This window comes from Triticum urartu, chromosome 5A, assembly GCF_056163025.1.
Source record: "Triticum urartu cultivar PI428250 chromosome 5A, HENAU_Tu73, whole genome shotgun sequence".
NCBI lineage: Eukaryota > Viridiplantae > Streptophyta > Magnoliopsida > Poales > Poaceae > Triticum > Triticum urartu.
Genome location: NC_141877.1, coordinates 530,370,332 through 530,442,420, shown reverse-complemented (window position 1 = coordinate 530,442,420; position 72,089 = coordinate 530,370,332). Strand labels below are relative to the sequence as shown.

The 72,089-nt window shown below is 45.2% G+C and overlaps 2 protein-coding genes across 2 annotated transcripts; both read right to left on the bottom strand.

Moving 5' to 3' along the window:
• Nucleotides 1-27,300: 27,300 nt before the first annotated feature.
• On the bottom strand, nt 27,301-34,225 carry LOC147972529 (uncharacterized). Its single transcript, XM_087524370.1, has 2 exons — nt 33,837-34,225; nt 27,301-27,694 (listed from the first exon to the last, which is right to left on the bottom strand). Exons 1-2 carry the CDS (start codon nt 34,223-34,225, stop codon nt 27,301-27,303), a joined length of 783 nt encoding a protein of 260 aa, XP_087380496.1.
• A 34,320-nt stretch (nt 34,226-68,545) lies between these two features.
• LOC125556532 (putative lipid-binding protein AIR1) lies at nt 68,546-69,006 on the bottom strand. The gene has a single exon (XM_048719249.2). The coding sequence runs from the start codon at nt 68,974-68,976 to the stop codon at nt 68,578-68,580; it is 399 nt and encodes a 132-aa protein (XP_048575206.1). The 5' UTR covers nt 68,977-69,006; the 3' UTR covers nt 68,546-68,577.
• Between the last annotated feature and the right edge of the window lie 3,083 nt (nt 69,007-72,089).

Here is a 72,089-nt window from a genome sequence, read left to right as displayed (position 1 = left end):
TTTTGGACAAAGTATTAATAGACATTTGATAACTTTGTGGTTTCTCTGAAATTTTTTCTTCTTCTTAAACCAATGGATTGTTGCCGAGTTTATTAGTAGAAAAACAAGTGAATGACAATACATATGGGGCCAAGCCCACTTGAACATCGGTATAACATGGGTTAAGTCCCTCGATGACATAGTGAACACAAGAAAAACATGACAACCATACAAGCACAAACCAATGGGAAGCTTGCTCCTATGGGAGGAGCAAACACATGAAAGTTCCGCCGCGGTGAAGGAACAGCCACTCCAAAGAAGCCGCAATTGCTATTGGACTAACTTTTGTTAAGTCACTATTTATACAGTGAAGCGTAACAATTGATATTCTGGAAAGAATTGCATGGTTCACTTTGTGTATTTCTGGACTATTAATTATTGTTCTAAATTTTTTTAACCTGCAACTATTCCATAGAGCTTATGAAATTTATATAGCATACTGAAAATAGTTTACAAAGTACTACTCAATATGCATTACCATCAAGCATAATGTCAAGAAGGGGCACGAGCAAAGTGAGAAATTTTTTATAAGTTTAGTCTCATTCTTATTGATTTTAGTCCTTCAAAACGCCCTGAACACATACTTCTGAAGGAACAACCTTTGCTAAGCGAATAAATATGATGGTACTTATTTAATCATTCCGTTGCACTATAAAATATATGCATTTTCCGTATTTCAACAATAATATATCAATGACTCGCTATGGTAAAAAAATTATTTGTTCATATTAAGAGATATAGTATATATAAAATTTACAATGATTAAAAACTAAACCTACTAACCCTAGATAGATTGACCATGTATTTCAAAAATATAAATAAATACAACACGAGTGGTCATAAAGAATACAGTTACTATGGCATGCATAGTCAGAAGATAAATGAAACATGAATAACTTATATATTATTTTATAAATAAATAACCAAAAATACCTTAAGACAAAACTATATGCGCAAGAGTCATATATTTGTAAACGTCATCACATATCGTTCCAATTTCTTCAGAGAAACAACATATTATGTTCTCATTATTAAACTTTATAAATTCTAGCCCGCGCATCGAGCGGGCCACTCTTCTAGTTATTCTAATTATGATTCGTTGCAACGGACATGAACATTGCTAGTATTTCCAACCATGCATTTTTTCCTAGTATTCCATAGTTTCGAGTTTTCCATCAAGATATTAGTCACCATGGTTGATATTTACTTTCAATCATGTACACATATGCACTATGTAACTAGCCTTGCTAATTGGCTTCCAAAGCTTAACTTTCACTCCTACTTACAATATGTAGAGTATTTAACAAAAAACTACCACTTTCAACCAGCCCTAGGAAGAATCTATTGTACAAAAAATAGCAAAAACATACCTAAAATTTCTTAATCCACGCCAAAAACTACTACTAGTAGTACTCCAACGAGTACTACTAGTGGTCGCGGGAGTGTATACCTCGTTTTGTGGGTTTGATCCAGGCCAAACGCACGACAGCCTTTTTTTTAAATAGTACTACTACACTTCGCTGCGAGCCAATATTTTACATGGGTAGTTTGAGTTTTGAAGTCAAACAGACGTGCGGCCCCACAATCTGGGTGCACTGGACAACCTAGCCACGTGAACGGGTTTTCCTTCCCAGTATCCCGTGGCTCGCGTGCTCACCCTAGCCGCACCTCGCTTGTAGCTTCCTCATCAGCTAGTAGCATATTTAAACTAGCGCCTCCCAATTAAGCCCGAGGAGCCGGAAAAGCCTGGCGGGGCATTGGGAACCGTGCAATATGGCTCTGTACGTAAAGTGCTCTACTACTACCCTGTAGCTTGTGGCGTTCCACGCATGGACTTCACTCCATTATCGGCTCTACTATAAAAGAAATTCCTCTTGACGTGTTTTTTTTGAAACGGAGGCAAAAGTTTTGCTTCATCTCATTCATAAAGAAGGATCTACTAACAAAGTTCGACGAGATCCATTACACCTCCACAAATGGAAGCGAAAAGCCTAGTCTCGCTGTATCAAATAACTCAAATGTTCTACCCCCGCAGTAACCGTCGCTGATAAACAGGCTGCTAGTGTGTGCGTGAGAGGAGCGGCTGAGTAGGCCAGCTACGTGAGAGGAGCAGCTGAATAGAGCACCGAGAGTACCCACTAGGCCACTACGCAGGTGTACTTCCCCTGCATTAATTGATGGTTCAACGATGGTTCTAGAGAACAGTAGTACCCTCCACTTCCAACTGTAGCTCCTTGGCCCTGAGATTCAAGAGTTCAAAACGGGTGCACTATACTAGACTAGACTAGAAGTACAATACATCGCACTACTAGTTGAGAAAAGTAGTACTAGTACTGCTATAGTACGAGTACGTACTCCTCTGTCACATAATGTAAGACGTTTTTTGACACTAGTTGGCGTGTATAAAAAATGGCAAAAACATACCCAAAATTTCTTAATCCACGCCAAAAACTACTACCTAGTGCCAAAAAATTCTTACTAGTGCTATTATTTACAGTATAATGCAATCCCATAACGTTTCATAATGCTAGTACTAGTAGTAAATAATAGCCTCACCCCTTCGCTGAGGAACGATCTACAGTTGGAAGGGACGAGGCCCTGCGGTTACTACGCTCTTATCTCCTCCTCGCTAGTTCCCCTCCCCCCGAAGAGAAGGCAGTTCATCGCTGCTCCCATGGATTCGCCAGGCGGTTCTCCTCCTCGTCGGGGCTGGGAGACCTTGGACGACGATCCTCTGGGAGAAATCGCACACCGCTCCGACGTCCTCACCGCCGCAAGACTCGGTGCTTCCTGCACCAACTATTTCAAGATGCTGCTTAAACAGGCTTGGGAAAAGGCCATGCTTGTTGGTCTTCCATGCGTCCTCGAGGAGAAGGTTCTTCTATGGGACGATCCTTCGAATAGTCCACCGCTCCCTGGCCATGGTTGCACGTTGACTCCGCTAGAGTTGTCGATGTTGAGAGGTAGTCGGATTTTGTCCGATGAGCAGGTCAGTAATGGAGTTTGATCATGTAGTACTTAGTTATTCCATTTCCATCTCGTAATTTCACCGCTGCCCACCATCTTATATATAGGTCTGGGTCGGTGCCAATGAAGATTGGCTTGCATACCTCCGGCCGGATACCACCATGATTTTGCACAACATCCACAGCAGTGCGGACGTTCCGGTAGACCCCTTCTCCACCATTGGGATCGGCCTTCCGGACTGGCTGGGCAAGAATACGTATGATGATGCCTACATGAGATTGAAGAAGATAGCAATTGTGGACCCGCCGACAAAGCGACGCGGCTACGACGATTACTATCTCATCGCGGTGTTCGACATAAGGATTGCCATCAATGCAGGAGGCAGTAACGGCAGAGGCTGGCGCATGTTGGCGGCGGCAGATTTGTACCCCTGCATGTTCGAAGACGCCGTGCACCATCTAGGCCGCATCTTCGCTGTGACAAGCCAGGGGACTTGTTTCATCTGGTTGACATCCTACGGTATGGGAGATTACAAACGGAATGCACAAACCATCATTTGCATCCCTAACGGTACTCCATTATTTTGCAGGGACCAGTCATCCCCCGATCAAAATAAGATCGCCGATCCTGGATGTGCATTTGCATCCGCGATTCGGTCTAACCTGGAACCTTGTAGCTGACTTTGGCATATTGGGATCAACTATCTTAGCAATCATTACCCATGGTACCACTGATGTGCAACATGGTCACACAATCTACCACGATCGGACCGTCACCATCTACCCAAGGTTTCCATTTTTTAACCCTCTTGCCTTCCCTTTCATTGTTGTACTAGTAGTATACTTTGTAGTACTAGTAGGAGTACTTTTTACCTTGGAGGACGCGTATAACTAGCTAGGCCCTTGAAGACTTGAACCCACTAGCTGCCACCATTTTTGTTTTTCCATGTCTTACTATCTCATCCATGTAGCCAAGAGTGGCTATATATAATAAGCCGGTTATTTTACTTACTCTATACCGGAGTAGTACTATTTGCTGCACAGTATTACTGACCGCCATATTTGAGCACAACAATATTATGCATGGACCTTGACTATATACGTCACCATGTGTCCAGATCTGGGATGCCGCGTGTACCAGATGAACGGCGCCGAGTTCGACCCCTGTGATGCTACGTGGGTGCCGAGGAACACTCTTGGAGAGTACTCGCTTTTCATCGGGGACAGCTACCCCATTGTGAAGTGGATGCCACCTTCCGTGCACGATACGGAAGGCCTGCCGTTCATGAAGCATGGTTGTGTCTTCAGTGCGCACCGCCAGATGAACGACATGCTGGGACACGCTATCCCTGATTTATGCCGCTTCAGCTTGGATGAGTCTCCACCGTGTGGAACCGGACTAGAAAGCCGCGACAATGATTCCCGTTGCCCACTGCTATGGATCGTGCCATCCATGAAGAACACCTGGGACTGGAACTTGGAGGAGGACATGTAGCCCATCTATAACGTGTAAGTGGAGTACGGTAATTGTGAACGGTAGCGCTGTGAATATATGTATACTAGTCGTGCATAAATTTATCACATGAATTGGAGATGAACTTGTGTGGCATACTGGCATTTGTCCTTTAGAATTTATTACTAGTAAATGTGTTATGTGTACGTGCAACTTGTGTGGTTGTTGCACGGGCTCCAACATGCTCTTTGAGAAAAAAGGTGGCATAGCTTTGGATATACGTGACGTGGCGGCATCATACAGTAGCATCGTTCGCTATAGTTGTAGTACACTCCTACTAGGACGACAACTCCTATAAAACCTTGCGCTTGGCTCTTTGCCTCTTCGGGAGGTTCAACAGTTCGTACTCGTGTGAACCTTGCACTTGGCTCTTCGCCTCTTCGGAAGGTCCAACAATGATGATACTACAGTACAACATGCTTCTGGCAATCTGACACCGATTGAACTGCTGCATGTCCACCGCGAGGGCGAGGGCGAGGGCGAGGGAGAGGAAGAGGGAGAGGGAGATGGCGCTGTAGTCAAACCCCTCTCCTCGTCCTGTGAACCACCGCACGCGTGGGCGAGGGAGAGGCATAGTAAGCAAGCTTCTCCTCGTTCGGCGAGTTGACGGGACACATCAAAGCAGTACTAGTACTACTAGTAGTAGTCCATACTGCGTCCTTTCCCATTAATATGGCTTAATTTGAAATGAGAAAAATACACTGGCGGTCAACGTATGTAACAATATGCTCTTTACGGTCACTATATATAGTTTTGCAGTGATTATACGATCACTAGCTCATCGTAGAGCACCGTATTTCACCCTACTGACCGGACACATAGTCAACGTGGCACTTTGTTGACTAGTTAAATTTTCACTTGGTTTCTGGGTCCCACCTGTCAGTTGGCAGAGCAAAGAAATCAGTTAAACAAAACTTTACGCAGGCGCGACACGAGTCCAACCCTTGCGCGCGAACCGCCCTGGCTGTGTATGTGAGTGCATGCACGTGTCCTCCCTCGGTCTTTCAACAAAGAGTGTACATCGGCTATAAAACAAATTAAGAGTGTAGTACATGATGTACATCTACACTTCCAATGCATTTAGCCTTTAATCTAAATTGATATTGATTGACTAATGCACCAACTTGTGTTGTAGGTATAGGCTACATGTCTATCCTTAATTACAGCATGCAACGACCTTCATTTAATCTTCTTATCTTAATGGTCGCATGCACACATAAGTCTGCTACTTTTGGGCGTTAATTATGCCCTGGTCAATGTGTAAATCTCTAAATGTACAGTCTTTCACGGACGTAGGGAGTAGGTTGAGAACTTGAGCGTGAGCGTGTGTGTTGTGTCGTGTGCTGTGTGCCGCATGGGTGCGTGAGTGTTGCTTGCATCCATGTGTACGTGTGAGTGTTGCATGTTGCATGCATGCATGCATGGGGCTTACTCCCTCCCATTGACATGTTCATATTTTAAGCTTCCACCGTTCCCTCCATATGGTGATACTCCCTCTGTTCCCAAATAGTACAGAGTAAAAGCCTCCCTCTGTTCCCAAATACGGAGTATATGTCTTTCTACAGATTTCAACAAGTGACTAGGTACGGAGAAAAATGAGTGAAGTGAGCGTAGAGGCATAGGGATACTGTAGAAAGGAAGTCCTCGCGATCCATTATTCCCCATCTCGGTCAGAGAGAACTATTCAACTAGTCTTTGCAGTGAAGTGACAATACACGCAGCAGCAGATGGGACACGTAATTAATAAGCTGAACCAGCGTGTTGGTGTTACTAAATCAGCCTTACCCAGTACTGCCATCATGTTTGCCAGTAGAGCACGCTTCCGCAAATACGCCTACGCACCTCTGTCCTCCATTAACTGACATATGGGCCCTGTTGTGGTAGACCCACATGTCATCGGTGTATCTATTTACACTCCGAAGGACGGTATATCCTGGTAGTAGTACTAGTAGAATTGAGATTGAATGCACTTTCTTCCCGATCTTCCACTCTTCTTCCTCCTCTCTTCTTCTTCCTCCTCTCTACTTCTTCGTCGGCCGCACACCATTTACGCCCGCTCACTGCTCGCCCGCCCGCGCCATCTTCCTTGGTAGCTCGCGCGTACCATATCCCCCCGCTCACTGCTTGGCCACACGAGGAGAAGCTTCTTCGCTCGCCCGCCCGAATCCACTTCCCGCCTGGCTCGTAGGCACCGAAAAATCCAATGGCAGAACCGACTGACACGCAGAGCCACGATTGGAATTCCCTCCCCGATGTTCTCTTGGAGCAGATCTGTAGTCGTATGGACCTACTCAGCACCGTCCGTCTGGCCGCATGCTCGGTGTCTTTGTACCGTCTACTCGTCTGCAACCAGCCGGCTCTTTTCAAGACACCCTGCTTGCTGATCCCCGATCCTCGCAGGTGGCCCAGACACCGACTTGACGATCCTACGGAGGTTGCCGTGGTGCCCCTCGACATGCTACCACTACCCGTCCACCTGTCCTTCATGCGTGGCCACTACTGGGCAGGCCTGAATGCCAACTGGATCGTCCTCATCCACCACACCGGTAGTCCGTGGCGTCCCATGGATATCTAGACTCAGCGAGAGATCACCCTTCCATCGTTGGATACCACCGCCATCGAGCTTCGTGGCCCGCCGGACACTCCTGCCTACTACGCATGAGACGCGTCAAGCTTTTGGCTTGACTTCTGTTTGCAGAAAGTTGTAATCTGCGAAGTGACCACACCATTAGAAGACTACATGGATTACAAGCTCATTGCCTTGTTCAACATGGGATTAGTCTATCTGGAATCCGGTCGCCATACATGGTTATGGCTCATCATCAATCCTGTTGAGGCAACATTTCTGTCTGATGCTATAGTGCATGATGGCATCGTTTATGCGGTCGACGCACCGATTGGCTGCCTATACTGGTGGAATCTATCGTCGTGTAATTGTTCTATCTCATCTCATCTTTACCTTATGAATATGACTGCCTGTTCATTTGTTACAAATTTAGAATGCATAGCATGTCTATAACCACATCATTGCTATATGTTCCTCTCATTTCCTAGATTTTTATGACCACACACATGTTATTGTTAGAGTTGATATGAGAACAATTGACATCTAATGATTGTTAGAATACATATTATGAGCATAACATCATGATTGCTATATGTTACTCTCGTTTACAAGATTTTTATAACAACACATGTTATTGCTTAGAGTTGATATGAGAACAGTCGTAGTAAGTGCTGTGGTAGAATATGAGTAGGCGCTATCATAGCTGTTTTCCTCTCATTGTTACATGATGTTTGAACCATGACATATTGCTAGAATATGAAAGCCATTGGCTTATTTTTTAAACTTGGAGTATGATTATGACCATGGCATTGCAATTTTCTATCTATGATATGTGTCACTGTTATAATAATCTTAATTCCACACATACTTTGAACATGATTGTTTATTTTTGTCCTTTTGGTCTCCAATTTGAATTGTTGCAGCAGTCGCAAATGTGCTGGCCTTCATGATTCCAGGACCTGGAATCATACCAGCCGATGGGTGGTGGTTTATCGCTCGTTCAGCTGACGGCGGTCATTTGATGCTCATTCGCACATACCAAATTGACCAAACCATTACATCAAACCACATGCAGTACAATGCGTGGGGCGTTCATGACATTGATGGCTATGGTTGCTTCGTGTTCGAGAAAGATCCCAGCTCCGTTGGGCCAGGCGTATTCAACTGGAGGCGGGTTTACAGCCTCGGCAACCACTCCTTGTCCCTCGGGCTCAATTATCCGATCATCCAACCAATCATCGATCATATCACCGGGGATGATTACTGTGCTATGCAACTTCCATTCGCAAGGGGGGGGGGGGGCTGTGTTTACACATCATACCATGGGTTTCATGAATCACCATATCCAGAGATTCATCGACACAGCTTGTTGCCAGATAATCTTCAGTGTGTGAAAGGCATCAAGCTTCCATGCGATGGATGACTTTTCCAAACCCGACATGCGGCGATGTGGTTCATGCCAACAGCAAATATGCACAACTTGATTCGTGCTGATATCTAGACTGAGCCATGTATTCTGCTGCTGTAGCACGACCCTCTTTTGTTGGATATTATGTACTATTGTTAGTTTGAAGCACTCCTCTGGTTTGAAGGATAGATACCTTCCTGGGATCAAGTGCATCCTAACTCACCTGCGTAGGATGTACTGATAATGATGATGGAGATGCTGTGCAGAAGCCATATATATATATCAGTTAGGCTTCAAGTGCGTACTTGTTAGTTAAACCTATGTATAAATTGTGGCACTAAATACGACTAGTAAGTAGTATAGTAGCAGTACTAGTATACGTCGGTCAAATTATTCATCATGTCCACACATTGAATTGACGTGAAAACACGCTGCACGTGAGGTGACACAAGAACCCCGGCGGCGTGTTCGGTATTCTGGACTTCAGATTTGGAGTACCACTTATCTGTCGAAATCGTTCATCATTCACTTAAAACAGTCAATTGATCATACATTGAGTACCATATAACTGGAATTACCGATGCAAGTAGAAGAAGGATTGGCCGGTGCTGCCGGCTGGCGTCAAGTTCGATCCCACGGATCAGGAGCTGATCGAGCACCTTGAGGCCAAAGTGAGTGCTAACAGCGCGAGATTTTAGTCTCTCATCGATTTGTTCATACCAACCATCGACAGCGAGCACGGCATATGCTACACCCAACCTGAGAAACTTCCAGGTAAGACACCGATCGGCCGTCTACTTGCACAAACATATTCCTTTGTTTATAGCTCTATTTTTCTTTTTAGACGCAGACCTGGTGAAGCAATTACAATTTGACAGTTAATAAAAAGTGAAACAAGTGACTGCAACATGCCAAAGATGTTATGAAAATGACAACTAGGTACACTAAAACCCATATTCCACAATACAACAGGTATCGCACTGAGTGGCCTAAGGAAGCATTTCTTCCAGCGCAATTCCAGGGCGTTCAAAAGGGGCACGTGGACGCGTCGCAAGATACAGTCAGAGTGTGGCATGCACGCGATGTAGCACAAGACCGCCAATACCTTGCCAGTGATGGTCAACGGCCGGCAGACGGGCAGCAAAAAAGGTTCTGGTGCTGCACACCAACAAGAACTTCGACCAGCAGAGGACCAACTGGGTGATGCACTAGTATACCACCTCGGGGACCTGGAGCAAGAGAAGGAGCGGGAGTTGGTCCTCTGCAAGATTTTCTACCAGACGAACACTAGGGCCAGGAGTAAAAAGATTATAAGTTAGTTTGGTATTGGTAGTTGTACTACCTTGTCGTCCGCAAGTTGGTATTGTTGTTAACGATCTTTTGGTATGAACTTGCATTTGCTTCCAACCATCATGCCGAGGGTCAACGTGGATATAAAGATGAATCATTTGTTTCGAAACGAATTTTCAGGCACCTGATTTTTATTTGATGGGTAGCATAAGCACCCGCCGTTCGAATTCCTAGTTCTCCAATTTTTTCAAAACAAGTGCATGCACTTATTATCACGATAAAAAACAATATCTGTGCTGCATCCCAGTTATCAGTCTGTACTTGCAGAATTCTCTCGTTTATTGAGCATGTATATTGTTTTTTCAGGTCGAGCAAGTTTCAACTGGGCTGTAGACTGCCCAGGGTTGGTTTTGTTTTTAACAGGCCCAGCCCATGAAGATAACAGGGCACAAAGATCCAGCAGGTATCTAATGGCCTCTGGCCCGCCAGCATTAGTTATATTTTGTCTTACAACATCCGCAGGCAGTTTTTTTACTGAATCAAACACACATCCCAGTTCTATTTTCCTCTTGAAACGCATGTCCTACATCTGATTTCTAATCTCTACCTATAGTTTTACTAGTTCATATACACGTATTATTACATTGAAAACACATAAAATTCCTTTTTCATATTTACATCCTTATTTTTGTTGTTTTTCCCACCCAGCGCCAATTTTTTTACCACTGGTTTTCCCTTAAACCGACTCAATTGTCCCACGTCTTATTTGCTTACAAAAACTAAACGATTTTTTTGGCAAATCAATAAGTTCTTAAAAAATGTTTATCATTTCGGGATTACAACAGTTCAGACTCCACGGAAATATGCAAAATAAGGTTGAACTTTTTGACCGTGGTCCTGGGCAGAAAATGGGTTGTAATAAATTACTTAAGAATTAGCAAATGGGCTGCAAATTTTAAAAAATAGCAAATGGGCTTTATGTTGTCTGCCGCAGATTTGGAGGCTGACTTGTGGGCCTACTAAGTTCATGCATACACAAGGTTTCTCAAAAAAGAAACTTAGTCAACAATCGACTCTACCAGCGTCAGACCGTTAGATGCAATCTAACGCCAATCGTGCTTCTCCAGTCTCTGATCTTCCTGCCCCAGCCGCCCAAAGCAGCGCCGTCGGAACCGCCTGCTCCCGCCTCCCGTGGCTGGCAGTGCTGCCGGGCAGGCCTCACGGCCCCATCATACTCTCATCCCTGGCCTGTCTATCCCTCTACTCACCCACACCTCCTGTTATTTTCCGGCGGCGGCAGCCGAACCAGTCAACTCTCATACTCTCCACCGCGTGGGCAGCCACTGCCGTGTCTTCCCCGGCTCCGTGTCATTCCCTTCGTAGGCATCGCCGTCGTCCACCGCCCTGGTGCTCTCGGCGCGGCATGGTCAACGATGTCCATCCAACGGCCGTAGTGCTTCTTCAACCTCTGGTCTCCTTGCCCCAGCCGCCCAAAGCAGCACCGGTCGTGCCGCATGCTCCTGCCTCCCGTGGCCGGCTGTGCTGCCGCGGAGGCCTCACCGTCCCCATACTACTCCCATCGCTGGCCAGGCCATCCCTCCACTCACCCACTCCCCCTGTTATTCTACGGCGACGGCAGCCTCACACCGCAACCGAACTAGTGAACCCTCGTACTCCTCTCCACGTGGGCATCCACTACCGCGTCTTCCCCGGCTCCGTGTCGTCCCCTTCCTAGGCCTCGCCATCGTCCACCGCCGTGGTGCTCTCGGCGCGGCGTGATCAATGTGGTCAACGACCGACTTCCATCGGAAGAGTACTATACGTGGAGAGGCTGACAGCTGGGTCCACGGCAGCCGCAAGGAAGAGCCTCCTTATTACATGCAAAATAATTATTCCTCCACCTGACAGCAGGGACCCACCGGACAGGCCACCAGTATTTTGTGGAAAAAATGTTTCTCCCCTGACTACTGGGACCCACCGGATGGGCCACCGTATTTCGCGAAAAAATTGTTTGCCCCTGACTGCTGGGACCCACCGGACGGACCACCGTATTTCGGAAAAAAAGTTCCCCCCGCTGTCAGCTCGGACCCACCGGAAGTGCCTCCTTATTACGCACAGAAAATGAATACCCCCCCTGCTAGCTGGGACCCACCATGGTGGGAGGTTGACTTGTGGGCCTACTAAGTTGACGGGGACGGAGGGCTTTGTCAACTTGTCAATATGAACGATTCTAGCTCCAGTGACCGTACGATGTCCATCCAACGGCCGTCGTGCTTCTTCAATCTCTGCTCTTCCTGCTCCAGCCACTCAAACAAGCGTCGGTGGGACTGCTTGCTCCCTCCTCCCCGCGGCTGGTGTTGGAAATATGCCCTAGAGGCAATAATAAAAGCATTATTATTATATTTCCTTGTTCATGATAATTGTCTTTATTCATGCTATAATTGTGTTATCCGGAAATCGTAATACATGTCTGAATAACAGACACCAACATGTCCCTAGTAAGCCTCTAGTTGACTAGCTCGTTGATCAACAGATAGTCATGGTTTCCTGACTATGGACATTGGATGTCATTGATAACGAGATCACATCATTAGGAGAATGATGTGATGGACAAGACCCAATCCTAAACATAGCTTAAAGATCGTATAGTTCGTTTGCTAGAGTTTTTCCAATGTCAAGTATATTTTCCTTAGACCATGAGATCGTGTAACTCCCGGATACCGTAGGAGTGCTTTGGGTATACCAAACGTCACAACGTAACTGGGTGACTATAAAGGTAGACTACGGGTATATCCGAAAGTGTCTGTTGGGTTGACACGGATCAAGACTGGGATTTGTCACTCCGTATGACGGAGAGGTATCACTGGGCCCACTCGGTAATGCATCATCATAATGAGCTCAAAGTGACCAAGTGTCTGGTCACGGGATCATGCATTACGGTACGAGTAAAGTGACTTGCCGGTAACGAGATTGAACGAGGTATTGGGATACCAACGATCGAACCTCGGGCAAGTAACATATCGATTGACAAAGGGAATTGTATACGGGACTGATTGAATCCTCGACATCATGGTTCATCCGATGAGATCATCGTGGAGTATGTGGGAGCCAACATGGGTATCCGGATCCCGCTGTTGGTTATTGACTGGATAGTCGTCTCGGTCATGTCTACATATCTCCTGAACCCGTAGGGTCTACACACTTAAGGTTCGGTGATGCTAGGGTTGTAGGGATATGTATATGCAGTAACCCGAATGTTGTTCGGAGTCCCGGATGAGATCCCGGACGTCACGAGGAGTTCCGGAATGGTCCGGAGGTAAAGAATTATATATAGGAAGTGCTATTTCGGCTATCGGGACAAGTTTCGGGGTTATCGGTATTGTACTGGGACCACCGGAAGGGTCCCGGGGGTCCACCGGGTGGGGCCACCTGCCACGGGGGGCCACATGGGCTGTAGGGGGTGCGCCTTGGCCTACATGGGCCAAGGGCACCAGCCCCAAGAGGCCCATGCGCCTAGGGTTCACAAAAGGGAAGAGTCCCACTAGTGGAAGGCACCTCCTAGGTGCCTTGGGGGGGATGGAAACCTCCCTTGGCCGCCGCCCCCTAGGAGATTGGATCTCCTAGGGCCGGCACCCCCCCCTTGGCCCTCCTATATATAGTGGGGGAAGGAGGGCTTTTTCATCCATGCCTTTGGTTGCCTCCTTCTCCCTCTCCAACACCTTCTCCTCCTCCATAGCGCTTGGCGAAGCCCTGACGGAGTATTGCAGCCCCATCACCACCACGCCGTCGTGCTGCTGCTGGAGCCATCTTCCTCAACCTCTCCTTCCCTCTTGCTGGATCAAGAAGAAGGAGACGTTACGCTGACCGTACGTGTGTTGAACGCGGAGGTGCCGTCCGTTCGATGCTAGGATCTCCGGGGATTTGGATCACGTCGTGTTCGACTACCTCATCCCCGTTCTTTGAACGCTTCCGCTCGTGATCTACAAAGGTATGTAGATGCATCCGATCACTCGTTGCTAGATGAACTCATAGATGGATCTTGGTGAAACCGTAGGAAATTTTTTGTTTTCTGCAACGTTCCCCAACAGTGGCATCATGAGCTAGGTCTATGCGTAGTTCTTCTTGCGCGAGTAGAACACAATTTGTTGTGGGCATAGATGTTGTCAACTTTCTTGCCGTTACTAATCTTATCTTGCTTCAACGGTATTGTGGGATGAAGCGGCCCAGACCAACCTTACACGTACGCTTACGTGAGACCGGTTCCACCGGCTAACATGCACTAGTTGCATAAGGTGGCTGGCGGGTGTCTGTCTCTCCTACTTTACTTGGAGCGGATTCGATGAAAAGGGTCCTTATGAAGGGTAAATAGAAGTTGACAAATCACGTTGTGGCTTTCACGTAGGTAAGAAAACGTTCTTGCTAGAACCCTACTTCAGCCACGTAAAACTTGCAACAACAATTAGAGGACGTCTAACTTGTTTTTGCAGCAAGTGCTTTGTGATATGATATGGCCAAAGTTGTGATGAATGATGAATGATCTATATGTGATGTATGAGATGTTCATGCTATTGTAATAGGAATCACGACTTGCATGTCGATGAGTATGACAACCGGCAGGAGCCATAGGAGTTGTCTTTAATTTTTGTATGACCTGCGTGTCATTGAGAAACGCCATGTAAATTACTTTACTTTATTGCTAAACGCGTTAGCCATAGTAGTAGAAGTAATAGTTGGCGAGCAACTTCATGGAGACACGATGATGGAGATCATGATGATGGAGATCATGGTGTCATGCCGGTGACAAGATGATCATGGAGCCCCAAGATGGAGATCAAAGGAGCTATGCGATATTGGCCATATCATGTCACTATTATAATTTGATTGCATTTGATGTTTATCATGTTTTGCGTCTTGTTTACTTAGAACGACGGCAATAAATAAGATGATCCCTCATAATAATTTCAAGAAAGTGTTCCCCCAAACTTTGCACCATTGCGACAGTTCGTTGTTTCAATGCACCACGTGATGATCGGGTGTTTGATTCAAACGTTCACATATAACGGGTGTAAGACAGATTTACACATGCAAACACTTAGGTTGACTTGACGAGCCTAGCATGTGTATAGACATGGCCTCGGAACACAGAAGACCAAAAGGTCGAGCATGAGTCGTATAGAAGATACGATCAACATGAAGATGTTCACCGACGTTGACTAGTCCGTCTCACGTGATGATCGGACACGGCCTAGTTGACTCGGATCATGTTATACTTAGATGACTAGAAGAGGGATGTCTATCTAAGTGGGAGTTCATTGAATAATTTGACTAGATGAACTTAATTATCATGAACTTAGTCTAAAATCTTTACAATATGTCTTGTAGATCAAATGGCCAACGTAGTCCTCAACTTCAACGCGTTCCTAGAGAAAACCAAGCTGAAAGACGATGGCAGCAACTATACGGACTGGGTTCGGAACCTGAGGATCATCCTCATAGCTGCCAAGAAAGATTATGTCCTACAAGCACCGCTGGGTGACGCACCTGTTCTCCCTGCAGAACAAGATGTTATGAACGCTTGGCAGGCACGTACCGATGACTACTCCCTCGTTCAGTGCGGCATGCTTTAGAGCCTAGAGCCGGGGCTCCAAAAGCGTTTTGAGAGACATGGAGCATACGAGATGTTTGAAGAGCTGAAAATGGTTTTCCAAGCTCATGCCCGGGTCGAGAGATATGAAGTCTCCGACAAATTCTTCAGCTGTAAGATGGAGGAAACTAGTTCTGTCAGTGAGCACATACTCACTATGTCTGAGTTACATAACCGCTTGACTCAACTGGGAGTTAATCTCCCGGATGACGCGGTCATTGACAGAATCCTTCAGTCGCTTCCACCGAGCTACAAGAGCTTTGTGATGAACTTCAATATGCAGGGGATGGAAAAGACCATTCCTGAAGTATTTGCTATGCTGAAATCAGCAGAGGTAGAAGTCAAGAAGGAACATCAAGTGTTGATGGTCAATAAAACCACTAAGTTCAAGAAGGGCAAAGGTAAAAAGAACTTCAAGAAGGACGGCAAGGGAGTTGCCGCGCCCGGCAAGCAAGCTGCCGGGAAGAAGCCAAAGAATGGACCCAAGCCCGAGACTGAGTGCTTTTATTGCAAGGGAAGTGGTCACAGGAAGCGGAACTGCCCCAAATACTTAGCGGACAAGAAGGCCGGCAAAACAAAAGGTATATATGATATACATGTAATTGATGTGTACCTTACTAGTACCCGTAGTAGCTCCTGGGTATTTGATACCGGTGCAGTTGCTCACATTTGTAACTCAAAGCAGGGGCTGCGGAATAAGCGGAGACTGGCAAAGGACGAGGAGACGATGTGCGTCGGGAATGGTTCCAAGGTCAATGTGATCGCCGTCGGCACGCTACCTCTACATTTACCTTCGGGATTAGTTTTAAACCTTAATAATTGTTATTTAGTGCCAGCTTTGAGCATGAACATTGTATCAGGATCTCGTTTAATTCGAGATGGCTACTCATTTAAATCCGAGAATAATGGTTGTTCTATTTATATGAGAGATATGTTTTATGGTCATGCTCCTATGGTGAATGGTTTATTCTTAATGAATCTCGAGCGTAATGCTACACATATTCATAGTGTGAGTACCAAAAGATGTAAAGTTGATAATGATAGTCCCACATACTTGTGGCACTGCCGCCTTGGTCACATAGGTGTCAAACGCATGAAGAAGCTCCATGCAGATGGACTTTTAGAGTCTCTTGATTACGAATCATTTGACACGTGCGAACCATGCCTCATGGGTAAGATGACCAAGACTCCGTTCTCAGGAACAATGGAGCGAGCAACCAACTTATTGGAAATCATACATACTGATGTGTGCGGTCCAATGAGTGTTGAGGCTCGCGGTGGCTATCATTATGTTCTCACCCTCACTGATGATTTGAGTAGATATGGGTACATCTACTTAATGAAACACAAGTCTGAAACCTTTGAAAAGTTCAAGGAATTTCAGAGTGAGGTTGAGAATCAACGTGACAGGAAAATCAAGTTTCTACGATCAGATCGTGGAGGAGAATACTTGAGTCACGAATTTGGCACACACTTAAGAAAATGTGGAATAGTTTCACAACTCACGCCGCCTGGAACACCTCAGTGTAATGGTGTGTCCGAACGTCGTAATCGCACTCTATTAGATATGGTACGATCTATGATGTCTCTTACCGATTTACCGCTATCTTTTTGGGGCTATGCTTTAGAGACTGCCGCATTCACTTTAAATAGGGCTCCGTCGAAATCCGTTGAGACGACACCGTTTGAATTATGGTTTGGTAAGAAACCTAAGTTGTCGTTTCTAAAAGTTTGGGGATGCGATGCTTATGTCAAGAAACTTCAACCTGAAAAGCTCGAACCCAAGTCGGAAAAATGCGTCTTCATAGGATACCCTAAAGAAACTGTTGGGTATACCTTCTACCTCAGATCCGAAGGCAAGATCTTTGTTGCCAAGAATGGATTCTTTCTAGAGAAAGAGTTTCTCTCGAAAGAAGTAAGTGGGAGGAAAGTAGAACTTGATGAAGTGTTACCTCTTGAACCGGAAAATGGCACAACTCTAGAAAATGTTCCTGAGGTGCCTGCACCAACTAGAGAGGAAGTTATTGATGATGATCAAGATACTTCTGATCAAGCTCCTACTGAAATTCGAAGGTCCACAAGGACACGTTCCGCACCAGAGTGGTACGGAAACCCTGTCTTGGAAATCATGTTGTTAGACAACGGTGAACCTTCGAACTATGAAGAAGCGATGGCGGGCCCAGATTCTGACAAATGGCTGGAAGCCATGAAATCCGAGATAGGATCCATGTATGAAAACGAAGTATGGACTTTGACTGACTTGCCCGTTGAACGGCGAGCCATAGAAAATAAATGGATCTTTAAGAAGAAGACATACGCGGATGGTAATGTGACCATCTATAAAGCTCGTCTTGTCGCTAAGGGTTATCGACAAGTTCAAGTGGTTGACTACGATGAGACTTTCTCACCGGTAGCGAAGCTAAAGTCCGTCCGAATCATGTTAGCAATTACCGCATTCTACGATTATGAGATATGGCAAATGGATGTCAAAACGGCATTCCTTAATGGTTTCCTTAAGGAAGAATTGTATATGATGCAGCCGGAAGGTTTTGTCGATCCTAAGAATGCTGACAAGGTGTGCAAGCTCCAACGCTCGATTTATGGGCTGGTGCAAGCATCTCGAAGTTGGAACATTCGCTTTGATGAGATGATCAAAGCGTTTGGGTTTAGGCAGACTTATGGAGAAGCCTGCGTTTACAAGAAAGTGAGTGGGAGCTCTGTAGCATTTCTCATATTATATGTAGATGACATACTTTTGATGGGAAATGATATAGAACTCTTGGACAGCATCAAGGCCTACTTGAATAAGAGTTTTTCAATGAAGGACCTTGGTGAAGCTGCTTATATATTAGGCATCAAGATCTATAGAGATAGATCAAGACGCCTCATAGGTCTTTCACAAAGCACATACCTTGATAAGATATTGAAGAAGTTCAATATGGATCAATCTAAGAAGGGGTTCTTGCCTGTGTTACAAGGTATGAAATTGAGCTCAGCTCAATGTCCGACCACGGCAGAAGATATAGAAGAGATGAGTGTCATCCCCTATGCCTCAGCCATAGGTTCTATTATGTATGCCATGCTGTGTACCAGACCTGATGTAAACCTGGCCGTAAGTTTGGTAGGAAGGTACCAAAGTAATCCCGGCAAGGAACACTGGACAGCGGTCAAGAATATCCTGAAGTACCTGAAAAGGACTAAGGAAATGTTTCTCATTTATGGAGGTGACGAAGAGCTCGTCGTAAAGGGTTACATCGACGCTAGCTTCGACATAGATCTGGATGACTCTAAGTCACAGACCGGATACGTGTATATTTTGAATGGTGGGGCAGTAAGCTGGTGCAGTTGCAAGCAGAGCGTCGTGGCGGGATCTACATGTGAAGCGGAGTACATGGCAGCCTCGGAGGCAGCACATGAAGCAATATGGGTGAAGGAGTTCATCACCGACCTAGGAGTCATACCCAATGCGTCGGGGCCAATCAAACTCTTCTGTGACAACACTGGAGCTATTGCACTTGCCAAGGAGCCCAGGTTTCACAAGAAGACAAGGCACATCAAGCGTCGCTTCAACTCCATTCGTGAAAATGTTCAAGATGGAGACATAGATATTTGTAAAGTGCATACGGACCTGAATGTAGCAGATCCGTTGACTAAACCTCTCCCTAGGGCAAAACATGATCAACACCAAAATTCCATAGGTGTTCGATTCATCACAATGTAACTAGATTATTGACTCTAGTGCAAGTGGCAGACTGTTGGAAATATGCCCTAGAGGCAATAATAAAAGCATTATTATTATATTTCCTTGTTCATGATAATTGTCTTTATTCATGCTATAATTGTGTTATCCGGAAATCGTAATACATGTGTGAATAACAGACACCAACATGTCCCTAGTAAACCTCTAGTTGACTAGCTCGTTGATCAACAGATAGTCATGGTTTCCTGACTATGGACATTGGATGTCATTGATAACGAGATCACATCATTAGGAGAATGATGTGATGGACAAGACCCAATCCTAAACATAGCTTAAAGATCGTATAGTTCGTTTGCTAGAGTTTTTCCAATGTCAAGTATCTTTTCCTTAGACCATGAGATCGTGTAACTCCCGGATACCGTAGGAGTGCTTTGGGTATACCAAACGTCACAACATAACTGGGTGACTATAAAGGTAGACTACGGGTATCTCTGAAAGTGTCTGTTGGGTTGACACGGATCAAGACTGGGATTTGTCACTCCGTATGACGGAGAGGTATCACTGGGCCCACTCGGTAATGCATCATCATAATGAGCTCAAAGTGACCAAGTGTCTGGTCACGGGATCATGCATTACGGTACGAGTAAAGTGACTTGCCGGTAACGAGATTGAACGAGGTATTGGGATACCAACGATCGAATCTCGGGCAAGTAACATATCGATTGACAAAGGGAATTGTATACGGGATTGATTGAATCCTCGACATTGTGGTTCATCCGATGAGATCATCGTGGAGTATGTGGGAGCCAACATGGGTATCCAGATCCCGCTGTTGGTTATTGACCGGATAGTCGTCTCGGTCATGTCTACATATCTCCTGAACCCGTAGGGTCTACACACTTAAGGTTCGGTGACGCTAGGGTTGTAGGGATATGTATGTGCAGTAACCCGAATGTTGTTCGGAGTCCGGATGAGATCCCGAACGTCACGAGGAGTTCCGGAATGGTCCAGAGGTAAAGAATTATATATAGGAAGTGCTATTTCGGCTATCGAGACAAGTTTCGGGGTTATCGGTATTGTACCGGGACCACCGGAAGGGTCCAGGGGGTCCACTGGGTGGGGCCACCTGCCCCGGGGGGCCACATGGGCTGTAGGGGTGCGCCTTGGCCTACATGGGCCAAGGGCACCAGCCCCAAGAGGCCCATGCGCCTAGGGTTCACAAAAGGGAAGAGTCCCACTAGTGGAAGGCACCTCCTAGGTGCCTTGGGGGGGAGGGAAACCTCCCTTGGCCGCCGCCCCCTAGGAGATTGGATCTCCTAGGGATGGCGCCCCCCCCTTGGCCCTCCTATATATAGTGGGGGAAGGAGGGCTTTTTCATCCATGCCTTTGGTTGCCTCCTTCTCCCTCTCCAACACCTTCTCCTCCTCCATAGCGCTTGGCGAAGCCCTGACGGAGTACTACAGCCCCATCACCACCACGCCGTCGTGCTGCTGCTGGAGCCATCTTCCTCAACCTCTCCTTCCCTCTTGCTGGATCAAGAAGAAGGAGACGTTACGCTGACCGTACGTGTGTTGAACGCGGAGGTGCCGTCCGTTCGGTGCTAGGATCTCCGGTGATTTGGATCACGTCGTGTTCGACTACCTCATCCCCGTTCTTTGAACGCTTCCGCTCTCGATCTACAAAGGTATGTAGATGCATCCGATCACTCGTTGCTAGATGAACTCATAGATGGATCTTGGTGAAACCATAGGAAAATTTTTGTTTTCTGCAACGTTCCCCAACAGCCGGCTGTGCTGCCGCACAGGCCTCACCGCCCCACCGTACTCCCATCGCTGGCCTAGCCATCCCTCTACTCACCCTCACCTGCTGTTGTTCTCCGGCGATGGCAGACGAACCAGTAAACCCTCGTACAGTCGTACTCCCCTCCGCGTGGGAAACAAAAACAACTGCCGAGTCTTCCCTGCCTCCATGTCGTTCCCTTCCTAGGCCTCGCCGTCATCCACCGCCCTGGTGCTCTCGGCGTGGCCTGGTCAACGTGGTCAACGACCGACATGCATCTGAAGTGGACTGTACGTGGAGAGGCTGACAGCTGGGTCCACGGCCGCACGCAAGGAAATGCCTCCTTATTACGTGCAAAATAATGATTAATCCACCTGACATCAGGGACGCACCGAAAGGGCCTCTATATTTCGCGAAAAAAACGTTACCACCGCTGACAGCTCGGACCCACCAGCTATATCTTCGCAAGCAAGGAAGTGCCTCCTTATTACGCACAAAAAAATGAATACTCCCCCTGTTAGCTGGGACCCAGTATAGTGGCAGACTGACTTGTGGGCCTACTAAGTTGACGGGGATGGAGGGCTTTGTGAACTTAGTCAATATGCACGATTCTAGCTCCATTGACCATACGATGTCCATCCAACGGCCCTAGTGCTTCTTTAACCTCTGGTCTTCTTGCTCCAGCCGCCCAAACCAGCGCCGGTCATGTCTCGTGCTCCTGCCTCCCGTGGCCGGCTGCGATGCGGCGGTGGCCTCACCGCCCCCTACTACTCCCACCGCTGGCCAGGCCATCACTCTACTCACCCACACCCCCTGTTATTCTGTGGCGCCGGCAGCCTCACACCACAGCGAACCAGTGAACCCTCGTACTCCTCTACGCGTGGGCATCCACTGCCGCGTCTTCCCCGGCTCCGCGTCGTCCCCTTTCTAGGCCTCGCCGTCGTCCACCGCCCTGGTGCTCTCGGCGCGGTGTGGTCAACGTGGTCAAGGAATGGCTTCCATCGGACGTGGACTATACGTGGAGAGGCTGACAGTTGGGTCCATGGCCACAGCAAGGAAGTGCCTCCTTATTACGTGCAAAATAATTATTCGTCCACCTGACAGCGGGGACCCACCGGATGGGCCACCGTATTTCACGAAAAAACGTTTGCTCCTGACTGCTGGGACCCACCAGCTACATCTTCGCACACAAGGAAGTGCGTCCGGGCAAAAAAAACGATTCGCCCCCCTGACTGCTGGGACCCACCAGCTACATCTTCGCAGGCAAGGAAGTGCCTGACAGTCGGGACCCACCTGGTCGAAGCGTACATAGTGTTGTCATTCTGGTCGCGAACGTGTACATACATACTGGTCGATGTAGAGGCGCACACGTGTCGTAGTAGAGGCGCGCATGTAGCATGTACACGTACGTACAGCGGCCAGGGTGCAAGAAAGAAAATACAGCCACGTATGTGTACATGCAGGCGGGGTCTCGAACGCCTACTCGCGCATACGTATGGCGAGGGCTCGTGTACATGGATGGGTCGGAACAGAGAAACAGCGTCGTCGTCGTGTTCATGGGGAGGCAACGGAATGCGTCGTGTTCATTGGGAGGCAACAGAATGCGTCGTGTTCATCGGGAGGCAACGGAACGCGTGGGAGCCAACCGACTGGGTCAGAATGGAATGCGTGGTCGTGTTCATCGGGAGGGCTTGGATGAAAAAGGCGATGGAAACGAGGCCTGGCATACCGCAGAACGGAGGAAACGGCCTAGTGTTCGACCGGCCATGTTCGAAACGGGATCCTGTTCATCGGGAGGGGTCTGGCGTACCGCAAAACGGAGGAAATGGACCTCCTACGGTCGAAACGGGGGTCCTGCTGATCAGGAGGGGTGTGGCGTACCGCAAAACAGAGGAAACGAACTTGTGTTGGAGTGCTACGGTCAAAACGGGGGTCCTGTTCATTGGGAGGGGTGTGGCGTACCGCAAAACGGGACTCCACGGGATACTGTTCATCTCCACCATTGACCTCCTCCAGCCTCACGGGCTACCGTCGACCTCGTCCAGCCTCCACGGGCTCCTGTTCATCCAGCCTCCACCGCACGCTACTCCACCGGCCACTGTTCAATCACCCCTCCACCGTCTACTGTTCATCCAGCCCTCCACACCACGGGGCCCTGTTCAACCACCCCTCCACGGGCACCCCTCCACCATCTGCTGCTCATCCAGCCCTCCACACCACAGGGTCCTGTTCAACCACCCCTCCACGGGCACCCCTCCACCATCTACTGCTCATCCAGCCCTCCACACCACGGGGTCCTGTTCAACCACCCCTCCACGGCACCCCTCCACCGTCTACTATTCATCCAGCCCTCCACCACACCACGGGGTCCTGTTCATCTAGAGGCAACGCCACCGCTCACTGTTCATCCACCCCCCCGCAACGCTCACTGTGCATCCCAGAGGCAGCATCGATCGGCTTCAGTTAGCAGCAGTAGCGAAGGAATCGCTCGATCGGGTTCAATTAACAGCCATCGATCGATCGCTCGGGTTCAGTAACGCGTAGCCTGCAGTGCAATCGCTCGGGTTCAGTTAGAGCCCAACGCCTCGCTCGGGTTCAGTTACAACCAACACCTCGCACACACGCGCGTACATGTACGAGAGAAATGCGCATCGCTCGGCCCCGACGTCCTACCGTAACCGGGAACTCCCCGAAATTTTCCTCTCCCTCGCTTCTACCATGGTTTTTTCCGTCATGGACGGCCCAAAGAATGTCATGCAGCTGCGTCTCCGGCCCGCCCAGGACGAAAAGCCCATTTTCTGTCATGATTTTTTGTCATAGAAGTAGGAGCCCACCACATCTATGATGATAACGGGTTTTGTCACAATTATCGTCATAGAAGTGTCATATGTATGACAGAAAAAAATTGTTCGGCCCAAAATGTCACGGATGTGTCTTTTTTTTGTAGTTTCTTTGCAAACTGCCAAGAAGCTTTCGTGCATATAGTACGGGTCCGTGATGCAGATATATTTTATGTTCTCGAGCCTAATGAAGTAGTTGAGATACAGCGCATACATGCGGATCAACTGGAAATCCAGCTTGGTCATGTGGAACATGTCGTAGATGTAGTAAAATCGCAAGATGAACTTATCCGCGGGCCATCTCTCGACATACAACTTCCCTCCTGGCACCTGAGCCGCGCAAAGCGGGTATCCTGATTTTTCCGAGATGAGAAGGCTATTCTCTTTGGCCAGCACATCTTCATGCAGTCTTCTTAGATCATTGTTCGGTATGGCATCTAGCTCTTTCTTAGGTAGGATCGGGTGGCCAGCGACATGGAAACGCTCCGCACCTTCGATAGGTATTCTGTCTACCACCCAGGGCTTCAGAGGCGGCTGGCTGCTTGAAGCAGCTCTGGCGCCTTTAGGGCCTTTCCTGTCCGGTCTCCTCCTTTGCTTCTTGGTGGGTGGCAGCAGTGAGCCCACCATACCTTCCCTAACCACCACCCCTAGTGTCGTCGGGCTAATCAGTGGACAACCCTCGGGTTGTTGCTGGGTAGAGGCGGCATCTGGAGGCGTCTCCTACGAGGATCGCATGAAGAGAGACTTTTTGCATTCCGCCTTAGAACGTTCTGGCTCCGGAAAATCACGCAGCATCAAGTCATTATCTCCACGCTCATAGGCCGAGTCTTCGTCGTCCCGAGCCATCAATCCTCCATCATCATAGGCGGTATTGAAATACTTGAGAGGGTCATCATCCTCCTCCTCCATGTCATCATAAGCATTTGCTTCTTTGACGGGGGCGACATCATTTGGCACTAAATGGAGGCTCTCCCTTGCGTCGTCCGCTATCACCTACCACGACAGGTGCAGGTAATTTGGTAGATGGGGTGGTGTTCATACCTTCTTGAGAAGCTGTCGTTGGTGTGATACAGGGTGCCTCGACACGAACAAGAATCTTCGGCCAAGGCAAGAGCCAGCTCTTGCATGCGCCAATCCGTTTAGGGGTCTCCTCGTCATCGACTAGTACCAGAGGAGGCAAATAAAGCGCTACTGCTAAAATCTTAGTAGTAGCGCTATATTCTGGACAACGCTGCTACTATAACTAGCGTTGGTGGGAGCGTTGGGTCCCACTTAGTAGTAGTGCTTTTTCCATTTCCAGCGCTACTGCTAAAGCATTACTTGTAGCGCTGCCCAAGGCCAGCGCTACGTATATTGGAGCAACCATTTGAAATAGCTCCAAGTGGAGTTTGGTAGCAGCATCTACAATATGACATGGAGATTGCGAAGTACATGCGGATCTGAATGTTGTAGACCCATTGACTAAAACCTCTCTCACAAGCATAACATGATCAAACCCCAGAACTCATTGAGTGTTAATCACATGGTGATGTGAACTAGATTATTGACTCTAGTAACTCTTTGGGTGTTAGTCACATGGCGATGTGAACTCTGAGTGTTAATCACATGGCGATGTGAACTAGATTATTGACTGTAGTGCAAGTGGGAGACTGTTGGAAATATGCCCTAGAGGCAATAATAAATTGGTTATTATCATATTTCCCTGTTCATGATAATAGTTTATTATCCATGCTAGAATTGTATTGATCAGAAACTCGGATACATGTGTGGATATATAGACAACAACGTGTCCCTAGTGAGCCTCTACTAGACTAGCTCATTGATCAAAGATGGTTATGGTTTCCTAGCCATAGACATGAGTTGTCATTTGATAACGGGATCACATCATTAGTAGAATGATGTCATGGACAAGACCCAAACTATAAACGTAGCATATGATCGTGTCAAGTTTATTGCTATTATTTTTTGCATGTCAAGTATATGTTCCTATGACCATGAGATCATGCAACTCACTGACACTGGACGAGTACCTTGTGAGTACCAAACATCGCAACGTAACTGGGTGACTATAAAGGTGCTCTACAGGTATCTCCGAGGGTGTCTATTGAGTTGGCATGGAGCAAGACTGGGATTTGTCACTCCATATGACAGGGAGGTATCTCGGGGCCCACTTGGTAATACAACATCACAAGAAGCTTGCAAGCAATGTGACTAATGAGTTAGCCACGACATCTTGTATTACGGAATGAGTAAAGAGACTTGATGGTAACGGGATTGAACTAGGTATGGAGATACCGATCGAATCTCGGGCAAGTAACATACCGATAGACAAAGGCATCTACATACGGGATTAGCTGAATCGTTGACATCGAGGTTTGACTGATAAGATCTTCGTAGAATATGTGGAAACCAATATGGGCATCCAGGTCCCGCTATTGGTTATTGACCGTACAGGTGTCTCGGTCATGTCTGCATAGTTCTCGAACTCGTAGGGTCTACAGACTTAACATTTGGTGACGATATAAGTATAGTTGAGTCATTATGGTGGTTACCTAAGGTTGTTCGGAGTCCCGGATGAGATCCCGGAAGTGATGAGGAACTTCGGAATGGTCCGGAGGTGAAGATTGAAATATTAGATGAAGGGTATTGGAGTCCGGAAGTGTTCTGGGGGCACTGGGTGATGACCAGCATGACCGAAAGTGGTTTTGGGGGGCCCCGGCAAGTGTTGGGGGGCCTCATGGGCCAAGGGGAGGAAGAAAACCAGCCCACTAAGTGGTTGTGCGCCCCCCTAACCCCATCCCACGTTTCCATAGTAGGTGGGGCGCCCCCTAGTGTTCCCACCCCTTTGGCTGGGGGCCAAGTCTCCTAAGGGAGAAAACCCATCTAGGGTTTCCCTCTTGTGGAAGCCGGCCCCAGATGGGATCCCCTAGGGGCGCCCCCTCTCCCCCTTCCCCCTACATATAGAGAGGTAGAGAGAGGGCAACCGGACCCTCATACTCCACGGCCCTGCCTCTCCTCTCCCTCGTAACCTTCTTCCTCTCTGTAGCGCTTAGCGAAGCTCTGCTGAGATTCCGCCACCACCACCACCACCACGCCGTCGTGCTGCCGGAGACTCGAGCTACTACTTCACCATCGCTTGCTAGATCGAGTTGGTGAAGGCGTCATCAAGCCATACGTGTGTTGAATGCGGAGGTGCCGTCCGTTCGGCACTTGGATCGAAAGTTCGCGGGACAGATCGTGATTGGATCGCAAAGACGTTCACGGGATGGATCGTGATTGGATTGCGGAGACGTTCGACTACATGAACCGCGTTTGTTAATGCTTCCGCTTAGTGATCTAAAAGGGTATGTAGATGCAATCTCTCCTCTCATATATGGTCATCTCCTAGATTGATCTAGGTGAGCGTAGGAATTTTTTTGTTTCACACACACAAACATAACTTGAAAACTAAAAAAATATAATTTAAACACAAAATTTATTAATGAGTTGGCATAGATACGTATGCCTCATATACATGATTATGAGTATGTTTTGGGAGGTATAGTTGGTCATAGCTCATTGCAAGCAGGTGAAACTAGAGGGATATGTCTTGTTACAATGGTTTAGTAGGAGGGTAAGTTCGACGGGAATTTCAATGTTGATGATTCCAAGCATGTTGGCCTTGATAGCAGTGCAGACGCAGACGGCGGCATCAAGATCAGCCAACCCACTAAGCAATGGGCAAAATTTCTCGGTCTCCTGCACATTGATCCGGAGCTTGAGTAGCAGCAACACATTGCTGCACACATTTATCTTAAGTGGGTTGATTGGGCAGGAACCACCATTCGACAGACTTGGTGCAACAAATGGGGTAGGCACCAAAGGCGGTGTAAGGACAATTGGTGGGTGACCATGCACAATGGCAATGAGAACAAGGTTTAGGGCAAAGAAGAGGGAACCTTTGTTAGCTCTATACTTAATCTTTGAGCAAGTTAGCTAGTGGTTTCTATAGTAGAGGTGTTGTTTGAGATGTTTCTATTTGGTGGTTCTTATAGCTAGAAAGTTGAGTGGATTATTTGCCTCTCCCGATATGTCAAGCAATCATTGATGACTCATAATTCTATATATACCATACATAACTTATATTTAGTAGGAAAATTATCATGCATTTTCCAAAATGAATGCAATATTTACATACTTCTTTGTTTAGTTATATATATTTAATTCAAATCATATAAAAAGGAAGTGATATCGCTTGAAGCTACGTCGGTATTTCCCCAAATAGGAAGGGATGATGCAGCACATCGGCGGTAGGTATTTCCCTCAGATATGAAACCAACGTTATCGAACTAGTAGGAGAACCAAGCAACACAACATAAACAGCCCCTACACACAGATAACAAATCATCGCAACCCAACGTGTTAAAGGGGTTGTCAATCCCTTTCGGGGTATGGCATCTCAAGATAGGCAAAGGACGTGAGGTAAATTTGTAGTAGATTGATAGATCAAACGCCAAATAAAATAAATAGAAATAAAATGCAATGAGGTATTTTTGTATTTTTGGTTTAATAGATCTGAAAATAAATGCAAAGGAAAAGTAGATCGCAAAGGCAAATATATGAGAAAGAAGACCCGGGGGCCGTAGGTTTCACTAGTGGCTTCTCTCGAGAAAAATAGCAAATGGTGGGTAAACAAATTACTGTTGGGAAATTGATAGAACTTCAAATAATCATGACGATATCCAGGCAATGGTCATTATATAGGCATCACGTCCAACATTAGTAGACCGACTCCTGCCTGCATCTACTACTATTACTCCACACATCGACCACTATCCAGCATGCATGTAGTGTATTAAGTTCATGGAAAACGGAGTAATGCAATAAAAATGATGACATGATGTAGACAAGATCTATCTATGTAGAGATAGACCCCATCGTTTTATCCTTAGTAGCAACGATACATACGTGTCGTTTCCCTTTCTGTCACTGGGATCAAGCACCGTAAGATCGAACCCACTACAAAGCACCTCTTCCCATTGCAAGATAAATAGATCAAGTTGGCCAAACAAAACCCAAATATAGGAGAAGAAAAACGAGGCTATAAGTAATCATGCATATAAGAGATCAAAGAAATTCAAATAACTTTCATGGATATAAAAAGATATAGCTGATCATAAACTCGAAGTTCATCAGATCCCAACAAACACACTTCAAAAGAGTTACATCATATAGATCTCCAAGAGACCATTGTATTGAGAATTCAGCGAGAGAGAGAAAGCCATCTAGTTACTAAATACGGACCCGAAGGTCTACAAAGAACTACTCACGCATCATCGGAGAGGCACCAATGGAGGTGGTGAACCCCATCCGAGATGGTGTCTAGATTGGATCTGGTGGTTCTGGACTCTACGGTGGCTAGATGAATATTTCGTCAACTCCCCTAGGGTTTCTGGAATATTGGGGTATTTATAGAGAAAAGAGGCGGTCCGAGGGCACCTGAGGTGGGCACAACCAACCAGGGCGCGCCAGGGCCTCCTGGCGCGCCCTGGTGGGTTGTCCCCTCCTCGGGACTCCCCCAGGCGTAGCCAGGGCCCAATGTGTTCCTTCTGGCCCATAAAAAATCATCATGGTGTTTCATGGCATTTGGACTCCGTCTGATATTGATTTTCTATGATGTAAAAAAACATGAAAAAACAGCAACTGGCACTTGGCACTATGTCAATAGGTTAGTACCAAAAAATAATATAAAATGATTGTAAAACATCCAAGATTGATAATATAACAGCATGGAACAATAAAAAAATTATAGATACGTTGGAGACGTATCAACATCCCCAAGCTTAACTCCTACTCGTCCTCAAGTAGGTAAGTGATAAAAACAGAATTTTTGATGTGGAATCCTGCCTATCATGTCATATCATATTCTTTTCTTTATAGCATGGACAATTGGAATTTATGTGATTCAAAGCAATAGTCTAGTTTTGACATAATAATTTAGATACTCAAGCATATCAACAAGCAACCATGTCTTTCGAAATATCAACGCTAAAATAAGTTATCCCTAGACCATCATGCTCAAACATTGATCCATTCATGAAACACACTCGAATATTAGCTACAGCCAATACTTAAGTACGATCATATTGCCTCCTAGTTGGTGCTTTTTATGAGAGAAGATGGAGACTCAAATAAAAATTGCATAAAGTAAAAGAAAGGCCCTTCGCAGAGGAAAGTAGGGATTTGTAGAGGTGCCAGAGCTCAAAGCGAAAAATTAGAGATAAAAACATTTTGGGTGGTGTATCCATCCCACCAACGAAAACGACTTAGAGTTCCCAACACTTTCCATGCTAGATATGCCATAGGTGGTTCCCAAACAGAAAATAAAGTTTATTCCTTTTTCCACCATACTTTCACTTTCCATGGCTAACCGTATCCACGGGTGCCCTCCATACCAACACTTTCTAAGGAATTTATTATTTGACAACATAAAGTAAATTCATTTTTTGCATTTCGGGACTGGGCATCCCTAAAACCTTTGCCTTAGTCTCGTGCAATGACAAGTGAATAAACACTCATCGTGAGAATAACACATCCAGCATGGAAAATATTAGCCACCCCTCACCGCTTCGCGAGCGAGACAAACACACAAAAGAGAAGTTTATTTTGAAAACTAGAGATGGCACATGCAAATTTGCTTAGAACGGCAAAAGAATACTGCATATAGGTAGATATAGTGGACTCATAAGGCAAAACTGGTTTAAAGGATTTTGGATGCACAAGTAGAGATCATACTTGGTGCAAAATGAAGGCTAGCAAAAGATTGAGAAGCGACCAACCAAGAAACGGATAATCTCATAAGCAAGCATTAAGCATAAATAACACCGAATAATGCACCACAAGTAGGATGTAATTTCATTGCATGACTATTGACTTTCGTACTTGCAAAGGGAATCACAAACCTTAACACCAATATTCTTCCTAAAGCATAATTACTCATCAACATAACTCACATATCACATCATCATATCTCAAAACTATTACTAAGAATCAGAATCAGAAGTTTATTTTGTCCAATGATCTTCATGGAAGTTGTTATTATATCCTTCTCGGATATCCATCACTTTCGGACTAATTTTCATGTGTTGATTTTCATGAGCTCAAACAAATATAAGTGAAGATCATGAGCATAATTTTTCTTTCTCTCAAAATAATTTAAGTGAAGCAAGAGAGAATTTCTTGAAAATTTTAATAACTCTCAAATAAATCTAAGTGAAGCAAGGGAGAATTTCTTGAAAATTTTAATAATTCTCAAATAAATCTAAGTGAAGCAAGAGATAATTTCTTGAAAATTTTAATAAATCTAAAATAAATCTAAGTGAAGCAAGAGAGAATTTCTTCAAAAATACTAAGCACACCATGCTCAAAAAGATATAAGTGAAGCACTAGAGCAAGTCCATAGCTCATAAAAGATTTAAGTGAAGCATAGAGAGCAATTCTAACAAGTCATGACATAATTTTGGCTCTCCCAAATATGTTTGTCCAGCAAGGATTGATGACTTAAAACGCAAAATAAAACAAGCAAAGACTCATATCATACATGTGACGCCCCCGACTCAATCGTACACTAATCATGCACACAAATGTGTACGATCAAGATCAGGGACTCACGGGAAGATATCACAACACAACTCTAAGACACAAATAAGTCATACAAGCATCATAATACAAGCCAGGGGCCTCGAGGGCTCGAATACAAGTGCTCGATCATAGACGAGTCAGCGGAAGCAACAATATCTGAGTACAGACATAAGTTAAACGAGATGCCATAAGATGGCTAGCACAAACGGGGTTACAGATCGAACGAGGCGCAGGCCTCCTCCCTGGGATCCTCCTAACTACTCCTGGTCGTCGTCAGCAGGCTGCACGTACTAGTAGGCACCTCCAGAGTAGTAGGAGTCATCGTCGACGGTGGCTTCTGGCTCCTGGGCTCCATCGTCTGGTCGCAGCAATCGGGTAAAGAAAGGGGAAAAGGGGGAACAAGGCAACCGTGAGTACTCATCCAAAGTACTCGCAAGCAAGGAGCTACACTACATATGCATGGGTATATGCGTAAAGGGCCATATCAGTGGACTGAACTGCAGAATGCCAGAATAAGAGGGGGATAGCTAGTCATGTCGAAGACTACGCTTCTGGCAGCCTCCGTCTTGCAGCATGTAGAAGAGAGTAGACTGAAGTCCTCCAAGTAGCATCGCATAGCATAATCCTACCCGGCGATCCCCTCCTCGTCGCCCTGTTAGAGAGCGATTACTGGGTTGTATCTGGAACTTGGAAGGGTGTGTTTTATTAAGTATCTGGTTCTAGTTGTCATAAGGTCAAGGTACAACTCCGGGTCGTCCTTTTACCGAGGGACACGGCTATTCGAACAGATTAACTTCCCTGCAGGGGTGCACCACATAACCCAACACGCTTGATCCCATTTGGCCGGACACACTTTTCGGGGTCATGCCCGGCCGCGGAAGATCAACACGTCGCAACCCCACCTAGGCACAACAAAGAGGTCAGCACGCCGGTCTAAACAGGGGTCTGGGCCCATCGCCCTTAGCACACCTGCATGTTGCGAGGGCAGCCAGAAACAGACCCAGCCTACCAGGCGTTCCAGTCCAATCCGGCACGCGCCGTTCAGTCGCCAACGTCACGAAGTGCTTCGGCTGATACCACGACGTCGAGTGCCCATAACTGTTCTCGCGTAGTTGGTTAGTGCGTATAGACCAAGTGGCCAGACTCAGATCAAATACCAAGATCTCGTTAAGCGTGTTAAGTATCCGCGAACGCCGACCAGGGCCAGGCCCACCTCTCTCCTAGGTGGCCTCAACCTGCCCTGTCGCTCCGCCACAAGATCCACTCGCGGGTACTCCTACGAGCCGACCCGTCTTTAGTCACCACATGTATCATGTATTATGTATATAAGTATATTCCAGTGATCACCCCCGAGTGATCACGGCCCGATAGTATAACATGGCAGACGGACAAGAATGTAGGGCCACACATGGAATACTAGCATCCTAAACTAAGCATGTAGGATAGCAGGTAAAGGTAACAACAGTAGTAGCAATGACAGGCTATGCAGCAGAGTAGGATTATCGGAAAGCAGTAACATGCTACACTACTCTAGTGCAAGCATATAGAGAAGAGTAGGCGATATCTAGTGATCAAGGGGGGGCTTGCCTGGTTGCTCTAGCAAGAGAGAGGGGTCGTCAACACCGTAGTCGCACTGGGAAGCAGCGGCGTCGGTCTCGGTGTCTAGCGGAAGAAGAGGGGGAAGAAACAATGAATACCATGCAAAAAGATGCATAACGATGCATGACAAAGCAATGTGTGATGCTAGGTGTGCCCTAACGCAGTATGAGGTGATACCGGTGAAGGGGGAAACATCCGGGAAAGTATTCCCGGTGTTTCGCGTTTTCGGACAGAGGAACCGGAGGGGGAAAGTTGCGAGTTTGCTATGCTAGGGATGTGTGGCGGACGAACGGGCTGCGTATCCGGATTCGTCTCGTCGATCTGAGCAACTTTCATGTAGAAAGTATTTTCATCTGAGCTACAGTTTATTTTATATGATTTTCTAAAGTTTTAAATCATTTTTAGAATTTATTTAATTAATTTTATTCAACATTATCCAGAATAGTGCATCCTGACGTCAGCATGACATCAGCAGTCAACAGGGGTGTTGACTAGTCAAACTGACGTGTGGGTCCCGTTCGTCATTGACTGATTAGGCTAATCAGAGGTTAATTAAGTTAACTAGTAATTAGGTTAATCTAATCAAGATTAATTAAGTTAATTAATTCTTTAATCAATTAATTAATTAATTAATATTTTAATTATTTTAATTATTAATTAATTATTTATTTTTAATTCTTTTTTTTAATAAAACGTTCTAGGGGCTAGGCCCACTTTTCTGTGGCACAGGGGCCTTGCGGGTCAGGCGAGCGGGCGTGGGCGCGTGGCTAACGGGCATAGCCCGAACGGGCGCAAGCCCGAGGGGCGCTGGGCACGCACAGCGCTCGCCAGCGGCCAGGACCAAGGGAGACGGCGGAGGGGTCGCTGCGGACCGGCTGGGCGGAGCGGTCCCGAGGGCGCGCACGGGCGCTGGGGAGGAGAGCGGCCGGAGTGGCACCGGGCAGGGGACGGCGACGAGTGTGGCGCAGGTGACAAGGGCAGGGGATGCGTGCGCGTAGGCGAGGGCCGAGGCGCACGGGGGGCGTGATGTAGCCGCGGCGGCAGCACAGCAGCGGGCAGCAGCGCAGGCGGGTGGCGGCGGTAGGCGCGGCGCACGCGAGGCGCAGCAGCGAGCCGGGGGGCAGGAGCGGGTCGGACGAGGGGAGGCGCAGGCGCACGCGTGGCCGAGCGGGCGCGGTCGCCGCGCGGCGAGCACGAGCGCGCGCGCGGGGACATGCAGGGGAGGAAGCGGAGCGGGGCTGGCGAACCGGGGCGAGGCCATGCGCGAGACGGCGGGCGAGTGCACGGGGCGCGGTTCCGAGCGGCATGGCAAGCAAAGGGGCGCGGCGCGACACGGTGAGCGCGAGCGGGGAAGAGAGGAGAGGTCGGGGCTCATAAGGGGAAGGTAGGGTTCCGGGCAGCGTTTGTCGAGGCGGAGAGACGGGGACGATTCGGCGAAGAGGAGGCAGGCCATTGAGGAGGAGGAGGCAGTCCGGCGTGGGAGCTCCGGGTGGCGGCGACGGCCGGGTCCGATCCCGGCGGCGGCGTCGGGGACGGGATCGGGCCCTCCCGATCTAGATCCAACGAGAGAGAGGGGTGGGGAACGAGAGGGAGACGTGGGGCGAGTGGGGGGAAGTGTTGTCGGTGGAGGTTAGGGTTTGGTCGCCCACAGGGGTTATAGGCCAGGGGAGTGGGCGAGGCCGGTTAGGCCGGTTGGACCGGCCTGGCTAACAGCTGGGCCGACTGGCCTAGTGGGGGGGGCTTCTCTTTTCAGTTTAGTTAGGTTCTACTTTTCTTTTTATTTAATTGTTTTGTTGTTTCCATCCACTATAAAATATCTAGGCATTTTATAAAAATGTGTTTGTTGCACCATATTTACATATGCAATTTATGGCACCCCCCGAACATTTTTGTTTTAACTTTTTATTTTTTTATTGTTGACATTAATTTGAATTTGAATTTTGAAACAGTTTCGAATCATCGCGAGGTTAACTGTGGTGACGTGGCATCATTAGCGTGGGATTACTGTAGCTTAATTATCCGGGCGTCACAAATCTCCTCCACTATAAGAAATCTCGTCCCGAGATTTAAGAGGGGAGTAAGGGGGAAAGTTCTGGTTACGATATTCTAACGGATCTTCTCGAAGAAGTTAATCCCTTTCATTGATGTCTTCAATTCTTTATTCCAATGCATCATGATGAAGTTGTCGTCCTTTCTTCGGGAACCCCATCGTACTTACGAAAGGATAAGGGGTATTACAGAAGAACAGACCGCTACAATGTTCGCTTATCTAGTAGATAACATCAGGGAAGGTGGCAGAAAGTAACTCTCAAATCTAATCTTAAGAAAATATCGAGAGCAAAGTAAGACGGTATCATGGGAAGTTTCGAGTGGGCAGGCAATCGTTCGATGCCTGAAACAGGGCGTGAAAGGGGTTCAAAGCAATGGGAATAACTATTGTGTCTGATACTAGAGTTGATGATCTCTCGGAAGGTGGCTCATGAACTACATACGAAGCCAAGCGAGGGGAATAACCTTGGGAACAGGGGGTGTACATGATAGTCAGGTTTTGATCCTGTGGAACTCTGGGTTATGGGCCCACCATGTGGGTTAAAAGTGGGAAGGGCGATGACATCTTGCATGATAATGTAAACAAGGCATGTCAGAGGATAGTCTGTCAGTTATGTCGGTAACAACATCAGTACCAAGGGCGAGGGACGAAGAGAACCATTTTCCTGCTCGTTGAACGAGGCGGACCAATAGGCAAGGTTCTCGTCCATAGGTGGTTACCGGTATGTCATCAACAATAGTACAAGGTCTTACTGACCGAGTTGTACACCACGGTGTTTACATAAGCCGGGAGATATTTCTGCTCATGTCATATAGATCACAGAAAGGTTAAACAAAACAATGGAAAGGAAATTTTGTTTATCAGATTAAATCAGAAAATGGAAGGGATAATGTGTTTAAACACATATTTCAGGGGTATATCCTTCCCAAGGACAAGCAGAGCATGATATCCGTGACGAGATATAATGTAGAAAACCCTTTAAGTAAGGGGAGAGAAATTTCATGACATTACCCATACAACGGTGTTTGCATAATTGAGCAAGAAACATTTAGCATTGGGCCTCAAATGCTCTTGTTGAAAATCGGAGTACCACAGACTTGCTTCAAGATAGCATTGACATGGTCATTGGGTAAAGATCGGACTTTGGAAACACAAAGGACTCATCAGGAATAACTTATAGAATAAGTCTTGCAGTTTCCTCATGGAGGAATGGATAACATTGCTAAAGGGAACTATAACAATAGGGCCTCCGGCCAGGTGTGCTAGGCACGACATCACCTTACCGGGTCACATAAAGACCATTGTTGTAACTCTTGAAAATATGTTCCAACCATCATATCTGACCGAGATTCAGATCCGATTGGCGTCAGGATGCTTGAGAAGAAAAGGTGCAACACCAACTGACGAGATGACAATGTAAGATTCTCGGGAAATGACTATGGAAGTGAGTTCTGAGACAAGGGTTCATCATCATTAAACCAAGGAGAGGATGAGGGGGGGGTGGCTGATGGACTCAGCGACCATTCATCGAGAATTCCAAAAAGATGGATTTCCACAATCATGTGAACAAGGAGATAACATTTTTCAGATCAAATGACATAATGATGTATGCTCGAGGGAAACATACACAATTTAACATTGGTTGATAGGTGCACCCGAAATATGGGATGGGTTGCACGATAAATGTTAGAACGGTGACTTAATGAAAGAGAATCAATCGACCATTCATTTCAAAGCAATAGGGTTGCTAGAAGTTTTGAAGTCGCACATCATAGTTCAATTGTCGGTTTTCCGGTTAGAAACAACACGTTGACCAAGGAATGAACGGATATGGCAGGAAGTATCACCTGTATCAAGATCTCTTAAGAGGTGGTGAAATTCTCATGACTTTCTTAACATAAAAGATGGTAATACTTCCAAGGTAAATAAGAACAAATGATGGGTAGCAAGGATCTCAAGGTATAACACAAAACACGAACAAGTTTGTGTCGAGAGGGAAATCAAGGGTGTTATCGATGATAACACAAATCATCAAGGGGCAAGGATGGTATTTCCCATCATGAATTTAATTGATATCCTGGAAGAGCTCGGAATGTTGATGATGATCCGACACAATTGTTGAGAGATTTCATGAAGATGTAATCAATCGGCGATGACATCAAGTCAAAGGAATGATGAGGCGAAAGGTTATTGGAACCACGGGTACATCACAAACTCAGAATCCAGCTTGTTGTTCAAGGCAAAATGATATGACGAGGAAAGTCAACATAAGCTTAGCTCATCGTCAAAATTTGTGCTCTGGGGAGAAGGACCAAGTAGCACAATTAAAATTAGCATGGTAATGATGTAGCCGAACAGGCTAGGAATGACATGATCGGTTACAAACTCGTAAGTAAAGAAGATTACTAAAAGTTGTTGAACCGTAGTGTGGACTCGGTTCAGTTATCGGTGTCTTTGAGTGTTTAATAACTCAGAGCCCATGAAAATTGTAATCGGTGAGAATGTAGTACTTGATGAAGAACTCATAAGAAGTTATGCAGTTCCAAGATAATCTCGAGATACCAGGGGGTAATACTCCAAGACAGATCAAAGTAGAGGTTGGACTGGGGTATTGCTTTGCAGAAGACAAGTACTTCAACTTGTCCGAGAAATGGGATCCAAGAAGAACATTTGGTCGGAACCACGATTGCAAAGGATCAATTCACCGATACCAAAGGATATTATATCAAGGAAATAGTTATTATTACAAGAAGCTACCATGATAGGATCTACATCGGGTCCATGGGCATGAACACAAAGTTCAAGGTCGACTCCCACTTCTCCAATGCATATCCTTTCATTCACTTCTCACGTTTGATGAAGTTGCAGTGTTGAAATTTTATCTGGCAAAATACCAGAAGAGTATGACTCATGAAAACTTTCGAGTTCACACATATTATGGAAGGCATAGGTTCAAACCATCGGGGCATCGTGGAAACATATACCACAAGCTTCAATAGTAAATATCACCCGCTCAAAAGCAGAGCATGGTTAGCCAAATCAAGGAATAGGATTTACCAAAGGCATTATGTATCAGGGAAAGAACTTCCAAAGTGATTGAATAAGAAGGATGTTGTCGGATAAAATCCAACAAGGTTCTGATGGTCCATAAAGGATCTGATGTGAGTATCGGCACACGACTAGAGGAAGAATCAATGCAAAGACCTTGGATTATAGAAACAACTGAGTAACTTAGAGCTCAATTGCAAAGGAATTATGATTTACAAAGCGAAGGATCAGAAGTAGACACTCTGATCAAGGATGGATAAGTTCATTAGACATAGGGGCACAATCGACGACAATTTGATTGGCGAGAACCAGCTCACGTTTAGAATGACGTCCGAGCCGGAAGGATGAATTCTAGGATCCGATTGAGGATTGCGAGCATTCGCAACAACTTGAATCAACAGACTCAAAATGATAATGACAAGAGATGTCAATAAGATTACAGGACTTATGGGATTAACCATATTGCAAGCAAGCAAGAATCTCAAGAGCAAGAGGATGGTCGGGAGTTTTGGAAGATCGAATGGTATTTTGAAAACTTTTGTGAAACACATGAACAACTAGGAAAGAGCGGATACTCGATAAGTGCGAGGAGTTATCCGTAAGGGTTTTCATGAGGCAAGAACTGTAAAGCAGTAAGCTCAAAGGATTTTTGGAACAACGGAGAGCAGTTCGGGGCATCTTGTATTAACAAGATCAACTTGGAATAAAATTAAGAACGACGGGTTTAAGTATTTATCCATAGGGATAATCAGTGGTAGGGAATTGCAAAAGCAACAAGCACAAAGTCTCGAGAACATTGGAGAGTATCTTCGAAATCCTTCGGTGCACCAAGCAATCATCTGGAGTGAGGAGCTCTCCGGAAGGAAGTAGTTACGAGAACCTAGAGTCAGAGTTAGTAAAATCATTTCACCCGAATAGAAGAGAGGTAACAGTCCCAGAGTAAAGGTCGAGGAGTAAAAGATCCTAGTACCACCCAATGGCGACGTGGGCCCGTAAGTCACACAACCATGTTAGTAAAAGTTTTTCCAATGTCTAGACTCGACTTCGGCCAAGGAGTGTGGAAGGGGGATTCCTACAGGCAGTCGGCTCTGATACCAACTTGTGACGCCCCTGACTCAATCGTACACTAATTATGCACACAAATGTGTACGATCAAGATCAGGGACTCACGGGAAGATATCACAACACAACTCTAAAACATAAATAAGTCATACAAGCATCATAATACAAGCCAGGGGCCTTGAGGGCTCGAATACAAGTGCTCGATCATAGACGAGTCAGCGGAAGCAACAATATCTGAGTACAGACATAAGTTAAACGAGATGCCATAAGATGGCTAGCACAAACGGGGTTACAGATCGAACGAGGCGTAGGCCTCCTACCTGGGATCCTCCTAACTACTCCTGGTCGTCGTCAGCAGGCTGCACGTAGTAGTAGGCACCTCCAGAGTAGTAGGAGTCATCGTCGACGGTGGCATCTCGCTCCTGGGCTCCATCGTCTGGTCGCAGCAATCGGGTAAAGAAAGGGGAAAAGGGGGAACAAAGCAACCGTGAGTACTCATCCAAAGTACTCGCAAGCAAGGAGCTACACTACATATGCATGGGTATATGCGTAAAGGGCCATATCAGTGGACTGAACTGCAGAATGCCAGAATAAGAGGGGGATAGCTAATTATGTCGAAGACTACGCTTCTGGCAGCCTCCGTCTTGCAGCATGTAGAAGAGAGTAGACTGAAGTCCTCCAAGTAGCATCGCATAGCATAATCCTACCCGGCGATCCCCTCCTCGTCGCCCTGATAGAGAGTGATCACCGGGTTGTATCTGGAACTTGGAAGGGTGTGTTTTATTAAGTATCTGGTTCTAGTTGTCATAAGGTCAAGGCACAACTCCGGGTCGTCCTTTTACCGAGGGACACGGCTATTCGAATAGATTAACTTCCCTGCAGGGGTGCACCACATAACCCAACACGCTTGATCCCATTTGGCCGGACACACTTTTCGGGGTCATGCCCGGCCGCGGAAGATCAACACGTCGTAGCCCCACCTAGGCACAACGGAGAGGTCAGCACGCCGGTCTAAACCTAAGCGCACAGGGGTCTGGGCCCATCGCCCTTAGCACACCTGCATGTTGCGAGGGCGGCCGGAGGTAGACCTAGCCTAGCAGGCATTCCAGTCCAATCCGGCGCGCGCCGCTCAGTCGCTGACGTCACGAAGTGCTTCGGCTGATACCACGACGTCGAGTGCCCATAACTGTTCCCACGTAGTTGGTTAGTGCGTATAGACCAAATGGCCAGACTCAGATCAAATACCAAGATCTCGTTAAGCGTGTTAAGTATCCGCAAACGCCGACCAGGGCCAGGCCCACCTCTCTCCTAGGTGGCCTCAACCTGCCCTGTCGCTCCGCCACAAGATCCACTCGCGGGTACTCCTACGAGCCGACCCGTCTTTAGTCACCACATGTATCATGTATTATGTATATAAGTATATTCCCGTGATCACCCCCGAGTGATCACAGCCCGATAGTATAGCATGGCAGACAGACAAGAATGTAGGGCCACAGATGGAATACTAGCATCCTAAACTAAGCATGTAGAATAGCAGGTAAAGGTAACAACAGTAGTAGCAATGACAGGCTATGCAGCAGAGTAGGATTATCAGAAAGCAGTAACATGCTACACTACTCTAGTGCAAGCATATAGAGAAGAGTAGGCGATATCTGGTGATCAAGGGGGGGAGGGCTTGCCTGGTTGCTCTGGCAAGAGAGAGGGGTCATCAACACCATGGTCGCACTTGGTAGCAGCGGCGCCGGTCTCGGTGTCTAGCGGAAGAAGAGGGGGGAACAAACAATGAATACCATGCAAATAGATGCATAACGATGCATGACAAAGCAATGTGTGAAGCTAGGCGTTCCCTAACGCGGTATGAGGTGATACCGGTGAAGGGGGGGAAACATCCGGGAAAGTATTCCCGGTGTTTCGCGTTTTTGGACAGAGGAACCGGAGGGGGAAAGTTGCGAGTTTGCTATGCCAGGGATGTGTGGCGGACGAATGGGCTGCGTATCCAGATTTGTCTCGTCGTTCTGAGCAACTTTCATGTAGAAAGTATTTTCATCTGAGCTACAGTTTATTTTATATGATTTTCTAAAGTTTTAAATCATTTTTTAGAATTTATTTAATTAACTTAATTCAACATTATCCAGAACAGTGCATGCTGACGTCAACATGTCGTCAGCATGACATCAGCAGTCAACAGGGGTGTTGACTAGTCAAACTGACGTGTGGGTCCCGTTCGTCATTGACTGATTAGGCTAATCAGAGGTTAATTAAGTTAACTAGTAATTAGGTTAATCTAATCAAGATTAATTAAGTTAATTAATTCTTTAATCAATCAATTAATTATTTTTTTAATTCTTTTAATTATTATTTATTTATTTATTTATTTTTAATTCTTTTTTTAATAAAACGTTCTAGGCGCTAGGCCCACTTGTCTTTGGCATAGGGGCCTTGCGGGTCAGGCGAGCGGGCGTGGGCGCGTGGCTAGAGGGCATAGCCCGAACGGGCGCAAGCCCGAGGGGCGCTGGGCACGCACGGCGCTCGCCGGTGGCCAGGACCAAGGGAGACGGCGGAGGGGTCGCCGCGGACTGGCTGGGCGGAGCGGTCCCGAGGGCGCGCGCGGGCGCTGGGGAGGAGAGCGGCCGGAGTGGCACGGGGCAGGGGACGACGACGAGTGTGGCGCAGGCGGCGAGGGCAGGGGATGCGCGCGCGTAGGCGAGGGCCGAGGCACGCGTGGGGGGGGGCGCGATGCTGCCGCGGTGGCAGCGCTAGGCGCGGCGCAGGCGAGGCGCAGCAGCGAGGTGGGGGGCAGGAGCGGGTCGGACGAGGGGAGGCGCGGGCGCACGCGCGGCCAAGCGGGCGCGGTCGCTGCACGACGAGCACGAGCATGCGCGCGGGGACGTGCAGGGGAGGGCACAGAGCGGGGCTGGCGAACCGGGGCGAGGCCATGCGCGAGACGGCGGGCGAGTGCACGTGGTGCGGTTCCGAGCGGCACAGCAAGCAAAGGGGCGAGGCGCGTCATGGTGAGCACGGGCGGGGAAGAGAGGAGAGGTCGGGGCGCACAAGGGGAAGGTAGGGTTCGGGGCAGCGTTTGTCGAGGCGGAGAGACGGGGACGATTCGGCGAGGAGGAGGCAGGCCGTTGAGGAGGAGGAGGCAGTCCGGCGGGAGAGCTCTGGGTGGCGGCGAGGGCCGGGTCCGATCCGGGCGGCGGCGTCGGGGACGGGATCAGGCCCTCCTGATCCAGATCCAACGAGAGAGGGGGGAGGGGAACGAGAGGGAGATGTGGGGCGAGTGGGGGGAAGTGTTGTCGGTGGAGGTTAGGGTTTGGTCGCCCACAGGGGTTATAGGCCAGGGGAGTGGGCGAGGCCGGTTGGGCCGGTTGGACCGGCCTGGCTAACAGCTGGGCCGACTGGCCCAGTGGGGGGGCTTCTCTTTTCAGTTTAGTTAGGTTCTGCTTTTCTTTTTATTTAATTGTTTTGTTGTTTCCATCCACTATAAAATATCTAGGCATTTTATAAAAATGTGTTTGTTACACCATATTTACATATGCAATTGATGACACCCCCCCCGAACATTTTTGTTTTAACTTTTGATTTTTTTATTTTTGACATTAATTTGAATTTGAATTTTGAAACAGTTTTGAATCATCGCGAGGTTAACCATGGTGACATGGCATCATTAGCATGGGATTACTGTAGCTTAATTATCCGGGCGTCACAATACAACACGCTCCAAGCAAAACACATATCATGTGATGAAAAAAATATAGATTCAAGTAAAATACCGATAGTCATTGGAAGAAAGCGGGGATGCCACTCGGGGGCATCCCCAAGCTTAGTTGGTTGCTCATTTTTGGATAATAGCTTCGGATGCCGGGGCATCCCCAAGCTTAGTTGGTTGCTCATTTTTGGATAATAGCTTCGGATGCCGGGGCATCCCCAAGCTTAGGCTCTTCTATCCTTCCTTCATCCATCATAAGATAACCCAAAACTCGAAAACTTCAATCACACAAAACTCAACAAAACCTTCGTGAGATCTGATGTCTACTACACAACCTTCTTCTTGTAGACGTTGTTGGGCCTCCAAGCACAAACGGTATAGCAATGTGTTGAAACAAGGCCTCGGGTTCATACTTTCACTAGTGCAAGTCCTCTCAACAATAATAACATAGTTGGATCATATAACTATCCCTCAACATGCAACAAAGAGTCACTCCAAAGTCAGTAATAGCGGAGAACAAACGAAGAGATTATGGTAGGGTACGAAACCACCTCAAAGTTATTCTTTCCAATCAATCCGTTGGGCTATTCCTATAAGTGTCACAAACAGCCCTAGAGTTCGTACTAGAATAACACCTTAAGATACAAATCAACCAAAACCCTAATGTCACCTAGATACTCCAATGTCACCTCAAGTATCCGTGGGTATGATTATACGATATGCATCACACAGTCTCAATTCATCTACTCAATCCAACATATAGAACCTCAAAGAGTGCCCCAAAGTTTCTACCGGAGAATCACGACGAAAACGTGTGCCAACCCCTATGCATAGGTTCATGGGCAGAACCCGCAAGTTGATCACCAAAACATACATCAAATGAATCACGTGATATCCCATTGTCACCACAGATACGCACGGCAAGACATACATTAAGTGTTCTCAAATCTTTAAAGACTCAATCCAATAAGATTACTTCAATGGGAAAACTCAAGATCGTGCTAAATCAAGAACACGAGAGAGAGAGAGAGAGAGATCAAACACATAGCTACTGGTACATACCCTCAGCCCTGAGGGTGAACTACTCCCTCCTCGTCATGGAGAGCGCCGAGATGATGAAGATCGCCACCGGTGAGGGTTCCCCCCTCCGGCAGGGTGCTGGAACAGGGTCTCGAGAGGTTTTTGGTGGCTACAGAGGCTTGCGGCGGCGGAACTCCCGATCTAGGTTCTGTTTTGGAAGTTTTAGGGTACGACGGTATATATGGGTGAAAGAGGTACATCGGGGGAGCCACGGGGGCCCCACGAGGCAGGGGGGCGCGCCCCCACCCTCGTGGGCAGCTCCCGTGTATTCTGACGTGGGGTCCAAGTCTATCAGGTGTGTTTCCTTCCAAAAATAACTTCTCTAGTTGATTTCGTTCCGTTTCGACTCCGTCTGATATTCCTTTTCCTCGAAACACTAAAATAGGCATAAAACAGCAAATCTGGGCTGGGCCTCCGGTTAATAGGTTAGTCCCAAAATAATATAAAAGTGGATAATAAAGCCCAATATTGCCTAAAACAGTAGATAATATAGCATGGAGCAATCAAAATTTATAGATATGTTGGAGACGTATCAAGCATCCCCAAGCTTAATTCCTGCTCGTCTTCGAGTAGGTAAATGATAAAAAAGAATTTTTGATGCGGAGTGCTGCTTGGCATAATTTCAATGCAATTCTTCTTACTTGTGATATGAATATTCAGATCCGAAAGATTCAAGACAAAAGTTCATATTGACATAAAAATAATAATACTTCAAGCATACTAACTAAGCAATTATGTCTTCTCAAAATAACATGGCCAAAGAAAGTTATCCCTACAAAATCATATAGTCTGGCTATGCTCTATCTTCACGACACAATGTATTTAAATCATGCACAACCCCGATGACAAGCCAAGCAATTGTTTCATACTTTTGACATTCTCAAAACTTTTTCAATCTTCACGCAATACATGAGCGTGAGCCATGGATATAGCACTATATGTGGAATAGAATGGTGGTTGTGGAGAAGACAAAAAGAGGGGAAGATAGTCTCACATCAACTAGGCGTATCAACGGGCTATGGAGATGCCCATCAATAGATATCAATGTGAGTGAGTAGGGATTGCCATGCAACGGATGCACTAGAGCTATAAGTATATGAAAGCTCATCAAAAGAAACTAAGTGGGTGTGCATCCAACTCGCTTGCTCACGAAGACCTAGGGCATTTGAGGAAGCCCATCATTGGAATATACAAGCCAAGTTCTATAATGTAAAATTCCCACTAGTATATGAAAGTGAAAACATAGGAGACTCTCTATCATGAAGATCACGGTGCTACTTTGAAGCACAAGTGTGGTAAAAGGATAGTAGCATTGTCCCTTCTCTCTTTTTCTCTCATTTTTTTATTTTTTTTTGTTTGGGCCTTTTCTCCTTTTTTATGGCCTCTTTTCTTTTATTTTTTTATTTTTTGTCCGAAGTCTCATCCCGACTTGTGGGGGAATCATAGTCTCCATCATCCTTTCCTCACTGGGACAATGCTCTAATAATGATGATCATCACACTTTTATTTTCTTACATCTCAACAATTACAACTCGATACTTAGACCAAAATATGACTCTATATGAATGCCTCCGGTGGTGTACCGGGATGTGCAATGACTCATGAGTGACATGTATGAAAGAATTATGAACGTTGGCTTTGCCACAAATACGATGTCAACTACATGATCATGCTAGCAATATGACAATAATGGAGCGTGTCATAATAAATGGAACGGTGGAAAGTTGCATGGAAATATATCTTGGAATGGCTATGGAAATGCCATGATAGGTAGGTATGGTGGCTGTTTTGAGGAAGGTATATGGTGGGTGTATGATACCGGCGAAAAGTGCGCGGTATTAGAGAGGCTAGCAATGGTGGAAGGATGGGAAAAGTGCGTATAATCCATGAACTCAACATTAGTCATAAAGAACTCATATACTTATTGTAAAAATCTAGAAGTTATCAAAGCAAAGTATTACGCGCATGCTCCTAAGGGGATAGATTGGTAGGAAAAGACCATCGCTCATCCCCGACCGCCACTCATAAGGAAGACAATCAATAAATAAATCATGCTCCGACTTCATCACATAACGGTTCACCATACGTGCATGCTACGGGAATCACAAACTTTAACACAAGTATTCTTTAAATTCACAACTACTCAACTAGCATGACTCTAATATTATCGCCTCCATATCTCAAAACAATCATCAAGCATCAAACTTCTCTTAGTATTCAACACACTCATAAGAAAGTTTTTACTATTATTGAATACCTAGCATATTAAGATTAAGCTCATTACCATGCTATTTAAGACTCTCAAAATAATATAAGTGAAGCATGAGAGTTCATATATTTCTTCAAAATAAAACTACCACCATGCTCTAAAAGATATAAGTGAAGCACTAGAGCAAACAACAACAAACTACTCCGAAAGATATAAGTGAAGATCAATGAGTAGTCGAATAATTATGCAACTATATGAAGACTCTCCCATTTAATAATTTCAGATCTTGGTACTTTATTCAAACAGCAAGAAAAGCTAAAGAAAATAAATTGACGCTCCAAGCAAAACACATATCATGTGGCGAATAAAAATATAGCTCCAAGTAAAGTTACCGATGAATGAAGACGAAAGAGGGGATGCCTTCTGGGGCATCCCCAAGCTTAGACGCTTGGTTATCCTTGAATATTACCTTGGGGTGCCTTGGGAATCCCCAATCTTAGGCTCTTGCCACTCCTTATTCTGTAGTCCATCGAATCTTTACCCAAAACTTGAAAACTTCACAACACAAAACTTAACAGAAAACTCGTAAGCTCCGTTAGCGAAAGAAAACAAAACACCACTTCATGGTACTGTAATGAACTCATTCTTTATTTATATTGGTGTTAAACCTACTTTATTCCAACTTCTCTACGGTTTATAAACTATTTTACTAGCCATAGATTCATCAAAATAAGAAACAACACACGAAAAACAGAATCTGTCAAAAACAGAACAGTTTGTAGTAATCTGTAACTAACGCAAACTTATGGAACTCAAAAAATTCTAAATTAAACTGGTGGACCTGTGGAATTTGTCTAGTAATCATCTGCAAAAAGAATCAACTAAATAGCACTCTCCAGTAAAAAGTGGAAGCTAATCTCATGAGCGCTAAAGTTTCTGTTTTTTTACAGCATGATCATAAAGACTTCACCCAAGTCTTCCCAAAGGTTCTACTTGGCAAAAACACTAATTAAAACATAAAACCACATCTAAACAGAATCTAGATGGATTATTTATTCCTAAACAGAACCCAAAAGCAAGAAACTAAAATAAAATTGGGTTGCCTCCCAACAAGCGCTATCGTTTAACGCCCCTAGCTAGGCATGATGATTTCAATGATGCTCACATAAAAGATAAGAATTGAAACATAAAGAGAGCATCATGAAGAATATGACTAGCACATTTAAGTATAACACACTTCCTATGCATAGGGATTTTGTGAGCAAACAACTTATGGGAACAATAATCAACTTGCATAGGAAGGTAAAACAAGCATAACTTTAAAACCATAAGCACATAGAGAGGAAACTTGATATTATTGCAATATGTAGAAGCATATGATCCTCTCTCATAATAATTTTCAGTAGCATCATGAATGAATTCAACAATATAACCAGAACCTAAAGCATTCTTTTCATGATCTACAAGCATAGAAAATTTACTACTCCCCACATAAGCAAAATTCTTCTCATTCGGAATAGTGGGAGTATCATAAGAGACTTGAATACTATAAATTGTTTCCACATTAAAAGAGTAATGTTCAGAAAAAGGGTAATCACAATCATGACAAGTTTTATAAATATAATCATCACTACTCTTTATAGCATAAGTTTTATCACAATAATCATCATAAGTAGCAACTTTGTTCTCAACATAATCGATTGTAACCTCTTCCGAAATAGTGGATACATCACTAAATAAAGTCATGACCTCTCCAAATCCACTTTCATAAATATTATAAGATTCAACATCCTCAAATATTGTGGGATCACTACTTCCTAAAGTTGAAACTCTTCCAAACCCACTTTCATCAATATATTCATCATAGGTAGAAGGCATGCTATCATCATAACAACTTTGCATATCAAAACTTGGGAGGCTAAAAATATTATCATTATTAAACATAGCATCCCCAAGCTTGGGACAAACATTAATTACAGCAAATATATTCTCAAATATGTCATCCTCATCAAACATAGCTTCCCCAAGCTTGGGCCTTTTCATATCATAAGCATAATCACTCTCATCATTAATAGCATGGATAGCACCAATAGTATAGCAATTATTATATTCTTCCAAGCAAGTGCCAAAAAGATTTTCAAGATCATAAGAAGCATCATTATCTTCCCAATCATAATCATCACAACAAGCAATAGGCATAACAAGATCAGCATCAAGTGTATCATCTTCATTTTCATGGGGCACAACAATAATAGGAGAAACTTTATTTGGGAGAGATACCTTTTTACCTCTCTTCCTTTTTCTTTTCTTCTTCTTCACCACATCATGTGTGGGTTCTATCCTCTTTTTGGAGCTCCTTATTAATGAGATTGGTTGAATAGAAGGCTCCTCCTCATTACCTGATTCATCATAAGAAACAATAGGAGGATATTGGGAAGTCTCATCCCTTTAGTTAGTATTTTCTACATCTTCTATTTGTTTTCTTTTCTTTATGTAATTGGCAATATAAGGATTTTCAATGCAATTCACCACACAATACATATAAATCTTCTCTAGATCAAAATCAAGAACTTTGTCGAGATTAAATTTTGGAATACCCTCAGTTATACGTTTCATTTCTTCATAACCCAAAAGAAGGCTAAGCTCTTTATGATGCTCAAGGGTAATCAAATTATCACAATATTTGGACACGACTTGATCATGAAACAAATAGCATTGGAGATTTAAATGACCATGTTCATTGCAAAGTTCACAAGGAGCACGAAAAATATTAAATCTTTCAGCACATTCATCTAGCTCTTCTTGCAGGCATTTGGTTTCTAAGTACTTATGCCTCTTGCAATATATATCTTCCCTATTTGGTGTGTACTTGCAAACATGCACTCCACAAAAATTGACATGTTTATAAGAGGCATTTTCATCATAACTAGTGCAATCATCAATAGCATCATGGATATTCAAAGAATTCGTACTAACAACATTGCAATCATGCTCATCATTCAAATATTTAGTGCCAAACATTTTATAGATTTCTTCTTCTAGTACTTGAGCACAATTTCCCTTTCCATCATACTCGCAAAAGATATTAAAAAGGTGAAGCGTGTGAGACAAACTCAATTCCATTTTTTTTGGTCATTTTATTTTATAAACTAGACTAGTGCTAAAACAAGAAACAAAAAGATTCGATTCCAAGATCTAAAGATATACCTTCACTTACCTAGCCTCCCCGGCAACAGCGCCAGAAAAGAGCTTGATGTCTACTACACAACCTTCTTCTTGTAGACGTTGTTGGGCCTCTAAGTGCAGAGGTTTGTAGGACAGTAGCAAATTTCCCTCAAGTGGATGACCTAAGGTTTATCAATCCGTGGGAGGAATAGGATGAAGATGGTCTCCCCCAAGCAACCCTGCAACCAAATAACAAAGAGTCTATTGTGTCCCCAACACACCCAATACAATGGTAAATTGTATAGGTGCACTAGTTCGGCGAAGAGATGGTGATACAAGTGCAATATGGATGGTAGATATAGGTTTTTGTAAACTGAAAATATAAAAACAGCAAGGTAGCAAGTGATAAAAGTCAGCACAAACGGCATATCAATGTGTTGAAACAAGGCATAGGGTTCATACTTTCACTAGTGCAAGTCCTCTCAACAATAATAACATAGTTGGATCATATAACTATCCCTCAACATGCAACAAAGAGTCACTCCAAAGTCAGTAATAGTGGAGAACAAACGAAGAGATTATGGTAGGGTACGAAACCACCTCAAAGTTATTCTTTCCAATCAATCCGTTGGGCTATTCCTATAAGTGTCACAAACAGCCCTAGAGTTCGTACTAGAATAACACCTTAAGATAGAAATCAACCAAAACCCTAATGTCACCTAGATACTCCAATGTCACCTCAAGTATCTGTGGGTACGATTATACGATATGCATCACACAGTCTCAATTCATCTACTCAATCCAACATATAGAACCTCAAAGAGTGCCCCAAAGTTTCTATCGGAGAATCATGACGAAAACGTGTGCCAACCCCTATGCATAGGTTCATGGGCGGAACCCGCAAGTTGATCACCAAAACATACATCAAGTGAATCACGTGATATCCCATTGTCACCACAGATATGCACGACAAGACATACATTAAGTGTTCTCAAATCTTTAAAGACTCAAACCGATAAGATTACTTCAATGGGAAAACTCAATCCATTACAAGAGAGTAGAGGGGGAGAAGAAACATAAGATCCAACTATAATAGCAAAGCTCGCGATACATCAAGATCGTGCTAAATCAAGAACACGAGAGAGAGAGAGAGATCAAACACATAGCTACTAGTACATACCCTCAGCCCCGAGGGTGAACTACTCCCTCCTCGTCATGGAGAGTGCCGAGATGATGAAGATCGCCACCGGTGAGGGTTCCCCCCTCCGGCAGGGTGCCGGAACAGGGTCTCGAGAGGTTTTTGGTGGCTACAGAGGCTTGCGGCGGCGGAACTCCCGATCTAGGTTCTGTTTTGGAAGTTTTAGGGTACGACGGTATATATGGGTGAAAGAGGTACGTCGGGGGAGCCACGGGGCCCCACGAGGCAGGGGGGCGCGCCCCCCACCCTCGTGGGCAGCTCCCGTGTTTTCTGACGTGGGGTCCAAGTCTATCAGGTGTGTTTCCTTCCAAAAATAACTTCTCTAGTTGATTTCGTTCCGTTTTGACTCCGTCTGATATTCATTTTCCTCGAAACACTAAAATAGGCATAAAACAGCAAATCTGGGCTGGGCCTCCGGTTAATAGGTTAGTCCCAAAAATAATATAAAAGTAGATAATAAAGCCCAATATTGCCTAAAACAGTAGATAATATAGCATGGAGCAATCAAAAAATATAGATACGTTGGAGACGTATCAAGATCCGTTAGTGTAAGAAAAATAAATCACTACTATAATTGTTGTATCAAACCAATTCTTATTTTGTTTTTGCATTATATCTACTGTATTCCAAATTTTCTATGGCAAAAACTCATCAAAGAAAACCATAGAGCCATCAAAATAAGCACACAACACAAAGAATACAGAATCTATCAAAACAGAATAGTCTGTAGCAATCTGATTTGTTCGAATACTTCGGGAACTCCAAAAATTCTGAAAAACTAGTAAGACCTGGTTAATTTGTATATTAATCTTCCGCGAAAAGAACTGGCATTTTATTACGCTCTGGTGATTTTTAACAATTTTTTTCGTGAGCGCAAAGTTTCTATCTTTTTCATCAAGATGAAACAACTATCACCCAAGAAGATCCTATTGGTTCTACTTGGCACAAACACTAATTAAAACACAAAAAACAAAATCATAACAGTAGCATAATTTTGCAAACACTCAAAAACAGAAAGCAAAAATCAAACATAAAATTTATTCATTGGATTGCCTCCCAACAAGCGCTATAGTTTTACACCCTTAGCTAGGCATAAAGCAAGGATCTAAGTTTTGTCATCTTTATCCAACTCTTCAATCAAACACTTAGAATCCTTCAAAGATTTAACATAAAGACTTTCAATAGCAATACTCCTAGGAGTAAATTTAAAGATTCCATTCTTGTAAAAAGGATCTCTTATCACTTAAACAAAATCCGGGTGAATACTAAACATCTTAAGATATCCTTTGTTACTATTACTAGAAGTTGCACCATTGTTCTTGGATCTACCACTCTATACGGGAGTTTTCTCGATAGTCTTAGCGGAAGCAAAAGCTGTGCTTAGATTACTAAAGATTTCCTCTAATTTATCAATCCGAGACAGACTTTCTTCTATTCTTTCATGGATTATGGTACCCTTCTCTTTTAACAACTTAAAAATATCTCCCGCTTTTTACCCAATATTAGTGGAAAAATTGTGCATCGTTTTATCTATAATTTCCATATGATCTTCGGTGAGCATTTTATTCTAAATAGCATCTAGTCTTTCCATAACATGCTCAAGAGTCAAAGTTGTTTCATTAATCATAAAGGTGGTGATCCCACTAAATTTTGCATAGCATTAAAAGCATCAAGAGAGGGACACATCCACCGGTAATCGTATCAAGGACGAATCTATACCAAGTGGTGATGGCAACATAAAAATAGAGAAGAAGAACAACAGTAGATTGCTTACGGATAGATCTATTATGAGCATTGAAAATTCTATACCAAGCATCTTTGAAATTTTCTCCTCCCCTTTGTTTAAAGTTGAGAACCTCTCGTTCTCGGGAGTTGATACGTCTCCAACGTATCTATAATTTTTTATTGTTCCATGCTATTATATTACCCGTTTTGGATGTTTATGGGCTTTATTATACACTTTTACATTATTTTTGGGACTAACCTATTAACCGGAGGCCCAACCCAAAATGTTGTTTTCTTGCCTATTTTAGTGTTTCGAAGAAAAGGAATATCAAATGGAGTACAAACGGAATGAAACCTTCGGGAGAGTTATTTTAGGAACGGAAGCAATCCAGGAGACTTGCAGTAGACGTTAGGGAAGGTTCGAGGAAGCCACGAGGCAGGGAGGCGCGCCCTACCGCCTGGGCGCGCCCCCCACCCTCGTGGGCCCCTCATGGCTCCCCTGACCGACTTCTTTTGCCTTTATATATCCATATATGCTAAAAACATCAGGGAACACAATAGATCGGGAGTTCCGCCGCCGCAAGCCTCTGTAGCCACCAAAAACAAATCGGGACCCTGTTCCGGCACCCTGTCGGAGGGGGGATCCCTCACCGGTGGCCATCTTCATCATCCCTGCGCTCTCCATGATGAGGAGGGAGTAGTTCACCCTCGGGGCTGAGGGTATGTACCAGTAGCTATGTGTTTGATCTCTCTCTCTCTCTCTCGTGTTCTTGAGGTGGTATGATCTTGATGTATCGCGAGCTTTGCTATTATAGTTGGATCTTATGATGTTTCTCCCCCTCTAATCTCTTGTAATGGATTCAGTTTTCCCTTTGAAGTTATCTTCTCGGATTGCGTCTTTAAGGATTTGAGAACACTTGATGTATGTCTTGCATGTACTTATCTATGGTGACAATGGGATATCACGTGATCTACTTGATGTATGTTTTGGTGATCAACTTGCGGGTTCCGTGACCTTTGTGAAATTATGCATAGGGGTTGGCACACGTTTTCGTCTTGACTCTCTAGTAGAAACTTTGGGGAACTCTTTGAAGTACTTTGTGTTGGTTTGAAGAGATGAATCTGAGATTGTGTGATGCATATCGTATAATCATGCCGGATACTTGAGGTGACGTTGGAGTATCTAGGTGACATTAGGGTTTTGGTTGATTTGTGTCTTAAGGTGTTATTCTAGTACGAACTCTAGCAAAGATCGAACGAAAAGAATAGCTTCGTGCTATTTTACTATGGACTCTTGAATAGATCGATCAGAAAGGATAACTATGATGTGGTTTCGTACCCTACCATAGTCTCTTCGTTTGTTCTCCGCTATGTGTGACTTTGGAGTGACTCTTTGTTGCATGTTTAGGGATAGTTATATGATCCAATTATGTTATTATTGTTGAGAGAACTCGCACTAGTGAAAGTATGAACCCTAGGCCTTGTTTCAACGCATTGCAATACCATTCGTGCTTACTTTTATCATTAGTAACCTTGCTTTTTTATATTTTCATATTACAAAAACCTATATATACCATCCATATTGCACTTGTATCACCATCTCTTCGCCGAACTAGTGCACCTATACAATTCACCATTGTATTGGGTGTGTTGGGGACACAAGAGACTCTTTGTTATTTGGTTGCAGGGTTGTTTGAGAGACACCATCTTCATCCTACGCCTCCCACGGATTGATAAACCTTAGGTCATCCACTTGAGGAAATTTGCTACTGTCCTACAAACCTCTGCACTTGGAGGCCCAACAACGTCTACAAGAAGAAGGTTGTGTAGTAGACATCAGGAGTGCAAGCGATAGAGGAAGAACTATCCATAGTAACGGCAAACAAGGTTGCACACAAAACCAGATCTAGCAAGAAAACGGCGAACGGAAAAAGAAAGGCGTATAAAATGACAAATTTTTGTGAAGTGGGGGAGAGGAAAACGAGAGGCAAATGGCAAATAATGTAAATTGCAAGGAGATGTGATCTGTGATTAGGAACCTGGTATAAGTTGAAGATTTTCCACGGCAACGGCACCAGAAATTCCTTTTGATGTCGCTTGAAGCTACGTCAGTATATTCCCAAAGAGGAAGGGATGATGCAGCACATCGACGGTAGGTATTTCCCTGAGATATGAAACCAAGGTTATCGAACCAGTAGGAGAACCAAGCAACACAACGTAAACAACCCCTGCACACAGATAACAAATCCTCGCAACCCTACGTGTTAAAAGGGTTGTCAATCCCTTTCGAGGTACGACGCCTCAAGATAGGCAAAGGACGTGAGGTAAATTCGTAGTAGATTGATAGATCGAATGCCAAATAAAATAAATAGAAATAAAATGCAGCGAGGTATTTTTGTATTTTTGGTTTAATATATCTGAAAATAAATGCAAAGGAGAAGTAGATCACAAAGGCAAATATATGAGAAAGAAGACCTGGGGGGCCGTAGGTTTCACTAGTGGCTTCTCTCGAGAAAAATAGCAAATGGTGGGTAAACAAATTACTGTTGGGAAATTGATAGAACTTCAAATAATCATGACGATATCTTGGCAATGATCATTATATAGGCACCACGTCCAAGATTAGTAGACCAACTCCTGCCTGCATCTACTACTATTACTCCACACATCGACCGCTATCCAGCATGCATCTAGTGTATTAAGTTCATGGAAAAACGGAGTAATGCAATAAGAACGATGACATGATGTAGACAAGATCTATCTATGTAGAGATAGACCCCATCGTTTTCTCCTTAGTAGCAACGATACATATGTGTATTTTCCCTTTCTGTCACTGGGATCAAGCACCGTAAGATCAAACCCACTACAAAGCACCGCTTCCCATTGCAAGATAAAATGATCAAGTTGGCCAAACAAAACCCAAATATCGGAGAAGAAATACGAAGCTATAAGTAATCATGCATATAAGAGATCAAAGAAACTCAAATAACTTTCATGGATATAAAAAGATATAACTAAGCATAAACTCGAAGTTCATCAGATCCCAACAAACACACTACAAAAGAGTTACATCATATGGATCTCCAAGAGACCATTGTATTGAGAATTCAGCGAGGGAGAGGAAGCCATCTAGCTACTAACTACGAACCCGAAGGTCTACAAAGAACTACTCACGCATCATCGGAGAGGCACCAATGGAGGTGGTGAACCCCATCCGAGATGGTGTCTAGATTGGATCTTGTGGTTCTGGACTCTGCGGTGGCTGGATGAATATTCCGTCAACACCCCTAGGGTTTCTGGAATATTGGGGTATTTATAGAGCAAAGAGGTGGTCCGGGGGCATCCGAGGTGGGCACAACCCACCAAGGCGCGTCAGGGCCTCCTGGCACGCTTGGTGGGTTGTCCCCTCCTCGGGACTCCCCAGGCGTTGCCAGGGCTCAATGTGTTCCTTCTGGCCCATTAAAAATCATCATGGAGTTTCGTGGCATTTGGACTCCGTCTGATATTGATTTTCTACGATGTAAAAAACATGAAAAAATAGCAACTGGCACTTGGCACTATGTCAATAGGTTAGTACCAAAAAATGATATAAAATGACTATAAAATGATTATAAAACATCCAAGATTGATAATATAACAACATGGAACAATAAAAAATTATAGATATGTTGGAGACGTATCAAGAAGCACTTACTTATTTCCTATTATATTCGATAAAAAGGAACCCTATTATAACACTACATTCTTAGGCACACTGGTGAAAAATTAATGCAGGCCTATCGTAATTATGTATGGGTAGTTGAGGGAGTCCTGGATTAGGGGGTGTCCGGATAGCCGGACTATACCTTCAGCCGGACTCCTGGACTATGAAGATACAAGATTGAAGACTTCGTCCCGTGTCCGGGAGGGACTTTCCTTGGCGTGGAAGGCAAGCTTGGCGATGCGGATATTTGGATCTCCTACCATTGTAACCGACTTTGTGTAACCCTAACCCTCTTCGTTGTCTATATAAACCGGAGGGTTTTAGTCCGTAGGACAATATACAACAATCATACCATAGGCTAGCTTCTAGGGTTTAGCCTCCTTGATCTCGTGGTAGATCTACTCTTGTACTACCCATATCATCAATATTAATCAAGCAGGACATAGGGTTTTACCTCCATCAAGAGGGCTCGAACCTCGGTAAAACATTGTGTCCCTTGTCTCCTGTTACCATCCGCCTAGACGCATAGTTCGGGACCCCCTACCCGAGATCCGCCGGTTTTGACACCGACATTGGTGCTTTCATTGAGAGTTCCTCTGTGTCATCACTTTTAGGCCCGATGGCTCCTCCGATCATCAATAACGATGCAGTCCAGGGTGAGACTTTTCTCCCTGGACAGATCTTCATCTTTGGCGGCTTCGCACAGCGGGCCAATTCACTTGGCCATCTGGAGCAGATCGAAAGCTACGCCCCTGGCCATCAGGTCAGGTTTGGAAGTTTAAACTACACGACTGACGTCCGCGGGGACTTGATCTTCGACGGATTCGAGCCATAGCCGAGCGCGCCGCACTGTCATGATAGTCATGATCTAGCTCTGCCCCCGAACAGTGTCGTGGGGGCCGCACACGCATCGGTTCCAACCCTCGATTCGGAACCAACTGTGCCGATCGAGGATGAGTGGTTAGACGCCGCCTCGGGGGCTGTGATCCCAACGGCGATTGAGCCGAACACTAGCCCCGCACTCCTCAAGGCCCGTGACTCCGAGGGGCCGGACTCCTATCCGGACTCCGAGCCCCCCACGCCCCTGCCAATCGAATCCGATTGGGCGCCGCTCATGGAGTTTACCGCCGCGGACATCTTTCAGCACATGCCCTTTGGCGATATTCTGAAATCATTAAAGTGTCTCTCTTTATCAGGAGAGCCCTGGCCGGCCTGCGGTTAGCAAGGTTGGGATACGGACGATGAAGAAATTCAAAACCCACCCACCACCCACTTCGTAGCCACCGTCGATAATTTAAACGACGTAGTCGACTTCGACTCCGAATACATCGACGGTATGGATGACGATGTAGGAAACGAAGATGAACCAATGCCTATAGGGCATTGGACAGCCACCTCATCTCATGATGTGTACATGGTGGATACACCTAAAGAAAGCCACAACAAGGAACACGGGGATGCAATGAGGGATCGATCTCTCGAAAAGCAATCAAAGCGGCGGTGTAAACGCCGCTCCAAGCCCTGCCTCGATAAAAACAACAGCCATACAGACCCAGCCATAGAGCAGGTTGAGCCGGCAGACGACGAGCATGCCTTAGAGCAACCGTCCGAACAGGGCAGCTCGGATAAAGAAACCGAACAACCCGTCCCCGGCGAAAGCGGCATTCCGGACGACCTTACGCCGGATAAGCTCACGGAGCAGAAGAACCCCCACAAAAGGCTCGTTGCAACCACACGCAGCCTGAAAAAGCAGAAGCGGAAGCTAAAAACTGCGGAAGATGCACTCAGAATCAGATGGAGCAAAGTACTCAACACCGCAGACAAATACGGCGGCAGTCGCCACACTAAAAGCTATCCAAAGCGAAAGCTACTGCCCGAATTCGACGAAGAGGCCTTAGAGCCCCCGCATTCAAAAAGTAAGAATGCCACCCGGTCGGATAGACGACCCCATGGCCAGCATAAAGCGGCAAGCGGCGCCGCACTCAAGCCGGCATGCGACCCACTCAAGGATTCGCATCAAAAAGATGGCCCAGCTAGATCTATTTATGGGCCAAGAAAGCAAGCTCTCATAAGCAATGCAACAAAACCATTATCCAAACATCACGGCACACCCAAATACAGGGGTGCCGCACACCCCCTATGTTTCACCGATGAGGTGCTGGATTATGAATTTCCAGCGGGATTCAAACCCGTAAACATAGAGGCATACGACGAAACAACAGACCCTGGAGTCTAGATCGAGGATTATATCCTCCACGTACATATGGCCAGAGGAGATGACCTCCACGCCATAAAATACTTACCCCTCAAGCTTAAAGGGCCAGCCCGGCATTATCTTAAGAGCCTTCCTGAAAACACAATTGGAAGTTGGGAAGAGCTCGAGGGCGCTTTCCGAGAAAATTTTCAAGGGACCTATGTACGCCCTTCGGATGCAGATGATCTCAGTCACATAACTCAACAGCCCGGAGAGTCAGCTCGACAATTCTGGAACAGATTGCTTACTAAAAAGAATCAGATAGTCGACTGTCCGGACGCCGAAGCCTTAGCAGCTTTTAGGCATAACGTCCGAGACGAATGGCTCGCCAGACACCTCGGCCAAGAAAATCCAAGAACAATGGCCGCATTAACAAGCCTCATGACCCGCTTTTGCGCAGGAAAGGACAGCTGGTTGGCAAGATGTAGCACTAGCGACCCAAGCACATCCGAAACTAGGGATGGAAACGAAAAACCACGACGCAACAAGGACCGTTGCCGGACTAAGGAAAATAGTCCAAAGAGCATGGCAGTCAATGCCGGATTCAAAAGCTCGCGGCAGAATCAGAAAAAGCCGCCCCTCCAGGATAACAGGGACGAGCTATCCAACCTAAACAAAATCTTGGACAGGATATGTGAAATACACAGTACTCCCGGGAAGCCTGCTAACCATACCCACAGAGATTGTTGGGTCTTCAAACAATCCGGCAGACTCAACGCCGAACACAAGGGGTCGACACACCAAGCGAAGACGATGACGAACCCCAAAAGCAGAGCACCAGGAAACAAAAGAATTTTCCACAAGAAGTAAAAACAGTAAACTTACTTCACATAACAAAACGTGCGGCGCCCATAAAGGTACGCGCCATACGACCTATCCCAAAGGAGTCTCGCCACTGGTTGTCAAAACCAATCATCTTCAACAATCTGGATTACTCTAGAAGTATCAGGAACGCAGGCTGGACTGCCTTGGTACTCGATCCAATAATTGGCGGACTCTAGTTTACAAATGTCCTGATGGACGGCGGCAGCGGTCTAAACCTGATATATCAGGACACAATCCGCCACATGGGGATAGACCCAACAAGAATTCGCCACAGCAAAACCTCCTTTCAATGGGTAATGCCAGGTCCGGATACCCATTGCATGGGTTTTCTCCGGCTTGAAGTTATATTCGGCTTCCCCGATAACTTCCGCCGCGAAAAGCTAACTTTACACATCGTCCCATTCTCAAGTCGCTATCAAGCACTGCTGGGACGCGATGCTTTCGCCCGCTTCAACGCAATACCGCATTATGCATCTCTTACGCTTAAGATGCCCGGTCCATGAGGCAACATCTCATTAAAGGGGAAGCATTGAGTGCGTCCCCCGCGCGGAAGATTGTGCGGCCGCCTTAACAGCCCCTCAATAAAACGGCTTCACTAGCCAAAACATCTAAATAGGTCATTAAGACCACGGACACGGCTAGACGAGTCTGGCATAAAAATATCACTGGTAAAGGCTTAATAGCCGTATACCCCTGTTCTAGGGGCTCCGCACATATAAAATAAGAGACAAGCAAGCTCAATTTTACCCATTTCAATTTATACTTTGTTTATTTAGTATAACTTCTGTTCGGCACGACCTCTTTTCAACTTAGTTCCTCTCTTTTACATATGAACATCGTGCTGCGCCCGTCCAGGATACGGCACAACGGAGACACAAGCGCAGACGTGCAGCAGGGACCCGTTCCAAGGATTCTTTTCAGATTAAGACCCTGCGTAAACCTTTTTTACTGTCTCTTGTTGATACACATCCTCCGGTTCTTTGGTATAATCAAGGAGGAGACTGGCGTCTTGGCATGTGGCCACGTCAGGAATTTTTGTGCATACCTGGACACTAGGGGCTTATAACTAAGGGCGTGGTTCTGCCCATACTCATAAAGACCAAATACCTTAGGGAGTGTTCGGCGTCGCGAGTTTGGCCTTATATGCATCAGCTCCGAATCATGTCTTTGGTCAAATGTTGGGTTGCCCGGCTCCTGTGTTTTGCTGCCTTACGTTCCGCTCTATCGGCTAAGGCGGCACCAGGAGAACTACTACGATTGTGCCCCGGTTCGGCCAGGCGAGCACCTCAGTAGAGAAAGCCGAAAACTGACTGTCATGATATAGCGTGAGACTGGTCAACCACTCGATGACTCACCGGAATCTATAGGATTCCTCCACATTAACGAAGGGTCGTCTCCCGGCCAGGCACATACGCGCCCCGAATTCGGGCAAGCGCACTCGCCACCAGGGGCTATCTAAGTAGCCTCACTGTCAAGCTCCTATGGCTAAGTGAAAGTGATAAAGCATTATAGTCCGATTGCCTAGTTCGCTGCGCTATCACCTCCTTTGTAGGACCAAGACGTTGGATCAAGTGTGAAAATGCGCCTTCTGCGAACACCCCCGCATTATTTGCGTGGGGGCTGAAGCCGACAACTACTATCTTTCAGATTTTATATATTTTAAACAGCCGCACAGGAGGTGTTACAATACTTGCAGGCACAAGTATAAAAAGTTCCTACAATTTATCAAAATATCGTTTTACAATCGCATATGCTATTCGAACATAGCATCCTTCGAGCACTGCGTCTCTATTACACAAGCGCCTTGCAGAACTTCCTGAAAATAGTGCTCGGCAGGTACTCGGCTTCTGTCCGAATCTTGGGACGCAACAGCGGTGGTCTCCATTTCCGCCTAGTATGTCTTGACACGGGCAAGAGCCATCCGCGCACCCTCTATGCATGCTGACCTCTTAATTGCATTAATACGCGGCACCGCACCAAGGAACTGCTGCACCAAGCTGAAATAGCTTTTCAGCTCCGATCTCTCCGGCCACAGGTGACTCATGACACACTTCATGGCGAGTCCGGACAACCTATTCAGTTTGGCGCATTCGGCCAGACGATTGGCCACTGACAGTGGACGCTCTGGATTGTGGAACTGTGACCAGAAAAGCTTTTCCACTTCATGATCTTCTTGATCTCGAAAGTGTTTGGTCGCATCAGCAGCACTCGCTGCCAAATCCAGATAGGTGTCCACCGTACTCCACAACCGGTCTAACGGAGCATGCTTAGGATCACAAAACTTCCTCCGCAGCATAAAGGGCCTTCCAGCTGCGATCTCTCCAGCCTGATGCAGCTCCTCCTTCGCAGCTCTCATCGCAGAGCGAGCATCCTTGGCATCGGCAACGGCCTTCTCCAAGTCCGTCTATCCCGCCCGGTCTTCTTTTTCAAAAATCTTGCAACGGTCAGCAGCGCTCTTTAGCTTCACGGCCATCTCGGCCATCTCTTTCTTGCTTTGGCAGTGAGCAGCCTGTTCGGCTCTCAGCTCTTCAAGGGCCTTCTCGGCAGCCGCATGACTTTTTCTGGCTTGTTCCTTGGCTCGGGCAAGTTCCGCCCGAAGACTCTCCACGGCGGCTGCACCATCGGCATCAAGCACACACATTGTAAGATACTGGCATAAAGCTCCTCTTACCAGGTGCCGCTCGAGGAATTACATACCTTGTGCCTCGTCAAGCCGCTTGTTGACAAGCGCGATGTCGGCATCTGCCACGTCAAGTTGCCGCTTTAGCTCAGCAAACTCATCAGTCCGGGTAGCCACCGGACACTTCGCCGCCTACATATAAAGTAGGCATATTAGACCTGGGATTATGATCCTCTGTGCGCCGTCACTTTTGACAACGCACAGAGTCTTAGGGGCTACTATCTACACAGGGCGCATCTTATTTATGCGCAACTGTCAAAAAGTGTACATTATTTCACGTACCTCAAAACCCGTCAGTAAACTTCTGACGGCCTCGTGCAATCCACTTTCCACGGACAAAATCCTTTCAATCACCATGCCCATCAATGCACGGTGCTCCCCTGAGATAGATGCTCGCCCTAGCAGATTCTTCAGCTCCTCCGACCGCGCACCGGACGGTGCCGGACTCGTCCTATGGCCTCTGTCAAAGGCCGGACGCGGAGAACCTTGGGGGGCCATATGGCTACCTTCCGCCCCTGCCGGATTCGGAGAAACCCTCCGCGACGACACCTCAGGGTCGCCCGCCTCGCTAGGCGGTACGGCAGGGGGAGGCGTCCCGCTCTCCATCATCTCCGGAAGAAGGTCCCTCGAAGACGAGCTCTGTTGAGAAGGGCTGAGGTCCGAGCTACAAGGTAAAATTTCGGTTAATCTTCTCAGATATAAAGCAAGGATTTCTCTCATCTCTCAAAAAGAAAATCTTTCTCTACTTACGGCTCGCTGGAGGGCTGATCCCCTTGAGGGCATAATTCGGCTGAGGTACCCCTCGGCATAGGACCCTCTAACGAGGATTTTTCCCCCTGCTTTGAGGCCATGGTCTCCGGGTCTTTAGAGGCGGTCCTCTTCTTCCCCTGAGGAGAGGAATTTTCGGTTCCTCCCTTCCGAACAACCTCCTTTGAGGAGGCCGTAGTTTCCTTGTCCCCTCCCTTGCTTTCCTCCAAAGGCACAATCTTCAACATCCTGACTAGCACGGGATCCGGCCTGGTCTCGGGGAGGGGAGCCGGACACCTGATCAGCTTTGCTTTCGCTATCCACTCCTGTTTAAAAGTACAGCTCTTTTAGGGGCAAGTTTATTACAAATATACGGATAGCGAGTCCGGGCACAAGGCTACTTACTTGAGTATCCGGGCGATTGCAGCTCAGACCTGCGTCCTCGGTCAAATCCGGACACATTGCTTGTGATCCAAAGAACAGTTTATACATCTCCGCGGGCGTTGCGCCCATAAAATGCTGGAGAGCTCGCGGTCCCTCCGGATTAAACTCCCACAGGCGAAGGGAGCAACGTTTGCCGGGCAGGGTTCGGCGGATCAGCATGACTTGCGTCACTTTGACCAGGCTGAGGTCTCTTTCTAAGAGATCCCTGATGCGGCCCTGCAACAAAGGCACGTCCTGGGATGGCCCCCAGTCTAGGCCTTTATTGACCCACGACCCTAGCTGCTTTGGGGGACCCGAGCGAAAGGCAGGCGGCGCCACCCACTTGGTGCCCCTGGGAGCGGTGATATAGAACCACTCTTGTTGCCATAAGCCTAGCTCCTCTTGAAAAGGGCCCTCGGGCCATGGAGCATCAGCATTCTTGCTTATAACAGCGCCTCCGCACTCTGTGTGCCGTCCCTCGATCATCTTCGGCTCTACTTTAAAGGTCTTGAGCCATAGTCCGAAGTGAGGAGTAACACGGAGGAATGCTTCACACACGACGATGAATGAGGAAACATGGAGGATGGACTCCGGAGCTAAGTCATGAAATTCCAGCCCATAATAGAACATTAGCCCCCTCACGAAGGGATCCATCGGGAAGCCTAACCCCCGAAGGAAGTGAGACATGAACACCACGCTCTCATCGGGCTGGGGACTAGGAATAGCCTGCCCTTGAGCAGGCAACCTATGCGAAATTTCGCCGCTCAAGAACTTGGCCTCTCTCAAATTTAGCACGTCCTCCTCCGTGACGGAGGAGGGCATCCATCGGCCTTGAAGGTCGGAACCGGACATTGTCGAAGGTTCGAAGCGCCTGAAATCTGGAGCCTTGGGTGTTGGAACTCAAGGCGAAGGGCGAAATAGTTTGAGATTGGAAGAAAGGAGTAAGGCCCTGGTCTCTTTATAACAGGTTGAATACCAAGGGCCCTCCCCGTAACCGTTTGGGACACGTCTTTAATCGAGAAAACATGCTAACGGGCACGATTGGGTTACCCATGTCCGTATTGATGAGAATCCTATAAATAAAGGGTACACGATCTCTGCTTTGACAAGACGTGCCAAGGAAACCGCCTCGCAAAATGCGCTGAGGTGGGGAAGTAAAAAACGATTCGAATAAAGGCTTGGCCGCAGTGTGATGTCACGCTACGGGATACGTCAGCAGATTAGATTTGTGTAAATGTTATTCTCTCTATGGCAATATGTGGAAACTTATTTTGCAGAGTCGGACACTATCCTCAGTGTGTAAAATCTTCTATGAAGTACTTGGAGGAGGAACCCGCCTTGCAATGTTGAAGACAATCTGCGCGCCGGACACGTCGTCATTGAAGCCTGGTTCAGGGGCTACTGAGGGAGTCCTGGATTAGGGGATGTCCGGATAGCCGGACTATACCTTCAGCCGGACTCCTAGACTATGAAGATACAAGATTGAAGACTTCGTCCCGTGTCCGGGAGGGACTTTCCTTGGCGTGGAAGGCAAGCTTGGCGATGTGGATATTTGGATCTCCTACCATTGTAACCGACTTTGTGTAACCCAAACCCTCTTCGTTGTCTATATAAACTGGAGGGTTTTAGTCCGTAGGACAATATACAACAATCATACCATAGGCTAGCTTCTAGGGTTTAGCCTCCTTGATCTCGTGGTAGATCTACTCTTGTACTACCCATATCATCAATATTAATCAAGCAGGACGTAGGGTTTTACCTCCATCAAGAGGGCTCGAACCTGGGTAAAACATTGTGTCCCTTGTCTCCTGTTACCATCTGCCTAGACGCACAGTTCGCGACCCCCTACCCGAGATCCGCCGGTTTTGACACCGATAGTAGTCCAACTCACATGCTCATGCTTGAGTTTAGTTTTTTGGAAACTCATTCATATTTAGTATGATGTCATGGTAAACTCCGCCCCACACAACACAAGAGGTGGTCTGTTACTTGAACAGTGTTCCAGTGTTACAATAAGACCATAGTGGATTGATGTTAATAAAAATATTATTTTATAATTTTCAAATATTCCAACAATGAAGAAACAATTAAATAAATACATCAAGTTTTTTCTTTCTTTTTTTAGCATAGACAAGAAGGTTGTTTCACAAGAGAGAGAAAGTGAGAGCAGAAGAAAACAAGTTCTCCTTTTGCTGTTAGGCCATTGTCATCACAACTCACACCTAACAGAAGATACGCGCCGAGTCCACTCGAGGCGACAGGCCGGCCCAAAGGAGCAACACACTCGCCCATCAGCCGCTCCACTCAAAAAGCAAATTCAAATGCCACTACTAGGTGCGTGAAATCGCTAATTAAGGGGTACCCTTGCAAGGTCAATTCCACCTTCTCTGGTGCTGACAAGTGGCACACTTCATGTGTGCCACTTTGTCGCAACCTGGGAATTTTCACTTTTTCATAGATTCGTTTTATTGTTTGTTGATTATGCAAATTTTATTGTTGCTAAGTACATTCCACCTAAGTTTACTTATCAACAAAAGATAATTTTTCCTTGATTTGAGACATTACTTTTCTGGATGATCCACATCTATATAGAAAAGGAGTATATGATATTGTTAGATGTTGTACCTGAACATGAGCAGGAAGAGATACTAAGGAAGTGTGACTCTAATCCTTATGTAAGGCACTAGGCTGGAGATAGAAAAATGCATACACGGTCTTACAATCTGGTTTTTAGTGTTCTACTCTTTTTAAAAATGCACATAAGTTATCAGGAAAAATGCACTAGGCTATCAAATAATTGGTAATATTAGTACACATCAGGAAATGCTAATAAACTATGTTCTTGTTATCGAACATTTTGATGTCTGGGGCTTTAATTATATGGGATATTTTCTAACATCACATGGTTACACTCTTATTCTAGTTGTTGTTGATAATGTCACTAAGTTGGTAGAAGACATTTCAACTAAAAGTTTTGATGATGACCTTATGTTAAAATATTTAAGGAGGTTATTTTTTCGATGTTTGGAGTCCTAGATATCTTATGACCGATTATGGTTCAGATTTTATTCATGGTGTTGTTAGAAAAGGTCTTGCTAAGTATGAGTAAACCATAGAGTAGCATCACCACATCATCCCCAGTCTAGTGGAAAGATTGAATTATCTAACAAAATATCAAATTAATTTTTGCAATTGACTGTCAATAGGTCAATGAAGGATTGGTGTAAGAAACGTGATGATGCACTTTAGGCTCATAGAATTGCTTATAAGAATCCTATGGGCATGTCAATATATAAAATGGTTTATGGTCAAGCTTGACATTTACCTCTTGGGTTAGAACATAAAGCTTATTGGCTTGTTAAGCAACTCAACTATGTTTTTAAATTTACTGGTGAAAAGAGGTTGCTTGACACGAGCTCTTTAGATGAGTGAAGGAATGAAGCTTATGACAATGCTAATATGTTTTAAAAAGTTAGAATGTATCATGTTAGGGGAATTCAGAAATGTGAATTCAAGATTGGTGATAAATTCTCTTGTACAAGCCTCATTTTAGATATTTTGTGGGTAAGCTTCTTTCTAAATGGGAGGACCCTTAATCATTGAAGATGTTTACCCGTTTGGAGCCATCAAGATCAACAACGTTGAGCGGCCAAATTGAGAGTGGTAAATGGTCAAAGATTTAATCATTATATTGCTGATGACCCCCTCGAGGCAAAACCGATGTTATATAGGTAATAACACCGGAAGCAGATGTTATAGATGTTTCGCGAGAGGCACGACCATTTAAGGCATAGCCTGGCCTCTCGCGGAAGCACAACCGTGCCTCTCGCGGAACCAAAACTATGCCTCTCAGAGAAGTAAAAAAAGTAGAAAACACGTTTTTTCGTTTTCAAGAGGCACGGTCATGCATCTCGCGGAAGCACAACCATGCCTCTCGCGGAAGGAGAAAAACAAAAAACACTTTCTTTTTTTCAGTTTATGAAAGGCACGGTCGTGCCTCTGGCAGAAGCAAGACCTCGCAGAAGGAAAAACAACAGAAAACACGTTTTTTTCGATTTCGAGAGGCAAGGTTGTGCCTCTCACGAAAGAACAACCGTGCCTCTCGCGGAAAGAAAAAAATAGAAAACACATTTTTTTCGTTTACAAAATGCACGACCGTGCCTCTCGCGAAAACACAACCATGCCTCTCCTAGAAAGAAAACAAAGAAAACACATTTTTTCTGTTTTCGAAAGACACGTTTGTGCCTCACGCGGAAGAAGAAAAAAAAACAGAAAATGCGTTTTTTCGTTTTCGAGAGGCACGACCGTGCCTCTCGCGAAAGCAAAAAAACAAAAAAAAAATTCGTTTTAGACAGGGACGGCCATGCCTCTCGTGGTAGGAAAGAAAATAGAAAACACGTTTTTTCGTTTCCGAGAGGCATAGTCGTGCCTCTCACAAAAGCCCAACCGTGCCTCTGCAGAAGCAAAACCGTTCCTCTTGCGGAAGAAAAAAAGTTTTTTTTGCCCGATTGTTTTTTTCAGATTTTTTTTTTGGTCCAAAAGCTAAGGAAGACCGATGGAAAACCAAAAAGTCAAAAAAGACCCATAAAAAGGGGTTTAAAATACGAAAACGTGTACGAAAACTAAAAGAAAGTCTGGAGGGAGCGTCCAAAGCGCGACACGTGGCGGCTCAGAGCACGCCAGCCCACCCGCAAGTGATCGTTGCGAGGCTCCCGAAGGAGCGCTCGTCAACTAGTTGCGCTCACCATTTTTGGGATGTAATAACATCTTATATTACGAATTGGAGTGAGTGGAACCCTGCCTGAACCACTATTTTCCTTTCTTTTTCTCTTGTACTTTATGTCTATTATTTTATCTTTATTTACTTTTTCCTATTCTTTCATTTTTTTTCCTTCTATTTTTATTTTGCTTCTCTTTATTTTATATTTTTGTGTTTTTCACATTCACAAAAAACATCGTGAACATTTTTTCAATCTTGAACATGTTTTCAATTTAAGAAAAAAGTTGAATATGTCAACATTTTTTGAAAATCATGAAAGAATCTTTGATTTCGTGAAAAAATTGTTTTTTCTGATTTTTTTTGAAAATCACAAGATATCTATAATACCTAAATAGTTCATCCCCACTATAATATTTCTCTTGACATGCAGCATATCAACATCAGCAACATGGCCACATCATTGCTCAATTATTCACTTACAAGTGGGATCCACAAGAGGTTGATCAGCTTACAGGATAACCACTCATCATAAGAGTAGCCAATAGCTAAGCAAGTGTGTGCATAACGCTTGGAAAATTAATGGCAGTGTTTGGAGGCCACATGAATAAAATGAACACATCTAGTTGAGAAGAAAACAAATCTGTTGAACCATATGATGAATGACTGCCATCAGATGGTTCCTAGTAAGAGCAAGATATAATAGATATTTTCATAGTTGTGAAAAATCATTAATATGTCGTATCTAGATGGATGGTTCAAACAATTGACTACGATGTAATTTATGAATTATTTATAATGATCTAAGATGTTGTAGGGGAATATCTTCAATGACACGAGATCCATCTCAATAACTTGGATTAGATAACATGATACACTTATGTCACACAGACAAACATAACTTGAAAACTAAACAAATATAATTTAAACACAAAATTTATTAATGAGTTGGCATAGATAGGTATGCCTCACATACATGATTATGAGTATGTTTTCGGGAGGTATAGTTGGTCATAACTCACTGCGAGCAGGTGAAACTAGAGGGATATGTCTTGTTACAATGGTTTAGTAGCAGGGTAAGGTCGACGGGAATGTCAATGTTGATGATTCCAAGGAGGTTCGCCTTGATGGCAGTGCAGACGCAGACGGCGGCATCAAGATCAGCCAACCCACTAAGCAATGGGCAACATTGCTCGGTCTCCGGCACGTTGATCCGGAGCTTGAGCAGCAGCAACACATTGCTGCACACAGTTATCTTCAGTGGGTTTATTGGGCAAGAACCACCATTAGACGGAGTTGGTGCAACAACTGGGGTAGGCACCAAAGGCGGTGTAGGGACAATTGGTGGGTGACCATGCACAATGGCAATGAGAACAAAGTTTACGGCAAAGAAGAGGGCAACCTTTGTTAGCGCCATACTTAATCTTTGAGCAAGCTAGCTAGTGGTTTCTTTGGTAGAGGTGTTGTTTGAGATGTTTCTATTTGGTGGTTCTTATAGCTAGAAAGTTGAGTGGGTTATTTGACTCTCCCAATATGTCAAGCAATCATTGGTGACTCATTATTCTATACCATACATAACTTATATTTAGTAGGAAATTTTCATGCATTTTCCAAAACCAATGCAATATTTACATACTTATTTGTTTAGTTATATATATTTAATTCAAATGATATAAAAAGGAAGCATTTACTTATTTCCTATTATATTCCATAAAGAAGTAAACCTATTATAACACTACGTTCTTAGGCAAACTGGTGAAAAATTAATGGAGGCCTATAGTAATTATGTATCGGTAGTCCAACTCACATGCTCATGCTTGAGATTAGTTTTTCGGAAACTCATTGATATTTAGTAGGATGCCATGGTAAACTCCACCCCACTAAACACAAGATGTGGCCTGTTACCTGAACAGTGTTCCAGTGTTACAATAAGACCATAGTGGATTGATGTTAATAAAACTATTATTTTATCATTTTCAAATACTCCAACAATGAAGAAACAATTAAATAAATACATCAAGTTTTTTCTTTCTTTTTTAGCATAGACAAGAGGGTTGTTTCACAAGAGATAGAAAGTGAGAGCAGAAGAGAACAAGTTCTCCTTTTGCTGTTAGGCCATTGTCATCACAACTCACACCTAACAGAAGATACGCACCGAGTCCACTCGAGGCGATAGGCCGGCCCAAAGGAGCAACACGCTCGCCCATCAGCCGCTCCACTCAGAAAGCAAATTCAAATGCCACTACTAGAAGCGTGAAATCACTAATTAAGGGGTACCCCTTGCAAGGTCAATATCACCTTCTCTGGTGCTGACAAGTGGCACACTTCATGTGTGCCACTTTGTCACAACCTCGGAGTTTTCACTTTCTCATAAATTTGTTTTATTGTTTGTTGATTATGCAAATTTTATTGTTGCTAAGTATATTCTAACTAAGTTTACTTCTCAACAAAAGAGAATTTTTTCCTTGATTTGAGACATTACTTTTCTGGGTGATCCACATCTATATAGAAAAGGAGGATATGATATTGTTAGATGTTGTATACCTGGACATGAGCAGGAAGAGATACTGAGGAAGTGTAACTCTAATCCTTATGTAAGGCATTAGCTGGAGATAGAAAAATGCGTACAAGGTCTTACAATCTAGTTTCAATTGTTCTACTATTTTAAAAAATGCTCGTAAATCTATTCTCTCTTGTGAAAACGTCAAATAATTGGTAATATTAGTACACATCAGGTATTGCTAATAAACTCTTTTCTTGTTATAGAACATTCCGATGTTTGGGGTTTAATTATATGGGAAATTTTCTAATCTCACATGGTTACACTCATATTCTAAATGTTGTTGATAATGTCACTAAGTTGGTAGAAGACATTTCAACTAAAAGTTTTGATCATGACCTTATGTTAAAATACTTAAAGAGGTTATGTTTTTGATATTTGGAAGTCCTAGATATCTTATGACGGATTATGGTTCATATTTTATTCATTGTGTTGTTATAAAAGGTCTTTCTAAGTATGAGTAAACCATAGAGTAGCATCACCATATCATCCCCAGTCTAGTGGAAAGATTGAATTATCTAACAGAGATATCAAATTAATTTTGCAATTGACTATCAATACGTCAATGATGGAGTGGTGTAAGAAACATGATGATGCACTTTAGGCTTATAGAATTGCTTATAAGAATCCTATGGGCATGTCACTATATAAAATGGTTTATGGTCAAGCCTGACATTTACCTCTTGAGTTAGAACATAAAGCTTATTGGGTTGCTAAGAAACTCAACTATAATTTTAAACTTGCTGGTGAAAAGAGGTTGCTTGACATGAGCACCATAGATGAATGAAGGAATCAAGCTTATGAGAATGCTAATATGTTTTAAATATTTAGAATGTATCATGGTAGGGGAATTCAGAAACGTGAATTTAAGATTGGTGATATAGTTCTCTTGTACAAGCCTCATTTTAGATTTTTTGCGGGTAAGCTTCTTTCTAAATGGGAGGACCCTTAATCATTGAAGATGTTTACTCGTTTGGAGCCATCAAGATCAACAACACTGAGGTGGCCAAATCGAGAGTCGTAAATGGTCAACGACTTAATCATTATACTACTGATGACCCCCTCGAGGCGAAAGTCGATGTTATATAGGTAATAACACCGGAAGCAGATGTTATAGATGTTCCACGAGAGGCACGGCCGTTTACAAAATTCACGGCCTTACCTCTCGTGAAAGCACAACGGTGCCTCTCGCGGAACCAAAACCGTGCCTCTAAGACAAGTAAAAAACCGAAAACACATTTTTTTCATTTTCGAGAGGCACGATCATGCCTCTCGCGAAAGCACAACCATGCCTCTCGCGGAAGGAGAAAAACAAAAAATGCATTCTTTTATTCCGTTTACGAAAGGCACGCCGGTGCCTCTCGCAGAAGCAAGACCTCGCAGAAGGAAAAACAACAAAAAACACATTTTTTTATTTTGAGAGTCAAAGTTGTGCCTCTCATAAAAGAACAACCGTGCCTCTCGTAGAAGGAAAAAATAGAATACACATTTTTTTCGTTTACAAAATGCATGGCCGTGCCTCTCGCACATGGAAAATAAAGAAAACACATTTTCTTCGTTTTCAAAAGACATGCCTGTGCCTCTCGCAGAAGGAACAAAACAGAAAATGCTTTTTTTCGTTTTCGAGAGGCACGGTCGTGCCTCTCACGAAAGGAAAAAACAAAAAAAAGTGTTTTTTCGTTTCCGACAGGGACGGCCATGCCTCTCGTGGTAGGAAAAAAAAGCAGAAGACACGTTTTATTCCGTTTCCAAGAGGCACAGTCGTGCCTCTCACAAAAGCACAATCATGCCTTCGTAGAAGCAAAACCGTGCCTCTCGCGGAATATAAAAGAAGTGTTTTTTTCGCGCAATTTTTTTTAGAATTTGTTTTTTGGTCCAAAAGCTAAGGAAGACTGATGGAAAACCAAAAAGTCAAAAAAACTCAGAAAAGGGGTTTAAAAGCCGAAAACGCGTGCGGAAAACAAAATCAA

Bases quoted from the DNA above. Each gene is read 5' to 3' on its own strand.
- LOC125556532 (XM_048719249.2), bottom strand. From the start codon at position 68,976: ATGGCGCTAACAAAGGTTGCCCTCTTCTTTGCCGTAAACTTTGTTCTC.
- LOC147972529 (XM_087524370.1), bottom strand. From the start codon at position 34,225: ATGGCCTCGCCCCGGTTCGCCAGCCCCGCTCCGCTTCCTCCCCTGCAT. The intron at 27,695-33,836 runs GTCCGCAGCGAC...GATTAAGTATAG, and splicing joins GGGACCGCTCCGCCCAGCCG to AGCTAACAAAGGTTCCCTCT.